Source organism: Symphalangus syndactylus, chromosome 17 (genome assembly GCF_028878055.3).
Source record: "Symphalangus syndactylus isolate Jambi chromosome 17, NHGRI_mSymSyn1-v2.1_pri, whole genome shotgun sequence".
NCBI lineage: Eukaryota > Metazoa > Chordata > Mammalia > Primates > Hylobatidae > Symphalangus > Symphalangus syndactylus.
Window position 1 is genome coordinate 86,283,773 of NC_072439.2, and position 70,891 is coordinate 86,354,663.

General features: G+C 51.8%; 1 protein-coding gene across 1 annotated transcript in view; it reads left to right on the forward strand.

Annotated features, from left to right (window-relative positions):
- EPHB3 (EPH receptor B3) overlaps positions 1-704 on the forward strand; it is a 20,529-nt gene extending 19,825 nt beyond the window's left edge. Inside the window, exon 16 of the mRNA XM_063620465.1 lies at positions 1-704. This exon is cut by the window's left edge and continues 186 nt beyond it. The gene's annotated coding sequence lies outside the window, so the exon portion shown is untranslated.
- The last annotated feature ends 70,187 nt before the right edge of the window (positions 705-70,891 follow it).

Genomic DNA, 70,891 nt, shown 5'->3' on the forward strand with positions numbered 1-70,891 from the left:
TGGATGCCTGGCCTTAGGCTGTGGCCCAGAAGCTGGAAGTTTGGGAAAGGCCCAAGCTGGGACTTCTCCAGGCCTGTGCTCCCTCCCCAGGAAGTGTGCCCCAAACCTCTTCATATTGAAGATGGATTAGGAGAGGGGGTGATGACCCCTCCCCAAGCCCCTCAGGGCCCAGACCTTCCTGCTTTCCAGCAGGGGATCCCCACAACCTCACACTTGTCTGTTCTTCAGTGCTGGAGGTCCTGGCAGGGTCAGGTTGGGGTAAGCCGGGGTTCCACAGGGCCCAGCCCTGGCAGGGGTCTGGCCCCCCAGGTAGGCGGAGAGCAGTCCCTCCCTCGGGAACTGGAGGAGGGGACTCCAGGAATGGGAAAATGTGACACCCCCATCCTGAAGCCAGCTGGCACCTCCAGTTTGCACAGGGATTTGTTCTGGGGGCTGAGGGCCCTGTCCCCACCCCCGCCCTTGGTGCTGTCATAAAAGGGCAGGCAGGGGCAGGCTGAGGAGTTGCCCTTTGCCCCCCAGAGACTGACTCTCAGAGCCAGAGATGGGATGTGTGAGTGTGTGTGTGTGTGCGCGCGCGCGTGTGTGTGTGTGTGTGTGCATGCACTGGCCTGCACAGAGAGCATTGGTGAGCGTGTAAAAGCTTGGCCTTGTGCCCTGCAATGGGGTCAGCTGGGCCGACAGCAGAAATAAAGGCAATAAGATGATTCTCTTGCCCCTTCTTATTCCTCCTCCCAAAGCAAGATTCCCTGATTCAGAGTTCACAGTCCCTGGCTGCCAACCCTTCACAACTCCCTGGAGGCATTGGGAAACCAGATCCGGGCCCATCCAGGCTCAGTTTCCCCTTTGTGCTTGGACCTCACTGCTTTGAACATCTAACACACTTCTTGGAAGTGGGTCAGTGGCAAGGGAGAACAAACTACCCCAGAGCTCCTTCCTTCTAAGGCAGAGGCCTTCCTGGGGTGGGGGCAGGCTCTTGTGCCTGGATGGTGTTTTACTGAGTCGGTTCCCAGCCTTTGTCTTTAAGGGAGCTGAGGGTAGAGGGGGTTGATCAGTTCCCAGGGTCACATGACCAAGGACAAAGGGAAGGAGAGCCACTGGTGTTCAGAGGCCGAGGCCCGGAAGTTCGGCTGCTCCTCACTGAGGCTTCCTATGCCGAGGCGCTGGGCTAAATGCTCCATTTATACACTGATCTTATTTAATCTCACAACAACCCAGCCAGGCAAGGAAGTATTTTTAACTGCTTTTTACAGAAGAGGAAAAGGAGAGGTTAAGTAACTTGCCCAAAGTCGCTGAGCCAGTAAGTCAGGCCCGCGGCTGTGATTCCCACCCAGAGACTGCCTGCATACTTGAAAGATTCAGAGGATAAATAACAAGAACCAGGGAGAGGGTTAGGAAAACAGCTTCTGGAAATGTCAAAGGAGAAAGCGTGGTGGGGGGCCCTCAGAGGCCCCTCGGACGCAGGAACAGGCTGGGGAGGGGGGAAGTGCAGTCATGTTCCCAGTATCGGGAGGGATCCTTGGGCAGCAAACCTTTGTGCTTTCCAAGAGACCTGCATACCCTAAATTAGAGGGTCCCTGGGTAGGCACAGAAGCATGGACAGACACCACGCCATGTAGATGAGCGGTTCACGTGTCGCGGCCCCGCACCTCTCCCTGGACTCGTCCAGGCAGCGCAGAGCTTCCCAGGAGAAATCTAAGCGAGAGGCTGCACCTAGGGGTCGGCGGAGCCGCAGGCCTGGAAGCATGCGACCGTGATTTCAGGCCCTGGGGTGGAGGCCCAGGGAGGCCGCTCGGAGGCGGCCGCCGGCGAAGGTTGCAGGGTCTGCTGCGTGGCGCACTCCCGGCCGCGGAAGCGGCGGCCATCCGAGGAGCCTGGGAGCGGCCCTGGCACAGCTGGCGGCGGCGCGGGCTCCCCAGGCCGCCGCCGTCCCTCACCGCGCGCTCCCGCGCTGGGGCTGCTCGGCAGCGCCCGCTCCTTAGTATTCCCCCCACGGAGCCCAGCCGTGCCGCCGCAGCCGGCCCGGGGGAGGGGCGCCCCTCACGGCTAAGCTCTCTGCGTCCCCCGAGGCGGACGCGGGGAGGGGAGGGGAAGGGACGCAGCCTCTCGGCCGAGGCCTCCTTCCTCCCCTAGTAAGGGTGAAGGGGCTCTGCGGGGGCGGGGGCGGGCGATGCGGGGGCCCGAGGTGGCCCTTGGACTAGGCGCCGGAGCTGTCAACGGGGCGAGGTGTGGCGGGCGGCCGGGGGAGGGGACGCGGTGCCGAGTGGCCTCCTTCACAGCCGCTCAGCATTCCCCGGCTGCAGGCGCAAATCAAGTGGAGGGGGCGCGCCGTGCTCTTGCTCAAGGGTCCACTTCCTACTCTCGAAGCTAGGGAACGGGGAGGGATCCGTGGCCCTTTAGTCCTGCGAAGCCTCCCTCGCCATCCTATGCCATCGTCCTGACCTTTATAGCGGGAGTCTGGGTGGAGGGCGCGGAGATGCTGGGGTGGGGGCTCCACCCGCATAGGTGTGACATCGCCCTCTACTGGGTCCGCAGGGAGGGCAAGATCGTGGTCGTTTAGCGCCAAGGCGGGAGGGGCCCTGGAAGCCAGACGATCAGGGGAACTCTTGGACTGTGCGCCCCAGGCCGAGGATCTCCAGGGACGTCTTGAGCCCAGAGGTCCCGGGGAAGTAAGGTACTCTGTCGGCTGTGCCTTGTGCAGCCACCACGCATACCTCGCTCTTCCTGTATCCAGGTATCCTCGCCTGCATGCGCGCCCTCTCCTGCCACTTGCCCACGGAAACAGCTGACGGGCACACTTCACTGACCCAAGCTACACCACAGCACAGCCCTTACTCCCTCACTCACGCTCATTCGTCCTCAGTCACTTGACCCTCTAGGCCCCACCTTCCAAGCCCACACGCCCTAAGAGTCTCCCAAGACAGGGGAAGGGATGCGAAGAGGGAAGAAAAGCCATCCCCTTCCTGAAAGGCTCCTCCCACCCCCAGCACACTTCCTACCCGAACCGCTTCACCTAGCTAACCTGTGTCTCACTGGGAAGGGCTGGGAGGAGTCCTCAGACCCCCCAGCAGGATTGCAAGGAGGGAGGGCTATGATTAAAGCAGAGAAAGAGACAGAAGAGAGAGGGCGCCTCAGGAGTTGTCTGGCTCTTCTGGGGACAGATAAGGAGTGAGAGGGAATGAGATTTTAGTAGGCCTAGTGTTGGTTACTTTCACACTTCCTGGGGGCAGAAAATTAGATCTCCCAAGTTAGGGCTAAAAGGAAGTCGGTGGGGGTGAGGGGTTGTTGAGGCTTAGGAAGGGGCTGCTCCCCCTTGATTCCCTCTTTCCACTTGCCCCATGGGGGCAGTTATAGCCCCAAAGGAACCACTTCTTGCCCTCTCTATGCCTGAGCTCAGAGAGTAGGAACAGCTAGGGAGCAAAGGTGCTTTAGTCTGTGCTCAGCCCCTGAGCACAGGGAGAGGTGCCCAGGACAGCAGGTGAGGGAGAGGGACCTGGATAGCAGTCCTTAGACATAAGCCTGAGTGGCCAGACCCTGGATTATAACCCAGAAAATGTGCGTAGTGCCATGGGAAGGGCTGCCTATTTATGTATGGGCAGACTGGGGTTCAAAGCCCAGCTCTTTTGTTTCTATACCTCTCTGCCTCAATGCCCTCAGTTATAAAAAGGTATAGTTATCATTTCTATATCATGAGATTGTTAAATCAGTAAATACATGTAAAGTATGTGCCAGGATTGTAGTAAGTGCTCAAAAATGTTAGCTATTTTTTATTTGTATGAAGTTTGAAGAAAATATAGAAGCAAATAGGAAAATGCTGAACAGTGCTTGGCACATAGCAGGGACGGAATAAACCAAGGCACCAGGAGAAATCCACCAACTCCATTCAGGTCTCTCTGGAAGGGAAAAGGGTGAAGAAGCTAAAGGGGCAGAGAAAGAGTTCCCACCCACGGGGCTCCTGGACGTTTTGCTGCAGGCCTAGCCTGGGCCCTGGATCAGTTCCTGGGGTAGGGCTGCTGGGGCCTGGGTGGGTTGAAGGCCACGGAAATGTGGCGCATTGCTGAGAGGGCAAGTGTGGCTCAAGGCTTCTGGCTTTTTCTCAGCACACTGATCCTGGGCCTGCTTGGGGAAATGGAACTCTTTCCCTCCAATAGTCATTCTTCAAGTGTGTACTAGAGAACTCCTGTGTGCCAGGTACTGTGCTGGGCACTGGGGATACTGCGATGAGCAAGAACATAGAAGATCGATGCTTCAAAGAGCTTCAAGTCTAATAGAGAACAGGGATGTGATTCAAATATACATGCAGATAATTGTATCTAATTACAGGTCGAGGTAAATGTAACAGAAACCAAGTTGACTGTTGTGGAACTAAATCACAGTTTTAGGGACCTCAGCTAGTCTTGGGCAGGGCTGGGGGCTCTCTGACCAGTTATTTGATGCCCAGCAGAGGGAGCTGGGACCCCCCCACGACTCTCTAGGTCCTTTTAATCTTTTAGTCTCTGACCCTGAGCGTATCTTCATTCACTTCCCTACTCATTCATTCATTTATTCAATGTACTTTCACTGGGGAGTTCTATAGACCAGGTCCAGTGTAAGGAGCTGGGGATGTGGGGATAAACCAGCTAACAGCCCCCACTCCCTGGAGGTGTGCACAGCTGAGAGGGTCCCAGATATATAAACCAATGAATGCAATGTGGTAAGCACCACAGGGTAAGTTCTATACCTGGGTAAGCATTCCAAGTGCTGTAAGGGAGGGACCTAGGCCAAAATACTGTCAAAAAGGGCTGCCCAAAGTGGTGACTCTTTTTTTTTTTTTTTTCACTCTTTGAAATGGAGTCTCGCTCTGTCACCCAGGCTGGAGTGCAGTGGCGCAATCTCAGCTCACTGCAACCTCTGCCTCCCGGGTTCAAGCGATTCTCCTCCCTCAGCCTCCCAGGTGGCTGGGATTACAGGGGCCTGCCACCGCCCCTGGCTAATTTTTTTGTATTTTTAGTAGAGACAGTTTCGCCATGTTGGCCAAGCTGGTCTCGAACTCCTGACCTCAAGTGATCCACCTGCCTTGGCCTCCCAAAGTGCTGGAATTACAGGTGTGAGCCACTGAACCCAATTCTTGAATTCAATCTTGGTGGCTCTGTTGCAGTTAGCAAGAAGAGAGAAGGGAGTGGTGTATGCAAAGGTCCTAGGGCCTATGAGAGCAGGGCAGGCTAGGGGCCCTCATTCCAACTCAGAGGATGAGGAAGGAACACGGTCATGAACATATGATACTGCCCAAGCCTTCCCTTTTCCGTAAGTCATCCCCAGGAGGGGGCCACCCGCTTCTCACAGCTCAGAGGAGTAGTCTTGGGCTTCTGGCCTCAGCAGTTCTTGGTTCCACAGAGTTCCTCTGGCACCCTCTATGTTGATACTTCCTCAGCCCTTTGTTCTACTTCTTCCCTGCTGCAAGGCACATCTGTCCACAAGGGTTTCTGAATACGTGATGCACTCTATGCCTCCAAGGAAAGGCTCAGAGAGGTTCAATGACTTGCCTAAGATCACAGAGACAGTCCCTGACAGAGACAAAATCCAGATCCCATCTACCCTGTCCCCAGTTCTGTGTTCTTCCCCTACATCAGGATACCTAGGAAGGGGGTCCAGGGGAACCCAGAAGTGCTCCACTTGGATGACACACTCAGGCCCTTCCTGCCCACTTCAGAGTGACCCCTCCTGCCCCTCAGTTGCACATATTTTAAGGGCTGCCTCAGCTTTCTTTTTTTCAGAGAGGGGAGGAGACAGATTGGAGGGAAGCTGGGCACCCAAGCACTGAAGGCACTTGTCAGGAGCACAGCCCAGGTTCTAGCTTGGGGGTGGTGCAGAAGGGACTCTCTCCCTCCACCGTCTCTCCCTGCCCCTCTCTGTTTCTCATTCATTATTCCCATCTCATAAAGCAGGAATGAAAACAGACTCAGGATCTGGCTGGAGGCCTTCGGTGACATCAGCCCAGAGGTGGCTGCCCTGACCCTGACTACTGGGGGCTGAAGAGACCTCCTTCCCTACTTTGTCCTGGCTTGGCAAAGAGAAGGAGAAAGGCAAGAGTCAACTCTCCCTGAATCCCTCTCCCTTCTGGGGCACCGAACTTGGGACAGGTAAGAAAGGTGGCACTTGCCTGAAGGGACCAGAAAGGGTGTGTCTGCAGGAATGTGAGGGGTACTGGAGTTGGCTTTGGCCAGACACCACTACCTCCCACACACCCTGCCACTCTTTCCCCACAGCCACCCCAGCACCGCTCCCGGCCATTGTTCTCCAAACATCCCCTACACTTCCTTTCGAAGCCCCCTCTGTTACAGAGGTCTTCCTTTATGCTCCCTGCTCCTGCCTTCTTCCCAGCCTCACCTCCCATGGCCTTTCCAAGCCCAGGTCAGCTCACACTCCGGCTTCTGAAACTTGGTATCTGGCTGACCAGATCCTTCTTGGCTCCAGCCTCTTGGCTTTCCTACCCAGATGCTGACCTCTCACCTGCCGTGACTTCCTGCATTCCTAGTTGGCCACCTGACAGCACATTGGGCTACCCTTTGAGCCTGGTCATCACGTAGCCATCTCCTCCAAGATTGCAAGTCAGATATTGCAGGCACTCATCCATTCCTCCTCTCTGCCTAGTTTCAAAATCTGGTCCCCAAACCCCTTCTTCTCACCACCTGTGGACCTTCTGAGATGCTCTTCTCTCCTAGCCCAACCTGGATTACTCCCACTCCCAAACATCCCCACCATCTCTCTGAATAATCCTTTTCTTGTTTTGCTAATTTCCAGGAACATTGCCCCACAGCAGCTGGTACAGGCTTTTCTACACTACTCAAGGCCCCAGTTGTACCTTCTTCCATTCTCAGCAGAGTTTCTCACCTTCAAATGTACTAAAATAATGTAGCCTCTCAACAAACACTCACTGAGGCTTCTTTGCCAGGCAATGGAGATAAGTGAGCCCCCTCAAGGGGCCCACAGGCCAATGGAGGAGAAGGAAATGTGACAGGGTGATATAGGAATATTCTTGGTGTCACTGATGGATTTTGAGGATAGTGCCATCATGAGGACAGTGTTTAGGGAAGTGGAGTGAGGCAGGTGTGGGAGGGACTGGAGGATGTAGAGATAGTGGCAGGAAGGCAGAGAAAGATGCCACAGTCTAGGTGAAGGGTAAGAAGGTCCTGGTTGGAGATGGGGTGAGGAGGTGCTGCTGAGGTGACAGGTGTGAATCATCTTGCAAAGGTAAGTAGCAACGTGCTTGGTGACTGATGGGGTGTGGGAGGGGAGAGATAATATATGTCTGAGCATGGGTGATTTCTGGGACTGGCAGTAGGGCATACTTTGGCACCACTTGTGGATCCAGAAAGTACAGGAGAAGGAATGGTAAGTGCGAAGGAGAATAATGAGTTCAGCTTGAGGCTTGCCAGGAGAGATGCCCCATAAGCCATTGAATATCTGATCTGGAGCCACTAGGCACAGCATGGAAGCCCGGGATGAAGTACAGATAGTGGGCAGGATTGCCTGGGAGAGTTGTGGAGAGAAGAGTAGAAGCTGAGGTGGGTATGAGGGAATGCCTCCTGGCTGCTCATGCAGCATTGTTCATGCCTCTCCAAGAGCTTTCACCACACCGCATTGTAAATATGCCTGTTTGTCTACTCCCACACCATCAGCTTCTCAAATGAAATCTTAGAATAAGAACAACTGCAATTACCATTACTGAACGCTTACTGTGTCAGGCACTGTGCTAAGAACCTTATTAGGTTATTCCATTTAACATACATGAATTAATAGATGAATGAAATAATGGATGTGAGGATATAGTACCTGGATGGATGGATGAGTAAAATATGTATATGTTGATGTACATATGGACAAGTAGGTAAGTTGATGGGTGAATGAATGGGCAGATCAGAAGATGAATGGAAGGATGAATAGAGGAGTAGATAGACAAACTATGTATGAATGATGAATAGTTGGCTGAATGGATGATGGGTAGGTGAGTGGACAGAGAAATAGACATATGAATGGATGGAGGGTTGAATGAATGTTAGGATGGATGAAAGAATAGACAAGCAGGTGTGTGGATGAGAGAATGCATGGATGAATGGGTGGATGGATGGATGGGTAGGTAGAGAAATACATGAATAGATAGAAGAATGGATGAGTGGAAAGAATGATAAAAAAGAAAGAAGAAGTGAAAACTAAATCAATTCACAAGCATAAATGAGAAGATAGATAAGTAGATGAATGGGTGAATGAATAGATGAGTAGATAAATAGATGGGTGGATGGAAAGATGAATGAATGGTAGGATGGATGAATGGATAGACAATGGGAATATGGATGAAAAGATGAATGCCCGGGTGCGGTGGCTCACGCTTGTAATCCCAGCACTTTGGGAGGCCGAGGCGGGCGGATCACGAGGTCAAGAGATCGAGACCACAGTGAAACCCCGTCCCTACTAAAAATACAAAAAATTAGCCGGGCGTGGTGGCGGGCGCCTGTAGTCCCAGCTACTTGGAGAGGCTGAGGCAGGAGAATGGCGTGAACCCGGGAGGCGGAGCTTGCAGTGAGCCGAGATTGCGCCACTGCACTCCAGCCTGGGCGACAGAGTGAGACTCCGTCTCAAAAAAAAAAAAAAAAAAAGAAAACATGAATGAATGGATGGATAATTGAAGGACTAGATAGCAGGATCGCTGGATGAATGAATGGTTCGATCAACGAGCAGATGAGTAAATGGATGGATTAATGGATGTGTGGATGGCTTCTCCCTCTCTCCCCTGTTATAATCTCTTTGACAGTCCTAATCCAGAAACCCCAAGACCAAAGCAGATGCCAGGTTTGGAGGATTGTGATTAGAGTGAGAAACTTATCGGCATCACAGAAAGTGTCAGGGGAAGGTGGAGTGTTTTGTGGGGCTGCCAGGACAGCCATATCTATTCCCAGGTAAAAAAGTGGTTTTTAGGAAGTAGCATTCAGGCAGGCAGGAAGCAATGAGGACTTGCTGAGTTAAAAGATAGGACCTACCTCCAAAGGCATCTGGAGAAGTGGTGGCAATCCCCAATTAATAGTCTGATAGGCCCAGCTGCAGGCCTTCAGTTCAGTTCTACTATCTAGGAGCTGTGTGACCTTGGACAATTTCACTTAACCTTTCTGACTTTCCTCGTTTGTAAAATGAACCAGCAACATCTACCTCACATGGTCACTGAGAGAATAAAACAAGACGTTGCAAAGAAAGCACAAATGCTTTCAAGAAATAATAAAATACGTAGATTTTATTTTTGGTAGGGGAAGATAAACTAAGGATGCTTCACTTTGTGTCTGTTTAGGAAGAAGTGTGAGTTTGGTGTGCGGGGATGATGGTATCATGGTCTAGAGTCCCTATGGCCTCTGGGCACAGCCTCATAGGGTTCTCCTCAAGAAGCCCCCTCCTGCTTCCTGCTCCCGCAGGCTCGGGTCTTTGGAGATTTCCCAAGGCCAGAGCTGGAGGAAGTGGGGTGCATCAGGGTGCGGGTGGGGGCAGGAGCTAGCCTTGGAGCCCCTCCCTCCAGCCCGACCCTCCCTCTCTGGGCCAGGTGCCAGCAGGCAGGGCACCCAGCTCTGTATGAAACAAAGAAGAGCTGCTTGTTGTGGAGGATGCATCATGGAGACCCCAGAATGGCCCTCGGAGGAAGTGGGGAGAGGGCTCCTCCCCCAGCCCATCCCCAGGAACAGGACTTCTCCCACGGCTGGACCTCGCTGTGGAGCATGTGGATTAAAGGGAGCCAGGAACTGGGATTTGTACCTTTTTCCTCCCCACGACTTTCTTTTACCTCCCTTGTTTCATTTTCTCTCCATCACATTGACATGTTTTCAGATGGAAGAACAGAGGCTGGGAAGCTTGCCTTGGGTCTTGCAGATATTGACAATATTCAACACCTGGACTTTTGGCTCTGCTGGCGGCATTTCCTCCTCCTAAACTGGCTTGTACCAACTTTGAACATAGGATAGGTGGAGAAAGGCTGTGTCTTACACTAGACTTTTTATGTAATTTCATCTTCACAGCAATCCTGCAAGGATGACTTTATTGCTCCATTTTACTTTTTTTTCTGTTTTGTTTGTTTGTTTGTTTGTTTGTTTGTATTTTTAGTAGACACGGGGTTTCACCATGTTGCCCAGGCTGGTCTTGAACTCCTGAGCTCGAGCGATCAACCCGCTTCGGCCTCCCAAAGTGCTGGGATTGCAAGCGTGAACCATCACGCCTGGCCACTCCATTTTACAGACAAGAAAACTGAGGCTCAGGGAAGTAACTTACCCAAGGTCACATGTCTGGTAAGGGTTAAAGCCTGGTTAGAACCCAGGGTGTCTGACTCTTGACTAGAGTGGTACCTTAGAGAGAGGGCCTTGAGGACAGGGACCCCATGGGGTCTGAGAGAGGAGGTGAGAGGCTCTGGAGGCATGAGGACCCGGGTACTGTTCGGTTTGACTCAGCGGCAGGACTCCTGGCTCGGCATGCAGCTCTGCGCCAGGAGCCCCAGGTCTCTGTGTGCAAAATGAAGATGCTGAAGCCGTGCCAACAGGGCCATACCCAGCCCCGGCCCCCACCAGAGGGCTCAGGAAATGACACACCTGAATGTAGAACAGATTGTTGGACCCGTCTCCAGCATCACCTCCCAGGGGAGGGGTTTGCAGATGGTGGCTCAGCAGCCCCTAGCAGGGAGGAGGCCCAGGCCTCCTGGGTGGAGGAGTGCCCTCCATGGCCCAGACCCTGCCGTGTAGTGTGGTGGGCACATGGGCCTGTGGGTCAGGTCCTGCTGTGTGACCTTAGACAATTTGCTAAATATCTCTGGGCCTCATACTCCTCTTTTGTAAACAAAAGGAGAAAATGTGTTCTGTCTACCTTCTGGGCAAAGGGCCTGGAGAAAGAGACCTCCTACCCCATGAGGATCTAACAGTGGATCACAACCCAGTCTCTGGAAAGAGGTGGGGGAACGGGAGCTCTGCACGATCTGCCCATTGGTAAGGAGTGTTAGGAAGCACGAAACAGCACCTTGGGGGCTGCCTGGAATTTTTTTTCACAGCTCTGCCTGCACGTAAGGAGCAGCTTCCTCTTCGTACCCTTGCTATGGGATCTGAAACAGAGCCTTTTCTGCTCCTGCGGGAATAGAGGATGTGTTAAGGGGCAGGCAGGGATGGCTCCTGGGATAGTGATGGGCTCTGCTGTGGCAGCTAAACTCTCCTGTGGTCAAGGCCAGACACTGGGCTCAGCTCGAGATCATCTGCTCCTGGCACAGGCAGGGTGACTGAGGTACTCGAAGGGGCGGCCAGCAGAGCCTGAGCTCCCACGTTCTCAAGCCTAAGGCAGACAGCGCGAGTGGCCAGCCCGCAGGGGCCTCTCTTTGGGGGCTGTAAGTTGCGTAGAGGCTGAAGTGCCCAGGAAGGAGTGGTGGGGACAGTGGTGTCATTTCAAGTGTGTGCGTGGGTCATCCCTTCTCCTTCCACACCAGCCTTGGCTGAGGCGGCAGCTCAGGCAGAAGGGAGGCTGGGGGGAGGGGAGGGCAGAGCTTTGCAAAGGAGGAGGCAGGAATTCTGGTTGGCAATCATTCAAATGAGGCTATGAAACCAGAACCCTGTCTCAGAACAAATTGGCCAGATTTGGCCTGGGGCCGGGAGTACAGGGGGAGTGGAGGAGGTTGGGCCCTGACTGAGCAGGGGAGGGGTTGGACAGGACTCTGATGTGTGGCCCCAAGAGGAGCCCAGCCTTGGGCTATGATGGGAAAAAGGGGGCAGTCATCCCCGTTCTTCCTGCCACTCTGTGGTCTGCCTGCCATGACCTAGGAGGGAGCTGCCAGGCGCCCCAGCCACCCTCTGGCCTGTCCTGGAGCGAAGGGATCCAGTCCATCGCTGACACCTTCCAGGGCCACCCAGCTGTGACCCTGCCACAGTCCTGTCCCTGCCCTTTTATGGAGCAGAGGAGGCCCTGTGGCTCCCCAGCTCAGCAAGTATTCATTCTCACTTCTCTGTTTCCCTTCTAAGTCCCATGCCAGCAGCTCCAGGGATGAACTGGGCTGGGGGCTAGGGAGGGAGGGGTGAATCTCTGAGGCTTTGGGGTATGCCTTCACAAATGGGTTCTGACTCCTTGTCCTAACTAGGGGGGTGTCTGAGGCCCTCTCGCAGGGTTGCTAGGGGAATGCCTCTCCTCCCCAGTCAGAGCTGAGGATAGGCCTGGGTCACACACTGGGGAGGGTGGACACTAGGGGTTCACTGCGGGGCCAGGCGAGAGCATGCATGCAGGAAAACGAGGCCTTCAGAGACCCATCAAAGGAGCTGCTGTGTGAGACAGGCCACCTTGGAGGGTCAGCCAGGTTCACGCCGCTGAGAGGGATGGAGGCCTGGGCTGATGGAGGAGCGGTGGAGGCAGCGGGGGATGGACTGACTAAGTGGGGAGTGGCCAGGCGCAGGACAGTAGGCTCCTCGGCCAGGACCAGCTTCCTGTCCAGCTGGCAGGCTGCAGGCAGAGCCCCAGGCAGCGCTTTCTAGGGAGAAGCTCTGTCTGTCTGCCTATAGTGGTCTGAGTGTCTGGGCCCCTTCTCAGGGAGGAAAACACGGTTCCTTAGCCACCCAGCCCCCACACCTCCTCTTCTAGACTGAAGGGCCAAAATCAAGCCTCAGAGCCAGACAGAAGCCGAACTCAGACAGAAGCCGTGACCTCCCGCTTCCTGCCCGACCCTTCCCTCTTGCGACCCCAATCCTGGGGTCTGTCTGGCATCCCGTTCCTTAAACACTGCCCTCATCGTGCAGGCTTCTGCCCTTGTTTCCAAGAGAGGCGCTCCCACTTTCTGTCCCCATAGCCTTTCCTTTGACTCAAGTCTCGCCCCATGGAGAGGGAGCCAGAGACTGGTTGGGACCCCCCTTCTTATTCTTCTTTGTGCCCACTAAGCATCCAGAGGGGACCTTACTTCCTACCCACCTCCAGTGTGGGGTCTCAGAGGCCTCTGACCTTCCCCCTCCCAGCCCCAGTGGAGGCTTCCAGAATCCCCTCTGTTCTCCACCACGTGGATTCCCAGGATCTCCTACCTGCGCCTCCAAGTGTGGGCCTCAGTCTTGTTCACTACTCTCAACACCCCCTGCCCCACCTCAGCGAGCCCTCAGGATTCTCTCTGTTGTCTCCACACCCCGGTGTGGACTTCCCAGGGGAGCCCTGGAAGAAAGGCGCTTCTCAAGCCGCGGAGGGGGTGGCCAGCCCTGGCGCCTGCTGGGAGGGGACTCCCTTCTGGCCCTTCCTTAAGGACCAGGCTGGACCTGGACCTCCACTCCCAACCCCTCCTCTCAACGAAGGGGGGACCTGCTGTGGCGGGGGAGTGAGCTGGAGGGGGATGGGAGGGGCAGGAGAGGTGGGGGAACCGGTCTTCTGTTGTTCTTGGCTTGGAACCCCCAGCCCCAGGGAAATCCTGACTCTGGAAAGCTGAGCAGGCAGCAGGCGGAGGAGGAGGAGTGGGAAGAGGAAGAGGAGGAGGGGGGGAGGAGGACCAAGGGCTTAGGGTGAGGGGAGGTAGGGGCTCCTCTCATAAATCAATCCCACCAACGTCTCAGGCCTGACAAAAACCAGAGACCCAGGGTCCCTTGGGGGCCAGTGTGGGGGTGGGGTGCAGACCATCAGATGGACTTCTGGAGAGGAAAGGCTGATTCGAGGGGCAGCGTCCTGCCCAGAGGGTTCTGCCTCCAGCCCCCCAAAACAACAGGTGTGTGTGTGGTGGGGGAAGGGTCTGAGAATTAGGCCTCACAACTATGGGAGCCCAGCCCTCATGGCTGTGACAGATCGATGGGGAAGGGGGGGGCCCCACTTGTCTACAATTCAGAACACTTTTATTGCCACGGATTAAAGCCTGGTTCAACTCCCGGGGAACCCTGTGACTTCAGATAAGTTATTTCACCTCTCCAGGCCTTGGCCTCCATCCCCCAGGGTGCAGGATGCGGGGGCCGTGAGGTTGAAGTGGGTGTTTACAGAGGTCCCACCTCACTTTGGCATCCTCTGACGCTGTGCCACAGCCCCTCTCAACGCTTGGCAGAGGAAAGAATATTGTTCTGGAGCTGGTGCGACAACAGTGAGAAGTTCTAGGCTCCACCATTTAGTAACTGTGGCCATGGGCAGATCATAGAACTTCTCGGATCCGCAGCTTCTGCATCTGTGAAACGGGCATAATATTGGCTCCCTGGCAGGGCTACTATGCCAGTGAGTGAAGTGCCAGTAGGTAAAGTGCCTGGCCTCGCAGATTCTCAGTGGAAGGCCATTGTTTATTTTGTGTCTGCCTCTTGGGTGTTTGCAGCATCCAGAGATCCCCTCTGTCCTTTACTGATGCTAATTAAGTGGATGCAGCTCCCAAATTGGTGACATAGGAAACCCTCGCAAGCCACTCCCTCAGTATTTCCAAGAGTCTTGAGATGCCTGCTCTTCCTGCACCCACTCATCCTTCCTGCTATGGCTGGTGTCTTCCTGCACCGAGTGTTGCCCCACTTGGCCGCTGCCCCAGGGAACACGTGAGGCCTAGGATGTGCTTTGGCTGGCCATCACCAAGGTCTGCGCCATGGAGGAAGGATGCAGCCAGCCCAGGGCCGCCAACAATGAGCACTTGAGCATTAACTGCCACTGCTGTTCCAACCCCCAAGTCTCACCAGCTGCTGTCCTTGCTCCCACAAAGGTCCATCGCCGGCCATTTCCTGCGCCCTCCCCCTCTAGTCTCCCCTCCCAATGTCTCATTCCTGCCCCTCACTCCTTCCCCATCTAGGTTCCTGTGGCTGTTGACCGAGCCACCCGGGTTTGTACTGCCCTCCTGTCCCTGCTTCAGCCCAGGCCTTACGTGGTTTCAGCCAGATCCTCATTCAGGTACACTGAGATATTTCAACCAGCAGAAGGGGCTGACGCTTGTGGTATGTTCTGTTCCTCTGAGGGGAGGCTGAAGGGCAGCAGTGTGTTCATTTCCTGGGTAATAATGTTTTCTCACAACTAGATTTTATAACTTTGACCAACCCTTCCCCTGCCCTGAGCTTCCCCCACCTCTCCTGCCCCTCCCATCCCCGAAGGCTCACCTTCTTCTCCAGGCCTCAGGTTCTCTCTTCATGGAAATCCCTAGGTGGTGTGTGGTGAGGCATTGGGTCCGGCCACTCCATGTCTCTACTCTTTTTTTTTTTTCTTTTTTTTTTTTTTGTGAGACAGAGTCTCGCTCTGTGGCCCAGGCTGGATGCAGTGGCTCAATCTTGGCCCACTGCAACCTCTGCCTCGTGGGTTCGAGCAATTTTCCTGCCTCAGCCTTCTGAGTAGCTGGGCACGTGCCACCGTGCCTGGCTAATTTTTGTATTTTCAGTAGAGACGTGGTTTCACCATGTCGGCCAGGCTATATTCCAACTCTTGACCCCAGGTGATCTGCCTGCCTTGGCCTCCCAAAGTGCTGGGATTACAGATGTGAGCCACTGTACCCGGCCAGGTCCTTACTCTTGAGTTTGAACAAACCCACTGGGCTGGGCCAAACCTGGGGCACAGGCTGGGGAGAATTTGGCTGGGCTGGTCTGATCCCCCTTGAAACCTCTAGCTGGGGTCTCCTTTCCCAGGAAATCTTGTCTACCTCCAGGATTTCCATGCACTGATGCTGCCCTAAGGATTCATGCCCCAAGATGCAAGGGACAGTGGAATCAGAGACCACGCCTGGTGGCTCTTGTGCTGACCAGAACTGCCATCGTTTGCAGGTGTGGCCTTTCAGTGGTGAGAGGTGTGAGAAGCCCGTGGGGGAGAGTGGGCAGTGCACAGTTTCCCAAATAGAATCTTTTCAGATTTGTCTTGCCCACTGCATACCAGTCCCTCAAGCATGGAGTCCATACATTATGCGGGGGTGGCCCTTTGTGCCTCTGGGCCTCAAGCTTTCTAGGTCTCACCTGTTGCCCCAGGGCTTTGAGGAGCCCAGTCAGGCCAGCTGGAAAGGTCCAGAGAGACCATTTCTCTGACAGTGGCATCCCCACTTCTCTCCCAGGGGCAGAAAGCGCCTCTCCAGCCCCCATGACAGATGGCACCCAGACTCTGCTTGGCCACTCCCGGGGAGGGGTACTCATGACCTCCCAAGTCAGCCCCCTCTTGGTGGGGTAGCTGGGATGATTGAAGAGTTCGAAGTGGAGACTCCAACAAGCATTTATTGCTGGTCCCTCTGTGGGAGTGAAGACGGGGTCAGGGAGCATAGCTGTGGATGTCTCCATGAGGGAGGGGGTGGAGCAGGGCTGCCTGTTTGGGGTGAGGCCCAGGATCCTGGGGAAAAGGCTCAGGCCTAGGAAGCCAGGGATGGGATTTGAGTCTCTGCTCTGCCATTAACTTACCGTGTGGCCTTGAGGGAGTCCCTCCTCTCCCTGAGCCTCAGTTTCCACAAGTGTAAACTTTGGGGGCTGGGCTTGGGGACTTCTAAGGGCCCTGCCCCTGGCAACGGATGCTCTTCCGTGAGTCTATGAATAGCTGGCGCAGAGGGATCAGGCCTTGGTCCACAGGGCTGGGCTGGCTTGAGAGTGCTCAGAGAATGAGCCCTGTGTGGGACAGGACAAGGTTCCCTTTCATTTCAAGAGGTCTTGGCAGCAGCCCAGGGCCCGCAGGCTCTCCCTCCTGCCAAGGTCAACCAGACCCTGACCTGGGGGGCACCACTGCCTGGAGCGGTTGAGGTCAGGCGCTGGCGACTTGGTTGAGAAGGAGCCCAGCAAAGACGTTGACTCCCGTCCTCTGGGCTGGGGTCAGGGTCTGAGCAACATCAGCTCTGTGTGCCTTGTGTTCCTGCCAGTGACCCAGAGCTCTTTCCCCCACCCCACTTTGGTGGTCCCTTGGAAAGACTCCCACTGGCCTTGGCATCAGGCAGGTCTGGTATGGAATCCAGACCTGCCACTTACAGGCCAAATGACCTTGGGCAAGTCATTGCCCCTCCTCATCTGGAAGTCAGTGACCATAATTTCTACCTTGCATAGTTGCTGGGAAGATAAGGCCCACGAGCAAGCATCATGCGCACAGCACACACTCCACGGAGAGTGGCTGCGATGATCATGACCAGAGGCCCAGCTAAGCAGGGAAGGTGACAAGGAACTAGCCAGGACTCGACTCTTCCTGCTGCCTCAGCCCTCTGTCTCTTGGTCTGTTTGTCCATCAGGGCACTGGGGGGTTCTAATTCTCAGGCTCTAAAATCTGCACAATTTAAAGTAGTCAAAACAAACTCCACTCACTCTATTTATGCTGAGAGGGAACAAGCTCCTGGCCGGGCGTAATGGGTTCCAGGTGTGCTCTGTGCCCTGCAGCGGCTGAACCGGCAGCAGTGGTGGTGGCTGTGACTGTGCCTGGCTGGCTGAGAAGACCCAGCTAGGCCAGTCCTCTCTAGCCCGGCCCTCCAGCCTATGAAAACTGTAGAGCTGGAGCAGGTCCTACCCAGTATGGTGGGACAGATGTTAGCCTTGTGCTCAGAGGGCCTTGGGTTCAAAATCAGGAGGCGTTGTCCGCATGCCCAGCAGCACACATGGGGGGCTCCCAGACTCTCCTGCCTTTATCACAACAGGTTCTGGGGCTGCCCAGACATTTTTCACAGATCTGTAAAACTCGCTTTCACAAGAGGTTGGCTGTGGAAGTGACCTCCCAGAGAGGCTCGGGGAACCAGGTGGGAGCCCAGAGGGCATGAGTGAGGTTTCTTTTATTATCATTATATGTTAATTATCCTGTTATATAATCAGAGTGACAGCTGTCATTTATTAATGGCCAGCCATGGGCCAGGTACTGTATTTGGTGCTTTCCATCCAGGATTCATCAAATGCTTACAGCCACACATGGAGATGACAGGCTAATGTCATCTCAAAGAACACAAAGGAACAGGAGGCTCAGGGATACCAGGAGCCTTGCCTGAGGTCACACAGTCAGGAACTGGCTGGAGTGGGACTTAGGCCCAAGGCTGTCTGATTCCCATGCTAAGCTCTGCTCACCATACTGGGCAGGCCTGTCTCAAGGGCCAGAGAGAGTGCATGTGTGTCAGCGTGAGGGTGGATGGGAGGATCTGGTTGGAAGCAGAGCAGGGAGTAATTTCTCCTTGAGTGACAATGCCAAATACCCATGAGGTGAGCGCACGACACCTTCCCCCATTCTAGCTGCACCCCATCCCAGCACCCTGTCCTCCTGGTCCCATGCCTGAGCCCTGTTCTGCTACCTGGGTGAACAGCCTCTCCCTCAGCCTCCTTACCACCTCTGGACCACGCCAGCCCAAACCCTGCCCCAGGAAATGGAGGGGACTGTTGGCCTTGAGGCCACCATCAGATCACCCCACTTTCGCCCATATCAGCTGGGCCCTCCAGGACAGACTGGGCAGTCCACCGTTGGCGGAAGGCTGGAGATCCACCGTGGAATCACAGATGGCGTGTGGGCACGATTGCAAGTGGGGTGCCTTGGCCCCACTCTTTGGGTAATTATTAGTAATAGTAATGTTTAGCCTCTGTAGTCTCAATAATCATCCCATACACACGGTGTCCTTACTGATGTAACTTCTCAAAGCACTGGGTACTTTCCTTCACACCACTTACCAATTTGTTATTAGACACTTACACACATATTTTCTTGGTTAATTCTGCCGTCTCCCAGGGCTGCAAGCTCGAAAAGGACAGTTGGCTTTCAGCTGTATCCCCAGTGTCCAGCACAGCGTTGACATGTAGTATAGGTCCCTGATAAATTGTGTTGAATGCACTTATGGATAAATGAGTGTAAGGGAGTCAGCAGGAAGCTAAGAAGAGGTAGACAGGACTACGGGAGAAGGCTGGGAAGTGGGAGGAGTATGAGGATGAAGCTTCAGGAGACTGTGGATGGAGCTGGGCTGGGAGGGCATATCCAATAGGGACAGGGAGGAGGAACACTGCATTCTTGGTGGCCCCTGGGAAGCCAGGTATGGTTCTGGGATGAAGGAGCTAAGCTGTAAGGCCCCTTCACCTGCCTGGAGCTGAACTGTGGCCCCCTGCAGGTTGGGAATCAGGAAGCCTGTGGATGAAGCCCTCTCTCATATCTCCAGACTTTTGCAACCCAGGAGAGCCACCACCCCAGGAGACTTTTGCAACCCAGAAGAGCACTTTCTCCCCCCCACTGATACTCTCAAGAGGGGATTCCGGAAGGACCTCAGTATTTAGGCCATTTCAGCGAGGCCATGGAGAAGGGACCTGATTACTTAGGGTGCAGAATATGATGCTCCTCAGCCTGCATCCCCTTTCCCTCCTGTCTCTAGAGCTGTTCAGTGCATGACCCTCTCTCAACCAATCTCTACTCCTTAGCCCAGTGTTCTTGGGATGGTGGAAAGGGAAGGTGTTTTGGAGTCACAAAGATCTGGGTTCAAAACCAGCTCTACCACTTTCTACCTGAGAGACCCTGGGCACACTTAGCTTCTCCAAGCCTGTTTCCACATCTCTAGAATGGAGAGGATAGTGCCCACCTTGCAGTGTGGCAGCTATCCCAGTGCCTGGCACCACACAGGCACTCACTGATCACCTGGCCTCTCATTCCTGCTCTCACCAACTGGCTCTATAACTTTGGGCTGGACTCATTACCTCTCCCTGTCTCAGCTTCCTCATCTCAAAGACAGGGTTGGATCCCACAGTCTTGAAGGCCCCTTCTAGCTCTGACTTGCTCGGTTCTATTCTGAGCAGGGAGCCCCACCTCTGGGGAGGGGGAATACGAACATTCTTTCAGCACAGATTCAACCCAGGCACATGCTTGCCCAGCCCCATCCCTCATATTTAGCCTGTAGCTGTTGCCACATGGGCCGCGCCCTTGGCACTGCGCTGCTCCCCCCCACCCCGCCTCACTCGCCACAGCCACAGGTGGGTGGCTCGTTCTTGTGGGACTGAAGGAGGCTGGGAGGACAGACGAAGAGGGTGGGAGAGAAGAGGGAAGAGTGGAGGGGCTGCAGGGGTAGCCAGGTGGGAAGGGCGGGGCTTTGAGCCGGTAGAGTTCTAGCTTTGCCACTTTCTAGCGGTGTATGTCCTTGGGCAAGCGGCTTTAACCTCTTAGAAACCTGTTTCCTCGTTTATGAGCTAATAATAATAACAATTTTTTAAAAACCCATTAGATCGCAGTGAGAATTAAATGAAAGAATATCTGTCAAGTGCCTGGCACGGTAGCGTTCTGTTCTGGGGTGGGGGGAGGCAGGCACGTACACCCTTCCCTCGCCCCCGGTAGGGGGAAGTTCCACGAAGGCCCGTGGGGGCGCCTTGGCCACCTTCCCGCAGGAGGACCCTAGCCAGAGAGGCCCACACTCCTCGCCGCAGCCGGAGCCACCTCCCGAGGGCTGTCGGTCTGGGGTCCTTGGCCCAGAAGCCCCAGCCCGCAGAGCAAGGGGAAGGCTGCGGCCCGAGCCAGCCCCCGACCCACCCGCGCCACCTCGGCCTCGTACAAGCGCCTTTGATCTGCAAACTTCAGGGGGATTAAGAGCCTGAGAGACCGGCTCCCCGGGGTACCCCGCTCCCCAGCGCCCTCCCTCCAGGCTGACCTCCCAGTCTGCGGCCCGGGCTGGAGGCCGACTCCGCCGCCGGTGGTCCCCGCCGCTCCTAGCGGCCGCGCCTCCGGGCAGGCCACTTGGATTACAGGGGCAGCAGCCGCGGCTGGCGGCTTCGGGGAGCCCCGGGGCTGGGGCCCGCGGGCGGGGCGGGAGGGGAGGCTGGGGGCGGCGGGCCCCTCCTAGCCATTTTGGCCGGGGAATCTGTGTAAAGTGTTTAAAAAGAAAAACTCTCCGGAGGAGGACGTAACCTTTTCTTAACATCTGGGGCTCAATTAGCTAATGACAGCAAAGCCTTCTCCGGTGTCGCTGACCCCTGGGCGGCAGCCCAGCTCCCCCACCCCCGGTATTTATACAGCTGCGGCCCCTCGCTGGGACGGGGGGCAGGGGGCTTGACTGGGTTATCTCGGCGGAGATCCGTCGCCCACCCCAAAAAGGAGAAAGAAAAGGCTTAGCACACGGTCCCACCCACCGCCCCTCGGTCCTCCTCGTCGCCCCTCACTCTTTCCCTCTCTCCAGCTCTTGGCGCTGCCTCTGCCTTCCTGCCCCTGGGCTTCTCTCCTCTCCCTCTCCCCCATTTTCTACTCCTCCTCCTTTCTCCTCTCCTCCTCTGTTTTTTACCTCTCCCTCTCCCCTTTCTCCCGTTTCTTCTTCATCTCTGCTTTGTCTCTCGTTCCTGCCCAGCTTTCTCACTCCTCCCTCTCTCTCCCCTGCTCTCCTCCCTTTGTTGCCCACCAACCCCTTGCCTGCCTGTCTCTCTTTTCGCCCCTCTTTCTCTGTCTTTTCTCTCTCCCTAGCGGCCTCCCCTCTCTTTCTGACTCTCTGAATAGCTCCCTTGTTCCCTCTCTGTGTTCCTGTCTCTTCCTCTCATTCTAGTGCTTCCTCCCCACCTTTGTCTCTCCCTGTCTCAATCTCTGAATGCCTGTCTGTCTTCCCAGAGGTGTGTCCTACCCTGGCTGCCAGGCAGATACCCCCAGGGGAGCAGACCTATTGCTGGGCCACCTCCGGACCAAGCATCCTTTCCCGCTGAGTTGGGCAGGCCTGTGGCTGGGCACTTGAGGGCTGACTCCGGAAGGATCCTGGGTGTTGGAGGTGTGGGAGAGCTGTGTTTAAGGCTTTCCATGGCTAGAGCCAGAGGGGATCCCCAGGGGCTTCCCTAGACACCCTTCACTCCAGCTGGTGGAATCTCGCCTTCCCTGGAGGCTCCTTCCCTGCCACTCCACCCTCCCCCAACTCCCCCCGCCTGGTACTTTGAAACCCAGCACAAGTGCAGAGACACACTTTCCTCTTTATCCTTCCTGAGCGCAGTTAAAACAGTCTGGAGTCCCTTAAAAAAAATTCACCAATACTAAGAAAAAAAGTGATAAGCTCGGAAACTATAAATAGCACAAAATAGTCATGTCCAAGGGCAGCGCAGAGCAGCAAAGAACACACAGTTTGGAATGAAAGGAGCTGGATTCAACTACTAACTCCATGGTTTAAACAGTTCTGCCATCTCCAGGGAGTCATTTGAGCCTCAGTTCCATCATCTATAAAATGGGCATAATAATAGTTATTAAACAATATGGAAACATTGTGTTCTTTCATTAAGGCATTTACTTTTTGTTTTCCTGGGGAAAGTCTTGGACTATGATTTTTCCAGGATACAGCTGTGTTCCAAAATTCTACCTCCTTCTCCACCAAATACACTTGAAGCTCTCGCACCATTGCTGACTCCTCTTATCTAAGGGTGATGGCTTTTCTCAGAAAAACGTAAACATAGGCAACATTTGCAAACAATGGGTTGAGGGGGAAGGGGGTCCTAGAGCTCCTGAAACCTTTGGTTGATGCTTGGTGGGACCCTGGGCTCACCGCGGCGGATGCTTTGTGAATCCTCACAACAACCAAAAGTAAAGGGTCCTGACGTCCTGTTTTACACTTGGGGAAACGGGGAAGCAATTGTCCAAGGACCACAAAGCGGACTAGGAACCCAGGGTCTCGCCTGTAGAGCTTTGGGGAAGTGGGGGTTTCTCCCAGCGGGTAAGGGGTAGAAGCGAGGTAGGTGGCTTGGAAACGTTCAGTAGTCGGACCTGGGCCGCGGAGGGCACAGCGGCCACTCTTTCTGAGAGGCAGAGGTAGGTGGGCTCCACCCTCCCACTCCGAGCCGGCCTGACCCTCAGTGCAGGCGGAAGGGGGGCCGCGGGGAGCGGAGGACAGTGCCGAGGCCTCGCTACGGCTGCTGCGCCCCCGCCCCGCGTCTCCTCCCAGCCCTGGTTCCCAGTGCTCCGGGCTTGCTGACGGTACCGGATGGAGAGCCCCGAGAAGGCTTCATGTGCAGGAAGGCATTCTCATCAGATCTGGTCTCCCGCAGCCCAGCGCTGCTGCCGGGGGTCGGACAGGGCCGATCCCAGCACCCCTCCCCCTTCCCCTGGCTGGGCGAGAAACCGAGATGGTGGCTGCAGAAACTGGAGCCCCCGCACCGGGGCGACCGCTAGGGGCCGAGGCCTTTGAGAGCGCTGCCGCCCCTTGCCAAGGTCAATCAAACCCTCCCACGCTCCGGAGGCGCGCGCTGCATGCTCGGGGCAGCGGGGATTGGGGCCGGAGGGGCGCGTCCCCGGCGGGGCCGGGCGAGGGTGGGTGGGGGCTCTGGCCTGGGGGGCGCCTCCAGCCTTGTCTCGGGGAAGGTCCTTGGAGACTCCCGGGCCCTGGGCGGAGAGTGTGGGGAGGCTGGGGCTAAAAGCAGAGACCCAGGCCGAGGGCTCTGACCCACCCAAGAGGAAATAGCTACTAATTAGGGACGGGACGTTTTTATGCTAATATGCACCTGGCTGGGCTTTTCTGGGGGCTGAGAAAGTGTGGAGTGGAAGGGAAGAAGTTCCGGAGAGCGGGAAACTTCCGGAAGCACTTGATTCCAGGATAAAAGACTACCCTTGCTCTCCTGCTCACCCGCTGTGTGGCCTTGGGGAAGTTACTTAGGGACGTGTAGGAGCTTCAGTTTCCTCCTCTGAAAAAGAGAGAACACGGTCAAGTTTCTTCCCAAGCTCAGTCACTCTGTCAGCAAAAAGATGGAAAGCCAACCCTCCGGTGGCTCTTGGAGGATAGAGAGGGGACAGAATTGCGGGAGGTGTGCGTCGCGGGACAGAGTCCTAGGAGAGCCGGGTGCACGCTGCCAAGGGCCTGCCACTGTCTTCACTGTTGCCCAGAGGTGGGGGGTGGGCAGTAGAAGGAGGTCGAACAGAGGTCCTCCAATTGTTGGAGGGAGCGTCAGGAGGTGCTTCTCTGTAAAAGAAAATGGGAGGTGGATGGGGAGTAGTGTAGAGGAGTGGGTATTCTATGGTGGGACCGACTTGAGCTTAATCATAGAGTTGGGGTGGAGGGGAGGGATGGATTGAAGATGCCAAGGAGAGAAAAGGGAGTCAAGTCCTGAAGAAGGCCTAGTGGGTGGGAGCCAGGCAGGGCACAGGTTGGAAGAAGTAGAAGGAGACAGGTTGGAAGTGGGGGAGGAGGAAGGGGAGAGGAGGAAGTGGTGGAAGAGAAGAAGAAAGAAGGGTGAAATTCAGTATATTTTGAAGGGAGGAAACACCTTCCATTGGCCTTACTCAACTCAGCTCAGTATTGGAGGAGGCCTCAGTGTTGTTCACAGACTAAAGAACCAAGAGCAGATTTGGGCTGGGCGCAGTAGCTCATGCCTGTAATCCCAGCACTTTGGGAGGCCAAGGCGGGCGGATCACCTGAGGTCAGGAGTTAGAGACCAGCCTGGCCAACGTGGAGAAACCCCATCTCTATTAAAAATACAAAAATTAGCCAGGCATGGTGGCGCACACCTATAGTGCCAGCTACTTGGGAGGCTGAGGCAGGAGGATTGCTTGAACCCAGGAGGCGGAGGTTGCAGTAAGCCGAGATCATGCCACTGCACTCCAGCCTGGGCGACACAGTGAGACTCCATCTCAAAAAAAAAAAAAAAAAAAAGAGTGGATCTGGAAGAATCCACCATGGAGACCCAAGCAGGAGTAGGGTAGGTTGGACAGAAAGGGCTGATGAGCAGGGCTGCCACTGAGGGTCAGTTACAGGAATTTGAAAGCAAAGTAATAGAAACCTTTGAGCTCATGGGAAAGGGAAAGCGTTTACTGAGATTGACTTGGGATTCATGGTCTCATTGAATTCTCACCACCCAGTGTGGTCTGTGCTATTTCCATTTTACAGACAGAGAAACTGAGGGTCGGAGCAGTAAAGAACCTTGCCCAAGATCATTCAGCTAGTGAGAATGAGATGAAAGAATGGTTTGAACCCAGGTCTATCTGCTCCCAAAATGAGGCTGCTTCCTTTGGGGTCCGTTGGGCAAGAGTCCTGACCCTGGGGCCTTAGCAGTCCTTCCCTCCCCGGGTGTGGCCATCCTGGGAGCACGGATCCATTTGGCTGGAAGGAAGGGGCTGGGCATTTTTAACTGAGTACAGGCTGCCCTGAGCCAGCTTGAACTTAGCAGGAAGCCCCCAACCCAGCTGAGAGGAGAGGGGGAAAGGGTAGGCTGTGTCCCTGCCAAATGAGATCAAACCATATATTTTATTCTGCAACATGCTATTTTTCTCTTAATATTTCCATGCTTATATATATAGGCCTATTTTTTTAAGTTGTGTAGTACTCCTTTGCATAAATATTTCATTTCTTCTTTATCTATTCCTCTACCACTGAACATTTATGTTGTCTCCAGTCTTGGAATTACAGGTAATCCTCACTGAACATCCTTGCAAGAATATCTTTGTAATGACACAAGTACTTCTAGAGGATAGATTCTTTAAAATGACATCAATGTGTTAATGGTGTGCTTGTCTTAAATTCTTATAGATAGTACTAGACTTCTCTGCAAAGATGTTCTATCAATTTACACTGCCTTCATTAAACTATGACACCCTTGCCACTGGGTATTCTCTCTCTCTCTCTCTCTCTCTTTCTCTCTCTCTGTCTCTTTCTCTCTCTCTCTTTCTCTCACTCTCTCCATATAGACAAGTTTGGGGTGGGGGGCAATCTACTGAGTGAAAAAGAGTTTTTCACTTTTGTTTTCATTTGTATTACCCTGAGTCTCTACAGCTCTGCCAAAGGTCCACTAGCTGAAGAAAGCATTGTGAAGAAGCAAAGAAGAGCTCAAGACGAGTAGCAGCGATTTAGGGCAGCTCTGAGGAAGAACTTACTCCCTAGATAATGGAGACACCCGAATTCCTTTCTCTGTGCGCATTCTTATGCTCCAAGGAGGATTGCATGACCCCAGGAGCTTGGGGTGACGGCTGGCTACCTAGGGTCTCATGGCAGTCAGCCAGACACTGAGTGATGCCTGCTCCCCACGGGCTGCAGGGACAAGCTAACAGGCTAGATGGGACAGAAGATGGCAGTTTTCGGGGAGGGCAGAGGAATGGGTTTAGCTTCCTGAAAGAACCAGGGAAGATGAGGGTCACCACAGTGGGGCAGGCTGGCCCTGGGTGCTAAATGAAAACAAGAAGGTCAGTAGTTTGAGGAGGTGGCAGATGGGAGGGAATGGGATGCCAAACTAAGCTTAGCAAAGGTGGGACTGGGCAGTGGTGGCCACACTTCCCCCATCCCTTAGACATATCCACCCCAGCCTGTTGATGATAATAGCATGACTGATATTTTTGAGCCTTTACTGTATTAGACACTGCTTTTTTTTTTTTTTTTTTTTTTGAGACAGAGTCTCGCTCTGTCACCCAGGCTGGAGTGCAGTGGCGCAGTCTCCACTCACTGCAACCTCTGCCTCCTGGGTTCAAGCAATTCTCTTGCCTCAGCCTCCCGAGTAGCTGGGACTACAGGCGCACGCCACCACCGCCAGCTAATTTTTTGTATTTTAGTAGAGACGGGGGTTCAGCATGTTGCCCAGGCTGGTGGCGAACTCCTGAGCTCAGGCAATTTGCCTGCCTTGGCCTCTCAAAATGCTGGGATTACAGGAGTGAGCCATTGCACCCAGCCTAGATACTGCTTTAAGTGCTTCAATGTTTTGAGTGATTTTATCCTTTTAACAATTCTGTGAGATAACTATAATTATGATCCCCATTTCATAGATGAGGACATGGAGGCATAGGCTTAAGTTGCCTACCCAAGGTCACACAGCTAGAAAGTGGCCAAGCTGTGATTCAGACCCAGGCCAGGGTCTTGTGAATCCACACTTCCAACCACCTCACATGTGGCTTTTCACAGCCTTCCTTAGCCAGTAGAATTACCACTGCCATTAATTAAGAGTGGACCAAGAACATTTAATTCTTTGTTTCTAATGCTTACAAGCCTTGAAATAGAAGGTGCTACCCTAAATTTATAGATGAGAAAGGTGAGGTTCAGACAGGCTGAGCACCTTGGCTAAGATCACCCACATAAAAAGAAGTTGAGCCAGACTTTGCACTCAGATCTGTATGAATCAAAAGCCCCTGCCCCTTGCATATCACTACAGGATCTTTTGCAACATGAGAAGAGAAATCACACAATCACAGAACAGTCATCCCCCCAAAAATACCTCTTTCCTGTAGAGATGAGTGTATGTCAGTGCAGCCTGTAGGGAGCATCTGTGAACCGTGTGGTGGGGGAAAGGGGGGACAAGGGGGAACAGTGGGCTGTATGCAGTGCTGTGGAGAGACCATCTCCCCTCTATCAGCAGGGCTGATTGGGAAGCAGAGTGGCAGTTTGGGAGGGGAGTCTGCGGAAGCCATCCCTTTTGTTACTGGAACCTAGAACCTCTCTCCACTCCCATCCACTCCGTATCCACCTCCAGCTTAAGAAAAGCATGAGTTGGTATCCTGGACAGAGCTGCTTTTGAAGAGCCCCAAGTCACCCTGCTGGCCGACCCAAGAAGGACTGCCATGTCACCTTATATGGGCTATCTGTTAAATTAAGCATTGTCTCTCTCCTCCTTCCTTCCTTCCTTCCTTCCTCTCTCTCTCTCTTTTTTATTTTTTTTTGAGATGGAGTCTCACTTTGTCACCCAGGCTGGAGTGCAGTGGCACAATCTTGGCTCATTGCAACCTCTTTCTCCCGGGTTAAAGAGATCCTCCTGCCTCAGCCTCCTGAGTAGCTGGGACTACAGGCACACGCCACCACGCCTGGCTAATTTTTTTGTATTTTTAGTAGAGACGGGGTTTCACTATGTTGGCCAGGATGATCTCAATCTCCTGCCCTCGTGATCCACGTGCCTCGGCCTCCCAAAGTGCTGGGATTATAGGCGTGAGCCACTGCACCTGGCTGTCTTTTTCTTTTTTTTAATTTTTGAGACAGGGTCTCACTCTGTCACCCAGGGTGGAATGCAGTGATGCTATCATAGCTCATTGTAACCTTGAACTCCTGGGCTTAAGCAATCCTCCTACCTCAGCCTCTGGAGTAGCTGGGACTACAGGCATTCACTACCATACCTGGCTAATTTGTAAATTTTTTGTAGAAGGGTCTCGCCATGTTGCCCATACTGGAAGCATTGCTCTTTCTAACGGTATATGTAAGAGTGCAAATTGCCCTTGGACCTAGCAACGTGGTGAAAAGGATGTATCAGTCATTCACACCTTCCTGTGAATTAGTTTCTCAGCCAGGACACTGTTTCTCAAACGAGGGTATCTACTTTCAGAGTTCTAAGTGCTCTGAAGAGTTTTAAATTTTAGATGTAAATTTCAATGATGTTAAAATATTTTAGCAGTTATAAAGACAGAACTCTTTGCAGTTCAACATTTTCATAGACTAGAACTTCAGTTCCTTACGTTGGCGTTGCTCCAGTATGGGTCTGTGAACTTCTGGGAATTCACAGATGGGATCTGCGAGAATTGCTTTTCCTTTCAAGAGGTTTGCTCATTACACGGGTTTGGGAGACACTACGCAAGAACTAGATGGGTGTGAGCCTTTTCAGCCCTGGTGCCATGGTTGCCAAGGTGCTGGGGACCCAGAGATCTGGGTTCTAGCCTTGGCCACTTGACCACTGGTGCCTCAAGTTTCTGCACGTGAAAATTCACTCACTCTTTTCCACTTTGCAGCATCCTCTCTGTCAGGCCTGTGCTGGCTGCTGCTAGGGGTAGGAGATGAACAAGGCCAAGCTGGTGAAGGTGCCAAACGTGGCACCCTCCTGTCTGACAATTCAAGGCAGAGGGGAGATAAAGGCTACGGGGGTCCAGCAGAGGAAGAGGTCACTTCTGCCTGCTGGGTGTAGTGGGGCTTTGCAGCAGAACTGGCTTTGAGCTGGGCCTTGAGCTGGGGCCACAGCAGGCAAGGAGTCCAGCCCTCCAGGCAGAGAGAGTGGGTGAAGTGGGCTGGCTGCGATGGGCTTGTGGGGAGAGTCAGGGTGTGACGTACATTTAGGGAACTGGACCTGTAGCCAAAGGACCTGAGAGATCATCTCAGCCAACTCTTTAGGATACAGGGAATGTCAGGAGGCTGAATTGGCTCAAGGGCCTCCTCAAGATCACACAGCCAGCTAGGGGCCCTGCTGAGAACAAGGAGGTAGGCAAGATGTTTTTCCATCTGCAGCTGAGCTCCCAGCCTCAGGAATGTTTCGGGGGGTCCAGCCCATGTTGGCAACCCCCTCTTCCACCACACACTCCATGAAGCCTAACACAGGCTTTGCAACCCACCGTCTCTCCTGCCCCCAAGGCTACTGAGGCCCACAGGCCCACAGACCTAGGTGGCGTTTTCATCTGATTTTCACGCAAGGCAACAGCCACATCCTGACCGAAGCCAAGTTGGAGGGAGGTCTTTAGCTCACCCTTCTCAGCCCCCTAGTTCTTGGGGGTTGGGGCGGGGCTCCGATAGCCTTCAGTTAACAGGGGTGGAAGCTTCCAGGCTTAGGCAGACAGCCTGCCTCCCCCAAGCCCCAGGAGCCTTCTCTTCTTGGCTGTGGGGGACTCTCAGGTTGGGCCCACCCCTTTGCGTCTAGAGAAAAGTCTCCCCTCACACAGGCCTCTCAGGGCCCATATCTAGTCATCGTGTGTGGGCAGAGAGGGGCTCACTGCCCCAGGACTAACTGGATAGTGACCACCAGAACGAGGCTGGGCCCAAAATCTTGTACCCGCTTCTCTCAGCTAAGACATGGAAAGAACAGGCTAGTGTGAGCGGCCATCACAGATGCCAGGCAGGAGGGCTGTGAAGCCCAGATTTACCGTCGCTAGTCTGTGTTTGCTTGCTGCTGCCATGACCACCACCATTGTCACATTTCCGTTTCTACCACCATCACTGTTTCCACCTCTACCATCGCTATCTTCATCTCAACCACCCTCTCCGTCTCCACTGTTATCACCTCCATACCCACCACCATCAGCATCTCTATCACCATCATCTCCACCTCAACCATCACCTCCAGCTCCACCGTCATCACTATGCACCGCCACTGCCACCTCCACCATAACCACTGCTTCCATCTTTACTACCATCACCAACCACCCCCGCCAGTATCACTACCGGCATCTTCACCCAACAACTGCCATCTCTGCCATTACCACCACCTCCACCAGTATCACTACCTTCATGACAATTATCACCACCATTTTTACCACCACTGCCCCTCTTACCTCCGCTGACACGTCTAACCACCGCCAGCATAGTACCCCACCCACCCCAACCTCTGTCCATTCGAATCCATCCACGCTACCTATAACATAAAGAACTGCCATTTGGGCTAACCCTTCAACCTCTTTTCATTTGCCCAACCCCAGAAAGGCCAACTATAGACCCCATTTCTCCAGTTTCTCTTTTGAGACTTCTCCTGGAAGATGAAATGAAATGCCTTGCTCTTGAAGTTGAGGAAGATTATGTGTCTCTTGCTGTTCTTGATTTACCAGGCCCATCGTTCTGTCCTAGAAGGAAATTGGATTACTCTGACAGAATGTGTTCTTTGGAAAGCAGTGCTGGTTATTACCTAATTCCTTATGACCTAGTGTTTGCAGATTGATTTTTTGACGACGTGTCCCAGTAGTTTTCTATTATAGCAGTTTGGTGGATGGGCCCAGCACTTACAGAGGCATCTGCTTTCCCCCAGGTTTGGAAAGAGGCAGGGACCGGCTGCCTGGGTCTCTTGTCTCCAGGCCCCTCACCAGTTCTCCATAAATCCCCTCAGAGTGAGAGCTAGTGATTGGATTCCAATGTGGGCCAATTTCTTAAGTACCTAAGTATGTAAGTCATCAGGGCCTGTGGATGGGAATACACAAGTTCTTTCCTTATTCCCCTGGCTTCCTGCCTGCTCATGATTTCACGTGGTGCCTCTTTCAGTTTTCAGATCACAGCTGACCTTTTTAGGCTAAGAAAAAATTAAAAGGCTCTCCTTTTTCAGTGTCATTGCTTATAAGCTTTCTCTCCCCAGCGAAGAATGTGCCAGCAATCCCCTTATCCCCTTTCTTTGGCCCATTATAGTTAGCAAATGTTTTTCTCATTCTTTTGCCGCCTCGTGCTAGTTGTATCCCATTTCTTTTCTGAACAAGTTTTCTGATTTTATCTCCACAGCCTTTTTTTTTTTTTTTGTATTTCTTTGTGTGTACCCCCTCCTTCGGAACCTGGCCTGATTTCCACTTTCTTTGGCTTGTCTGTTATCATTTTAGTTCTCCGGGAAGCTTTCTGCATAACCAACATGGAATCGCTGGGTTCTTTTTAGCTGCTTTATGCATCGGGATAGTTCCATTCTCTTCTCCTAATTTTGTTGCCTTATGTGGAAATGTCCAATTTTCCTTAGAGAGTGCCCAGGGTTCTTAAACTTTGCCTTTGTGCTTTTCATCTTGGGTCTCAAAGCCTGGTGCAGAACACTTTCAGGAGGGGCCAATATCTGGATCTTGTTTGAGTTCCTGCTTTTCTTCCTTTCTCTCAGATGGTGTTAGCTTTTCTCAGTGCTTCCTTCCGTTCCCCAGTCTTTTTTTTTTTTTTTTTTTGAGACAGAGTCTTGTTCTGTCACCCAGGCTGGAGTGCAGTGGCGCAGTCTCGGCTCACTGCAAGCTCCGCCTCCCAGGTTCGTGCCATTTTCCTGCCTCAGCCTCCCGAGTAGCTGGGACTACAGGCGCCCGCCACCATGCCCGGCCAATTTTTTTTGTATTTTTAGTAGAGACGGGGTTTCACAGTGTTAGCCAGGATGGTCTCGGTCTCCTGACCTCGTGATCCACCCGCCTCGGCCTCCCAAAGTGCTGGAATTACAGGTGTGAGCCACTGCGCCCGGCCCCCCAGTGTCTTTAGTTTGTGAATAGCAAACCAAGTCAGGACCTGCTCCCCAAGGCCTCACAAACCGGGCAACCAGAATGGGGAGGGGACCAGCAGCTGCATTTGGCCTCTGATGCCCGGAGTGTGGATGGGGTCACTTACCAGGAGTGTTTGGTTGCCATAAGGGGCTCCTTCCACTCACAGACCCATTTGCTCATTCTCAGACTCCCTCATTCCCTCCAGAACCTCTGTGTTAGTCTGGGGCCCTGCCCGCTGTGGGCTCACGGGGCACATGAGCCTTCTGAATGTTAGGTCAATAATGGCCTGGTGCAGTGCACCAGCGAGTAATATACACAGAAATCAAGTTAATGACATAGAAGGTGGTGAGTGCAAGGCATGGAGACAGTGGTGTGGGAGCGATGCACTCTGCCAGTCTACTACAGGAGGCTGCTCCACGAAAGCCATATTCCAGCAGGGTCTTTACATTTAGGAATGTGTTTGCCAGGAAGGGGGATGTAGAGGAGTATTCCAGGCAGAACAGGATGTGCAAATGCAGAGAGGGCCGTCTGGGACTGGCCATGTCGGGCAAACGGAGTCTCCAAACCCCATGAAAGCCTGTTGTCTTTCCAACCCTCCACTGGTCTGGATGGATCATGTCAAGACGGCTCTGGGAAGGGCCCTTTCAGTGCCTCCCCAGGGGCGCCCAGTGCTCCCAGAGCCACCTGCTGTCAGCTCCAAACTTACCTGTTGAGTGAAGGCTTTCTCCATCCAGCCTGGCCAGCGCTGACTGGAGGCTCTGGACCTAGTCCCTTCCCTTCCCCCATGGCTACGACAGTAGGGACGCTCTGAATCTTCCCTGGACTCCGCCCTGTTCTCTTCCCCCCAGCGTCCAGCTAAGCACCCTCTACATCATAGATTCAATTTCTTACGTCTAGGAAAACTAGAAAATACAGAGTAGTAAAAATGTTAAAATAGCTTCAAAAAGCATGCATATGCCGGGCATGGTGGCTCACGCCTGTAATTCCAGCACTTTGGGAGGCCAAGGTGGGCAGATCACCTGAGGTTGGGAGTTGGAGACCAGCTTGACCAACATGGAGAAACCCCATCTCTACTAAAAATACAAAATTAGCCAGGCGTGGTGTCGCATGCTTGTAATCCCAGCTACTCGGGAGGCTGAGGCAGGAGAATTGCTTGAACCCGGGAGGCGGCGGTTGCAGTGAGCTGAGATCGCGCCACTGCACTCCAGCCTGGGCAACAAGAGTGAAACTCCATCTCAAAAAAAAAAAAAAAAAAGGCATAATCCCATCATTCAGAGTTAACCTTGTCAACATTTCGATGTATATCCTCCCAGATGTGTTATTTCCTTTTACAAAATAGGCAGTTGGCACGGGCATCTTTTAGAAGTATGTATATATCTAGCCCATGATTCCAAACAGCTTTGTAGTACTCCACTGTGCAGCTGAACCATCACCTATTTAAACCTGGAAGCTTGATGAAGGGCACTGACTGAATGAACAAAAATGAGGAAGGGCCTTTGTAGATTCCTCTTCTGCGTCTTCCATGTTCCTTTGCAGCCAGTGTTTGGAATGTATAGAAAGTGCGCCGGTCAAGACGTGAGTTTGAATGCAGGCTCTTTCGTCCGTGTGTGTGGGTCTCAGATCCATCCACACATGCTGAGCCTCATCCTGTTTGGCATTTTTGAGGGTTGAACACAACTGACCACTCCCCATTATTTACCTCCTTTCTTCCTGCGGCCTCAGACGACGTCTTCCAGCCCAGCACTTCTCTCATATTGCACTTTTCCTTCTTAGTTTCTGGAACTGGAAACTTTTCTCCTGACCAGCACTCATGTCAGTACCCTCCAGGCCTCTGTTCCCGGCTTCCTCTCTGCTTCTTCCCACCTTGTCATATTCAGTTTGTTTCCTTTGGATGGCCCATCTAGTTCCACAGATTTGAGGGCCAAACTCTCCCTGGCCCATCTGTCCTGAAATCTGCATCTACATAGTCAAGGGCCTAAAGAACATCTCTATCAGAAACTCAATGATGTGGCCGGGCGCGGTGGCTCACGCCTGTAATCCCAGGAGGCAGGAGGATCACCTGAGGTCAGCAGTTCAAGACCAGCCTGGCCAACACGGTGAAACCCCATTTCTACTAAAAATACAAAAATTAGCTGGGTGTGGTAGCGGACACCTGTAATCCCAGCTACTCAGGAGGCTGAGGCAGGAGAATCGCTTGAACCTAGGAGGCAGAAGTTGCAGTGAGCCGAGATTGTACCACTGCACTCCAGCCTGGGTGACAGAGCAAGACTCCATCTCGAAAAAACAAAAAGAGACTCAATGTTACCACATCTGAGCTCACTTTTTCTTCCCCCAAACTACTTCCTCTTGGGGTCTCTGTCTCAGTGACTGCCTGTCACCTAAGCCAGCAGCCAGGAGCTGTTTTGAGTCTTCTTTTGCCCTCCCGCCCCCACCTCCATATCCAGCCCTTTAAGCAGCCTTATTCCTGATGGTACCAGCACCTTCCTCCAGCCCTGCCCCACTCTGCTCCAACATCTGCTATAGCCAGGACAGGGTGTCCTCCTTCTGGGTGACGCCTGCAGCCTTCTCAATTGTTCCCCACCTTTAGATTCTCCTACCGTCCATCTACCAGGATACCTTTTTAAAAATTGAGGCATTACTTGAATACAATAAGATGTGCATATTTTAAGTGTACAGTTTGATGATTTTTTGTTTTTTGTTTTTCAGATGGTGTCTCACTCTGTCGCCCAGGCTGGAGTGCAGTGGCACAATCTTAGATCACTGCAACCTCCCCATCCTGGGTTCAAGTGATTCTCCTGCCTCAGCCTCCTGAGTAGCTGGGATTGCAGACACCCGCCACCACCCCCAGCTAATTTTTGTATTTTTAGTAGAGATGAGGTTTCACCATGTTGGCCAGGCTGGTCTTGAACTCCTGACCTCAGGTGATCTGCCCTCCTCAGCCTCCCAAAGTGCTGGGATTACAGGCGTGAGCCACCGCGCTCGGCCTGATGAATTTTAATAAATATATTGCATCCGTGTAGCCACCACTCCAATAAAGATAGAGAAAATTTCCGTTATCCGTGAATGTTCCTTAGAATCCTTTTCAATCAATCCCCTTTCCCATGGGCAATCTCTCCTCTGATCTCTTCCCTAGATTAGTTTTGCCTCTTCTATAGAAATTCTTACAAATGGAATCATATCTTTTGCATTTTTTTGGTCAGCAAAATGCTTCTGAGATTCCTTCACGTTGTCACCACAATCACTTAAAAGTGAGTATTTATTTAAATTAGTCTCCTATTAAAACTTTTCATTGGCTCCCCGTTATCCAAATTCCAGGCCCCTGAATGATCTGGACTCATCTCACACACTGCCTACCCTTGAACTTTCACCTTTAGGAATACTGAACCATTTGTTCACCTGCACAAACATAGCTTTTCATGGGTTGAGTCCTGCGGCTGGAATCCCTCAACTCCTACACAGTTTGCCTGGTGCACTCCTACTCATCTGGCAGCATTCTGCTCACATGTAGATTGTGTGAGGCTTTCTCTGACCTGTTCCCACCCCCAGGACAAAGAGTCTGTCAGCTGCACTATAATGGACTGTGTCCACTATTCTCGACACCCCGAACCCCTGCCCCGCATCAACTGAATGGATTCCTTTCTCGGTATGACTGCTGTGTCTTGCATGTCATTTATCATCGTGCCCACTGCACTGTATTTGTTTATGGACTTGTGTAACCCCTTAGCTATGCTCAGAGGGATAGAAAGATTCATTTTGTTTCCAGAAATTCTTCCCGTGGAAGACAGTCTTGCTGCCTACCCAAGATCCTACCCAAGAAGTACTCCACTGTGCAACTGAACCATCAATCTTGTGTAACAAGAAGCAAGACAGGCCGGGCATGGTGGCTCACACGTGTAATCCCAGTACTTTGGGAGGCCAAGGTGGGTGGATCACCTGAAGTCAGGAGTTCGCAACCACCCTGGCCAACATGGCAAAACCCCATCTCCTCTACTAAAAATACAAAAATTAGCCGGGCGTGGTGGCAGGCTCCTGTAATCCCAGCTATTCAGGAGGCTGAGGCAGGAGAATCTTTTGAACCTCGGAGGCAGAGGTTGCAGTGAGCTGAGATCATGCCATTGCACTACAGCCTGGGCAACAGAGTGAGACTCCGCCTCAAAAAAGAAAAAGAAGAAGAAGAAGAGGGAGAGGGAGAAAGAGAAGGAGAAGGAGGAGGAGGAGGAGGATAAGGAGAAGGAGGAGAAGCAGAAGCAGAAGCAGAAGCAGAAGAAGAAGCAGCAGAAGAAGCAGCAGAAGAAGCAGAAGAAGAAGCAGAAGAAGCAGAAGCAGAAGAAGCAGAAGCAGAAGCAGAAGCAGAAGAAGCAGAAGCAGCAGAAGCAGAAGAAGAAGCAGCAGCAGCAGCAGCAGCAGCAGCAGAAGAAGAAGAAGAAGAAGAAGAAGAAGAAGAAGAAGAAGAAGAAGAAGAAGAAGAAGAAGAAGAAGAAGAAGCAGAAGCAGAAGCAGCAGAAGCAGAAAGAAGGAAGAAGAAGAAGAAGAAGAAGAAGAAGAAGAAGAAGAAGAAGAAGAAGAAGAAGAAGAAGAAGAAGAAGAAGCAGCAGAAGCAGAAGCAGAAGCAGAAAGAAGGAAGAAGAAGAAGAAGAAGAAGAAGAAGAAGAAGAAGAAGAAGAAGAAGAAGAAGAAGAAGAAGAAGCAGAAGAAGAAGAAGAAAGAAGAAGAAGAAGAAGAAGAAGAAGAAGAAGCAGAAGCAGAAGCAGCAGAAGCAGAAAGAAGGAAGAAGAAGAAGAAGAAGAAGAAGAAGAAGAAGAAGAAGAAGAAGAAGAAGAAGAAGAAGAGGAAGAAGAGTCTTGCTGCCTAGTCTTGCTGCTGGGTCTTCTTGCTCTCTGCTCTGAAGCAAAGAAATCAGCAGTCTTCTTTGCTAACAGACCCTGATCTTGTTCGGGCAACCATGTGCCTAGAGATAGCTTTGCCAGTGATCAGTTGAGTTGTGGTATAATTCTGGCCAAGGAGATGTTAAGAGGACATCTTCTGGGAAAGCTTTTTCTTCCTGAAAAGAAGAAACCAGAAGCAAATGCTCCATTTTATGCCTTCCTCTTTCCTCTTATTTGGGACACTATTGTGTGATGGTATGATGTTTGGAGTTGTAGCAGCCACCTGGTGACCATGAGGCAGAGACGAAGAGGAGTGCAGAAACATTGATCCCGAACCCTGGCATCAGTGAGGGTCTAAACACCCCTCCTTCCAGCTTCCCGTTATGTGAGGTAATTAAATGACTTTACTGCTTAAGACACAATTAGTTGGATTTTCTGACATTTGCAGCTGAAGGACTCTTAACTGATATATTTTGTGAGTAAACTTTTTATTTTGGGATAATTGTAGAAACTGTACATCTTCATGAGATTATAAAGCACTTGATGTCCAGATGATGGTGCAGGCCCATCTGGAGCTGTCCTCTCGAGTGGCCGTAGCATGTCCACTTAGAGTGCACCTCAGGGAGCTTCTGCCTTCTCTCCTTGTTCCTCAGTCTTCGGACCTCTCGACCCTCCCTTAGGAAAAAGGAAAGGGTTTCCTCCTCTGGGCCTCTGAGTCAGGCTGTCAGTCAGTCCACTCCATCCAGCTTTACCCCACTGGAGCTAGGGGCAGAAGGCTTCAGGTCCCAGATTATCTTCTTAACAACCCATGAAAAAGGCATTGTTGCTCCATTTTGTAGAAAAACTCGGTCATGTTAGTAAAAAATCTGATCAAGATCACACAGTCAGTAACAGAGGAGCCCCACAACCTGGTCTTCCCAAACTCACCGTCTTTATACCTCAATACCTGACCTCCCTTGGGCTTAAATCATGTTAGTGTCAAGCAGGTGGTGTGCACATTGCTTTGGATGGCGGCCATGAAAATGCCCCACTCAGATCTCCTACTGCTGGGAGTGTCATCAACCAAGGCTGCAGCTCCTAAGGCCATGCTTCCCATGGGCTTCCTCCCACCCAAGGCTGAGCACAGCAGGGGCGCTAAGACAGGACCAATCTTGGGAGATGCAGGGCTGCTCTGAGGACATCGTTAGCTCAAGGACTCCCAGTTGGTTTGACCAGAACTTTCCTAGAGCTGTGCTGAGTCTGAGACTTTGCTCATCCAACCCTCCTTCCTTCTGCCTCTTCCTGGCAAGGGTCAGACCCACAGCCTGGTCTGACAGTTCCTGCCTCTGCTGGCTCACTTCCCTTTTCCCTTCGCAGATATTTTCCCCAGTAAATCTCGTGCATATCTAATCGTGTCTTGGGATCTGGCTTCTTACAGGACCTGAACTAACGTGCTTTGATTTTTAACCCTCCAAATTCAACCTGGCAACCTGTCTGTAAAGCACCTGGCACATACTAGGTTCTCTTCTCTTTTCCTCTCAGAGTGTAGGTGTTAACAGTGGCCATGCTGTGAGGCTGTTTCTGTCTCCAGTGGGAGCAAGGAGGACTGCCCTGTGACCAGGAGAATATGCACATACCAGGAAACCTATGCCTCCTGAGGTTCAGAGAGGCTGAGGGACTCACCCGAGGCCACACAACTCATGCCTGAGTGCCCACACAGATACACACACATGCATGGGATGGGGAGACAAAGTCAGGGTGGAGAGACAGGGTCAGGATGTAGTGTGGGGCAGACAAAGGGCATGAGGAAAGCAGCCCCTTCCTGCCCCTCCCTGCTGACTTCCCAGGCTGCTCTGTATGTTTTGGTGTCATGGCAACTGGCTGTGGGGGCTGTAAGTGGAAAGTGAAGCTTAACCTTAAGACACTGTGGGGAGCTAAATGAGCCTAAAAGATATCAGGTCCATGATTTTCCAGCCTCCCAGCCTTGCTCCAATCTGGAGATACTGCCAGCCCAGGCCAGCCCTCGGTCATCAGGAAATGCCTTTCTCTACTTACTCTTACTGCCTATCCAGCCCATTGGGCTCACCTGCAATCATTCTACTAACTCTGACTCTGGAATCCTCTCTTCTCTTCTTGTTTGTCTAAATCCTCTCTCTCTCTCAGGGCCGAGTTCCAGTCCCACATTCTCTGGAAGCCTTCCCCGGTTTCCCTAGCCCATGCAGCTCTTTTCCTCCTCTGATCGCAGCTAGCAGTCCCTGCGCTATCTGGAGCACTCACGTTATGGCATTTCAGCTTCATCTCCACGCAGTTCAACAAGCTCCTCATATAGGCTGGACATCGTGGTGAGTGCTGTACGTTCCTGTGGGTATCTTGGGGGCTAAATCTACTCTAGGCTTGTTAGACTTCAGACAGGGAGCAGCTGACCATCCAGCATTTATGGACCATTTATGACCAGGAGAGGCTCCCATCAGCTCCCAAACTAGGCAAGACAGAGGATGCAGGTGGCAACTTGTTAGAGCCTTGGACTCGGAGTCCAGATAGGCCACTGTCTGAGTCTTGTTTTTCTAAGCTATAAAATGAGGATGACAGTACCTACCTCACAGGCTTGTTCTGAGGACAAATGATATGATGAGATAATATATGTAAAGTAACAAACACAGTAATTGATGTGCTAGTTGTTTGCTTTTTCCATGCCAGTGGCCCCTGCCTCCACCCCATAGCCCCTGAGTCTACCTAAATACAAACACTGTGTTCCCTTTGGGGCTGTTCAAAGCACTCCCTGTCTTGGATTGTAGAATTAAATAGGAAGAGGCTTGCCCTCTAGAAGCTCACCATCGGGTGCTTCTCACGCTTGCTCTCACTGAATCCTCCGCCAACTCTGGGACAGGAAATAGTATTCTTGTGTCATAGAAGACCGAGCTGGGGCTCAGGGAGGTCGAGTCAGACTCAGGCCTGAGACAGATGATAAGCCCTAAGCAAACAGGCAGCCATTGGGTGAGAAGACTTTATACTGTGCAGGTGTCAGCTCTGCCCAAAGAATTCTTTAAATTCAAAAAGTAATGCCAGGCAAAATCACAACAGGGTTTTTGGGGCAGGGCGGGGGAGAGATTTAACAAGCCCATTCTAAAACGCATCTGGAAGAGTAACTATGTTGCAATAAACAAAAAATATTTGAAAAAGAAGTACAATGAGGGGAGACTTCCCCTATCAGATATCAAAACACTACCAAGCTGTACTCATTAAAATCGTGTGCTGGCCTGAGACAAGACAGATGCATCAATGTCACTGAACAGAGAGCTGAAAAAGGGGTTCTGCATTAAGAGGAATTCAGTGTATAATAAAGTAGCATTTAAAAGCAGCAGAACAAACTTTCAGTTATAAGATGAATAAATTCTGGGGATCTAATGTATAGCATGGTGACCACAGTTAATAACACTGTATGGTATACTGGAAATTGGCTAGGAAATTTTTTTTTTTTTTTTTGAGATGGAGTTTTTCTCTGTCAGCCTGGCTTGAGTGCAGTGGTGCAATCTTGGCTCACTGTAGCCTCTGCCTTCCGAGTTCAAGCAATTCTCCTGCCTTAGCCTCCTGAGTAGCTAGGACTATAGGTGCGTGCCACCACGCTTGGCTAATTTTTGTATTTTTAGTTGAGATGCGGTTTCACCATGTTGGCCAGGCTGGTCTCGAACTCCTGACCTCACGTGATCCGCCCGCCTCAGCCTCCCAAAGTTCTAGGATTACAGGCGTGAGCCACCGTGCCTGGCTCAGAAAATAGATCTTAAGTGTTCTCACCACACACACACACACACAAGCACACACACACCACAAAGGTAACTATGTGATGAACGTGTTAATTAGCTTGATTGTGGTAATCATTTCACAATATAATGTATATCAAATCATCACATTGTGGACCTTGAATATATACAATTTTTATTTGTCAATTAGACCTCAATAAAGCTAGAAAAAAGCAATCGGGAAAAGAGGGATTCTTCAGCAAATGTTGTAGAGACAATTGGCTATCCTCGTGGAAAAAAACCATAAAGTTAGATTCCTGCTTCACACCATTCACTGAAATAAATTCCAGATGGATTAGAGAGCTCAATGTAAAAAAAACAAAGCTATAAAACTATTAAAAGAAAATATAGGAGAATTTGTTTATAACCTTGGGGTAGGAAAGGCTTTCTTTAGCAAGACATAAAACACAGAAACAATAAAGGAAAAGATTGCTAAATTTGATTATGTCCAAATTCAAAACTGCTGTATAACAAAAGACGCTGTAAACACTGTTAAAAGACAAGTGACAGACTGGAAGAAGGTATCTAGAACATATGCAACAGAAAAAGATTAATATTCAGGATCTGTAATGAATTCCTACAATAACAAGGCAAAAGATAAACAACCCCAAAGAAAAAATGGGTGCTGGGAACAGACAGTTCACCTAAGAGGAACAGCAAATAGTCAATAAACATATGAAAACGTGCCCAGCCTCACTAGTAATCAAAGAAATGGAAGTAAAAATAATGCCAAGTTAATGGTTTTCACCTGTCAGATTTGCAAAATTTAAAAGAGATTTGCGCCGGGTGCGGTGGCTCACGCCTGTAATCCCAGCGCTTTGGGAGGCAGAGGCAGGCAGATCACGAGGTCAGGAGGTCGAGACCATCTTGGCTAAAATGGTGAAACTCCGTCTCTACTAAAAATACAAAAAAATTAGCCGGGCATGGTGGTGGGCACCTGTAGTCCCAGCTACTCGGGAGGCTGAGGCAGGAGAATGGTGTCAACCCGGGAGGCGGAGCTTGCAGTGAGCCGAGATCCTGCCACTGCACTCCAGCCTGGGGGACACAGCAAGACTCCGTTTCAAAAAATAAATAAATAAATAAATAAATAAATAATAAAAGAGATTGGCAATGGCCACTGTTGGGAAGAATCTAAGGGCAATGAATACCTTTGTCACCATTGGTAAGAATGGAAATTGTCCTGGCATTTGCAGAGTGTGATCTGGCGGTACCTACTAAAGTGGAAAACACCCAAACTCTTCACAAGAGCAATTCCAAGTCTCTGCCGGGAGAAACGCTCCAAGTGTACAAGGGGCCACATTCATTTCAGGTCCTGGCGGTGGTGATGGAAATGTGAACAATCAGAAATGACTGCAATGTTCCTCGGTAGAGAAAGGGCTAAATACATCTTTGTTGTTGTTGTTGTTGTTGTCTTTTGAGACAAAATCTCACTCTGTGGCCCAGGCTGGTGTGCAATGGCGCCATCTCGGCTCACTGCAGTCTCCCCCTCCTGGGTTCAAGCGATTCTCCTGCCTCAGCCTCCCGAGTAGCTGGGACTGTGGGCACGTGCCACCACACCTGGCTAATTTTTGTATTTTTGGTAGAGACGGGGTTTCACCATGTTGGCCAGGCTGGTCTCGAACTCCTGACCTCAGGTGATCTGCCCGCCTTGGCCTCCCAGAGCGCTGGTGTAAGCCACCGCACCCAGCCCTAAATACATCTTTGAATGTGTACACTAGTAATGATTTTCTGGGGACCAAGCAAATGAGAGAGACCTTTACATCCTGAAATGAAAAGGTCTCATTACAAGAGAAAAACAGGTCACAAAACAATATGGCTCTGTTCGTATAAACACGGGTACACACTTCACAACTGTGCATGAGAAAAGATACTCTGGAAGGTACCTACCAAACTGACAATCGCCTGGGAGGCGATTGGGATTGTGTGGGAGCCAAGGGGGGCTTTATCTGAACTATTTAACTTTTTTACAGCGAGTATGTATATGTGTCGTACTTATGTATTAATAATAATGCATTTAAAATAACTTGAAAGACCAGCTGTCATTCAATGCCTGGCAGCTTTATGCCTCTACTTCTCAAGCCCTACCGGTGCCCTGGACCTGTTACTTAGATCCTGTGCCTGGTTCCTGATTGTCCACATCCCTGACCCTTCGCCACCTCCACCATACTAGGCTCTTAGTCTGGGTTTTTCGCCTGTGCTATATGGCCTTCTTGATTCCTGGTGCCTATCATGGGTCAGGAATAAGGGAGAATTGGACATGGTTATAGCCCCAGGAGAGTACATGGTCCAGCAAAAGAAGAACTTCAGAGGCCGGGCGCTGTGGCTCACTCCTGTAATCCCAGCACTTTGGGAGGCCAAGGCAAGTGGATCACCTTAGGTCAGTAGTTCGAGACCAACCTGGCCAACATAGTGAAGCCCCGTCTCTACCAAAAATACAAAAATTAGCTGGGCGTGGTGGCGTGCGCCTGTAGTCGCAGCTACTTGGAAGGCTGAGGCATGAGAATCGCTTGAACATGGGAGGCAGAGGTTGCAGTGAGCCAAGATTACACCACTGCACTCCAGCCTGAGCAACAGAGCAAGACTCCATCTCATAAATAAATAAATAAGTAAATAAATAAACAAACAAACTTCAGAAAAGATGTGGTTGGAAAATGCAAGGAAAGCTTCCAAGAGGAGGTGACGTTTGAGCTGGGACTTGAAAGCAGGATAATTTTAATCCTAAACCCCATCTCAATTATGTTAAAAACTACATAACACCATCACAGAAATTTTGAATGATGGAGAGAAAAAAATTGACCCATAATTTCACTGCCCTAACCCAAAAACTTTTGTAAATTCCCTTCAATTCTTTGTCCACAAGACACTTATCATTTAAGTATGCAATCCAAATAATACATTTGATTTTATACACACACACACACACACACACACACACACTTTTTTTTTTTTTTAAAGAGATAGGGTTTTGCTATGTTGCCCAGGCTGGATTCAAGCTTCTGGGCTCTAGTGATCCTCCTGCCTCAGGCTCCTCAGCTGGGATTATGGGTGTGCTCTGCTGTGTCTAGCTGGTTGTTGTTGTTTAGTATAACATCATATCACAGCCCCTTTTTACATTACTAAGTGATATTTATCATCATCAACTGTTAATGACTATGCAATTTGCCATCCAGTGAGTGTGCTTCTGATTTAATTACCTATTCCCCTATTGTTGGCTGTTTAGGTTGTTTCTTATTACTAATGCTGCAATGAACATCCTTGAGCATGTAGGGTTTTTTTCCCCCTCTTTTAGGTTATTTCCTTGGAACAAATAAATTCTCAGAAGTGGAAATACTGGGTCAAAATTTATGAACACTTTTATGGCCCTTGAAACATGTTGCCAAATTGCTTCTAAAAGTAGTTTCAGAATACACTGAGGGCTTTGTTAGGCAAATATGAGAGGTATAGAAATTGAATGGGGGTCCCAATTCCAGGAAACAGCATGTATAAAGGTGCATTGACCAGGACAGACTTCTGCAATTTATCCTTTGAATACCATGACATGGCCAAGATGTAGAATTTTATGGCAGATTCTGCTGGTTGGCAAACTAAGAAGCCGTTCACAGTCTCCTTTCATGTTATTCTCCCACCATAGAAGGTAAAAGCCAGATAATCTCTTGCCCAGCTTCTTTTGCAGCTAAAAGTGACCATGTGACTCCATTTTGGGCTCGTGGAAGAATTCTTTCCTTCCTTTCAGGTTTTTAACCAGTTTATTAAATCTTTCAACTAGGAAGTTGAAGGTTTTTAATATCCCAATTAAAGGGGAAAATGTCATTGATGCCATCTCTCTTTCCTCCTCCTGCCCTGAATGCAGATGTGATGCCTGGAGCTGTGGCAGCCACATGAAGCCTATAAGGTTGGACAAGCATTAGCACAAAAAGCCAACACAGGAGGGTGAGAGAAAAGAGACAGAAAGAACCTGGTTTCTTGATATCACCATTTGAGTGGCTGAATCAATACCACCAACCTCTAACTTTTTATTATGTGGGAGAAGTATTTGATTATTTGATAATCATTATTTGATAATCAGGGTGGGTAATTATCCTCCCTATTTGATTAAACCCTTGTTAGTCAGATTTTCTGTTACTTGCAGTCAAATGCTTCCTAACAGATGCAAGGCTCCCCCACCCTGCCCTGTCTCTCTCAGATAGCACCTGGGATTCAGATTCCTGTCCTGAGAGAGTTTAAGTTTTGTCTCGGCACTGGTGACTTGGATTTCTGCAGCTCAAGACATTTACCACCTGCCCACCTGTAGTGTGGGTGGAATCCTCTTTCTGATGCTGGATGCTCCCAACAGCCCTCAGAGTCTGAAAGCTGCTTCTATACTCCCTGAGCCTTGTTTGTTTTTTCAAGAGCAGCCACTAGGCCAGGACCTTGTGTTCAAGATATGCTGTTGCTGGCTCCCTTTGAGGTCTCAAGAGAATTTTGAGCCAAGAGTCCTGGATTCATTTCTGGCTCTTTCTCTTACCAGTAGTTGTATGTTGCATCGTCTTTTTTTATTTTTCTTTCCTTTTTTTTTTTTAGATGGAGTCTCGCTCTGTTACCCAGGCTGGAGTGTAGTGGTGCAATCTCTGCTCACTGCAACCTCTGCCTCCCGGGTTCAAGCACTTCTCCTGCCTCAGCCTCCCAAGTAGCTGGGATTACAGGCGTGTGCCACCACACCCAGCTAATTTTTGTATTTTTAGTAGAGACAGGGTTTCACCATATTGGCCAGGCTGGTCTCAAACTCCTGACCTCAGGTGATCCATCTACCTCGGCCTCCCAAAGTGCTGGGATTATAGGTGTGAGCCACCGCACCCGGCCCAGTGGTATGGTCTTAGTCTCTTAATCTCTCTGAGTATAGGTCTCCTCCTGTAAATAGGGATGCCAGGGTTGCTGGAAGATTTAGAACTGCCAATCTGGTAACATGGTAAGGGCCTAATAAACGTCTTCCATTTGAACACCCAGAGAGGTGTGGCAAAGAGCCCATCATAGGCTGGGCGCGGTGGCTCATGCCTGTAATCCCAGCACTTTGGGAGGCCGAGGCGGGCAGATCACAAGGTCCAGGAGTTCGAGACCAGCCTGGTCACTATGGTGAAACCCCATCTCTACTAAAAATACAAAAAAAATAGCTGGGCGTGGTGGCACATGCCTCTAATCCCAGCTACTCGGGAGGCTGAGGCAGGAGAATTGCTTGAACCCGGAGGACGGAGGTTGCAGTGAGCCGAGATTGCAGCACTGCACTCCAGCATGGGCGACAGAGTGAGACTCCGTCTCAAAAATAAATAAATAAATAAATAAATAAATAAATAAATAAATAAATAGAACCCATCATGTAACAGAACTGGGGATAGACTCTAGTGTGTGGAGCCTCTGTCGAGGTGCCTTCCAGTAGCATGTGGCCTCCTCTGTGGACACCTGATGCTGGGAGTGACGCAGGTTCTGCCCCGCTCAGAATAGAAATTGCAGCCGGGGGTTGTCCCTGGGCAGGCAACTCTAGGGTACGCCGGGGCTGGGTTTAGCACATTCTGAACAGGCTCCCCGGGGAAAGAAGGAACTTCTTCTTCCAGGTTCTGGGGCCTGCAGGGCCTGCTGAGACCTTGGTGCTGCTCCTAAGCCCCTGGAGGTAGAGCCAGACCTCCCCTGCATCCCTCCAAGTAGCCAGAGTCAAGATCAGCCTGCTCACTTCCCTCCCACAAAGTCTGCAGTGTGGGGGTAGGGGGTGGGGGTGGGAACCAGCCCTGGTCTCTCCTGCACATTCCCAGCTGACAACTTGAGAACCACATTACCCAAGCCAAAATTAGGACATGGCTCTGTCAAAGGATTCTTTCCGTGGCTGAATATATTTATTTGAAAGTTCTTATCAAGGAATAAAAATGAAATCTGCCAGAGGTTTAATGAATCACCTTAATTTGAAGGAACACAAATATGGGCAAACAGGGTCATCTCAGACAGGCTGAATGATGTCAGGAGAGACCTCCTTCTCCACAGCTGAGAGGTAGAAGTCTTTGGCCCAGGGGCAGAAGGAGAGAGGTGGAAGAGGGTGGGCCCTGGGCAGAAGTTACTTGCCTTGAACAAATTCTCCAAAACTAGCAGCTTTTCAACAATTTTTGAAGGTATTGTAGAGGCCTGTTGATTAGTGAAACCAGAACGAAAAGATGTAAATGGATACAGTGTGAAAGTAAGTAAGTCCAGGGGCCGGGCGTGGTAGCTCAGGCCTGTAATCCCAGCACTTTGGGAGGCCAAGGCGAGTGGATCACCCGAGGTCAGGAGTTCGAGACCAGCTGGACAACATGGTGAAACCCAGTCTCTACTAAAAATACAAAAATTAGCTGGGCATGGTGGCGCATGCCTGTAATCCCAGCTGCTCGGGAGGCTGAGGCAGGAGAATCGCTGGAACCTAGGAGGTGGAGGTTGCAGTGAGCTGAGATTGCCCCATTGCACTCCAGCCTGGGCAATAAGAGCGAAACTGAGTTGAAAGAAAGAGGGAAAGAAAGAAAGAAAGAAAAGAAGGAAGGAAGGAAGGAAGGAAGGAAGGAAGGAAGGAAGGAAGGAAGGAAGGAAGGAAAGTCAGTCCAGGGGCTACAGAGAGCTGGTGGTGAGAGGGTCACACTGTTGTTTTAGTCACTCACCCCTGCCCCCAGTTTACCGGCAGAGCAGGTCCTGCACCCACCCTGACCCCAGATTTACCTGTGTAATTATCCAGCTCTGCACTGCGGGGAGGCCAGGTTCCTACCCTGCACAGACAATTTCCATTTCCCTTGCATAGCCACCTGCAGCCTAAGGCAGGGAAGGAAGGGAGAGAGCAGTGTGAGGCCCGGGAAGAGCCCTCTTCTCAGCAGCACAGCAAGCTTATTCCGAGGGTGTTTCCACCAGCCCAGAATAAGGTTGGAACCCCCGTAAGTCTGCTCATCATTGCACTGCTTTAGGGGACATGTATCCCCAGTCCCCTCACTCACCTGTGTTTGGATGCCTTCTGGTTCTGACTTGGCCCCTGCAGGCCTCCGGTGAAGAGCCCATCCCAGGACAGCTTGTCACCTGAGACGAGGGGAAGACAGGGGGCCCTGGTTGCACATCCTTGCTCTGCATCTTCCTCTGTGATCTCAGTCAAGGTATGCAGTCTCACTGAGCATCAGTGTCCTCTTCCGTAACAGGGACCTAGTAATTTCTACCCTTTAGGCCGGATCATACATGCAAAGCCCCGATTTCTTTGTCTGGCACACAGTAGGCCATTGATAAGTAGTGACTATTAGTATGTAAAAACCATTAAGGCACATCAAAGTATAAGGGCTAACAACAATAATAATAATTATGGCAATTATCCCGCCCTCCTCCTTACACCCAGGCAGAAGGAAGCCAGGAGGGAGGACGCTGCCGTCCTTCCAGCCTGATGACTGACTTCTCGTAGAGAGATTCTTGTTGTTCTTGGGCAGATGGGCTCTGACTAATTTCCACAGCCACTTTCCTCTTGCATAGCGCCATTCACACCTAGGAGACGGCTTGACCTTCTTCTCAGCTGGGTAGGGTGCCACTTCTGCCCCTCATAATAGTCAGGCCCCGGAGGCCATCACCTGGGGCTGCTGGGGGTGACCCGTCCCAGCTGCCCTAGTTCCAACAGCCCCGTGAGGTCTCAGCTGCCCTAGTCCCAGCAGCCCCCTGAGTGATCCCTTCTTGTCCCTCCCCTGCCCTGCTCAGCTAAAGAAGGACTGAGCTGCTGTGACCCCGAGAAAGATGCTGGTTGGCATCGCACTTCAGCCCTGACAGCAAGGCTGAGCACGCTCAAAGGGAAGGCGGAGAAGGCCCCTGCCTCCTGCTCATGGCCTACTGTCTCCACAGGCCCAGGCTGCACGGGCAGGACTGCGGCTACATGTCTGCAGCCTGGCTTAGCCTCTCAGCCGACCCCCTCTCTCCTCCCGCACCTTCTCCAGTCTGTTGGGGGTAGGGAGTGAGGAGAGGATCTTAATTTCTCCTGCTTCTAATCAGCACCACTGGGAGCACCAGCCCGCAGCGGCAGGAGGAGGTGAAAGGCCACGGGCCTAATCTACAAGCCACCCAGTCACCAGCGCCCAGCTTCCCTCCTCACAAGCCATGGAGCAAACAAATTATTTTTGTTGTTCCTGGGAAATCTGCAAGTACTTACCCGTGTGATTAGCATCTGTGCCTCATGCCGGCAGTTCAGGTGAAGAGGCCACGGCTACCCAGTGCCAGGCCGCCTGTAATCAAAACCAAAGCGGCGGCCAGGGTGCTCCCTGGCAACAACGATGTCAAACTCAATCTGGCCCTCACCTGGGACAGCTTCTCTGGGAGCCCTATGCACGTTGAGGCCTCGGTAGCTCTGAAATAAATGCAGGAAGCGGCTGGGAGGCTGGGGTAGCCCAGCCTTCCCACCAGTAGCTCTGGCACTCCAAAGCCGGGGCAGATGGAGGGCCTGAGGCCTGACACACTGATACAAAAGCCTTGGGCCCAGGGATCTGCATTTTAAGCTGCATCCCAAGTGGCTCTGATGCGCATCCAATGCCTTGGGAAACACAGGATGCTGTCCAGGCTCCCCTGAGTCAGTCTAGTAGTCATAGCGACGAGCACTGTTTCCAAATACCTACGAGGTGCAGGCGCTTTATCTGCTCATACATTCTGGCACCGTCCCTTTGAGAAAGGTGTGAATATACCTTCATATAGATGAGGAAACTCAAGCTCAAGAGAATAAACCACTTGCCCAAAGACACAATGGCAGGGCGGAGAGTCAAACTGAGGTGTGCCTGCCCGCAAACCCTGTTCTGGACCCTTCTGCAGAGTTAGGTCCTGCTTGGAGCTGCTGTTTCATGCGATGCGGAGGTGAAGTGGAGTCCCCCGACATTGCTCGTGGACTGGCAGCTCCCTCGGTGAGAGAGCACAGGGAAGGAACAACACAACAGAAACCTCCGATGTGTCTTGTTCCCGCCTAAGGGGCAAGCTGTTCTCAGCCTCCTGCTCAAAGCAGGGAATAACATGCATCTGCCTTTATTTCATGGGCGCAGAATATGGCATCCCTACCAGGAGCAGGAAGAACAGGCCAGAAACTGGCAAACAGCGCACAAGGTGCTAGGACTGGGACGGAGCACAGGAGCTCAGCATGGAGCCCACGGGGGAGGCACTCCTCGTGACAGCAGGCGGCTGGCATGTGCAGACAGAATGGCCGCTGGAGGCTCTCCTTAATACGCTGGGCAGAGGTTGTACTTAAGTGAACCCCCAGTGAGCCCCCTTGGAGACTAAGGGCCAAAGCTGAACTCAGGAGCAGCCAGCACGGAGCCAGAGTGGGGAAGCCGCGGCGAGAAGCAGTGGAGTTTAGACGGACAGTGTAAGAAGTTGACTCTAGCCTGGATAGCGCAGAGACTGGGTTTTCATCAGTTCCTCAGTGAAGAGGAAATTGGAAATTAATATCAAAATCCCACTGAGTAGCGTCCATAGTTTCCATATGTAATCATGCTTGGCTTAGCCAGGTAGTAAAATGTTTATGATTTTCTTTCCAAGGTGGAGTTTAGTCATTCTCAACGAACCATTTAGTTGGCTTCATAAGGTCCTGAATTAAAGAACCCCTCTAGGCGATGTTATAGATGGGCAGATACCTGGGCGAGGTGGACCCTCACTGGCTGTTGAAGTCAAGGCGAGGGGCCCAGATTGGGCAAATCCGGGGAAGAAGCCATCCTCCCAGACAGCTGCTTGGACGAGGCCAGGGCGCCACACGCTACGTGAAGCGCTGGCTCGAGGAGAAATGGTCTGTCGTAGGTCTAGGTCTGTTTTAAGGATCTCCCCTGGCATTTGTGATTCACGTACACAAATTCAAATGGTATGCCCCTCCCCCAACATGCTGTCAGTAAACCGAGGCATGGCTGCATGACTGCAGGCTGAAGCAGGCGGCTGGGTGCGTTCACTGCAAGCTCGGAACACTGGCACTGGCTCTTCCTGCTCCATCCTGGAAAGGGGCAGAATGAGGCAGCCTCCTGCCCGTGGCCTTGATCTTTAGCTTGCTCTACACTGGAAACCTGGAGGTGGATTTAGAGACCCAGCTGCACAGTCCCTCACCAGCTGCTGGGAGCCACAGGCAAGTGAGGGCGGCTGGGCAGGCTGAGGGCCTGGGGATCCCATCGTGTGCCTACACACACATGCACACACACTCTTAAGCATGCATACACACACACATTCTTTTTTTTTTTTTTTTTGGGACGGAGTTTTGCTCTTGTTGCCCAGGCTGGAGTGTGATGGCGCGAACTCAGCTCACTACAACCTCTGCCTCCCGGGTTCAAGTGATTCTCCTGCCTCAGCCTCCCGAGTAGCTGGGATTACAGGCATGTGCCACCATGCCCAGCTAATTTTGTATTTTTAGTAGAGATGGGGTTTCTCCATGTTGGCCAGGCCGGTGTCAAACTTCTGACCTCAAGTGATCCACCGGCCTTGGTCTCCCTAAGTGCTGGGATTACAGGCATGAACCACCGCTCCCAGCCCCCACACACACTCTTAAGCACACATACACACAGACACACACGGCCATACACACACATACACATACATGTACACATTCATGTATACACATTCATATATACACATGCGTGTTCACACACAGATGTGCCTATTCATCTATACATACTCACACACAGACACACATTCATTTACAAATGCTCATAAGCACACACACTCAGAAATAAACTGTATACACATATACAAAGAGAGGCATACCCTAACACACTCTCACACAGACACACAGTTAACACGAATACAAGACACACCCTTATATGCAGCACACTCTTGTTCACTGAGTCCACACCCTCAGACACACCCACGTGCACACACCTTCCCTCCCCAGTTGCCTTCCAGACAGAAGAAGGCAGCGTTCCCGCACTCTCTGCCACCACCTGACTGCCCTGCACAGAGACCTCCCAGCCCCAGCAGAGCAAGATCTGCTGCCAGGCCGCCCCTGCTGCCCCCACTTTGGCCACTCATAAATGCCCTGAGGATGCCCACACGCTCAGACCCAGGCTTGCCCACCTGCTCCTGCCTGCGGCCTTTTCTTCCACATATCAACAGCCTGTCTCACAAGGGCCTTCCCACAGCCTCTGACACACACACACTGAAACGCATGGAGCATGCTCTCCCTCCTTCGCCATCTCACTGTCACATGAGTGGGTCACTCTGTCTCCAGCCTCTCCCAGTCACATCCATGCCATTTGCCTGGCAGCTTGTCCCCTACAACTGCATCCCCGGCTTTGGTCTTTGTCTCATGCACAGATACACCCGGCCTTGTATCTGTCTGTCTGTCTCCCGCACGCAGGAACGACTTGAGCCGTGGCAAGTGGGAGAGGGCGTCAGGCCTGATGGAAGCTGTTATTCTTAGCCCTGTCACTGAACACTTGCACCCCTCCCCAGCTCAGCCCCTGCCCTGCCTGTCACCCTCCCCTCTGGCAGAGCCGAACCTGAGGCCAGTCTAATCCCCCATCTGTGGAGAGGGAGGGGAGGCAGCAGGGGAATGCTGCCCAGCATTGAAAAGGAGCAGAAAATGGGATTTATTTTTGCTGCCCCCCACCCCCGCCCCGGACCCTGCCCCCAGCTGCTCAGAGAGCAGTTGTATGAGGAACAAGTGGGGGTGGAAGGAGGGAATTTGCATTTGAAAATGCTTGTTGGTTGGCCTGAAACACTGGGTGCCATTGCCGATCAGGTTCTCTGTGTGCGTGTGTGTGTGTGTGTGTGTGTTTGTGTGTGTGTGTGTGTGTGTGTAGGGTGTGGGAAGCTGGGGCTGTGGGTGAGAAGACACTGGGGAAGTGGACTCAGGGCTTTCCGGAGTGACTTTGTACCCCTTTCTTGCTTTGGAGCTGGAACCAGCCATAATAGATCAGACCCAAGCTCAGCTTCTTTTTTTTTTTTTTTTTTTGAGACAGAGTCTCGCTCTGTCGCCCAGGCTGGAGTGCAGTGGCGCCATCTCGGCTCACTGCAAGCTCCGCCTCCCGGATTCAAGCAATTCTCCGGTCTCAGCCTCCTGAGTAGCTGGGATTACAGGTGCCCACCACCACCCCTGGCTAATTTTTGTATTTTTAGTAGAGACGGGGTTTCACCATGTTGGCCAGACTGGTCTCGAACTCCTGACCTCAGGCGATCCACCTGCCTCGGCCTCCCAAAGTGCTGGGATTACAGGTGTGAGCTACCTCGCCTGGCCCCAAGCTCAGCCTCTGTTTGGCCTCAGGAACAACCAACTCCTAGACCTCTCTCTGCCACCCGGGCCACCTATAGGCCTCCATACCTTATGTCCAGCTGCCACGAGTGGAAAGGAGGGAGTTCCACCCCAGGAAGTCCCGTGGACATCTCAACCCCAAGGTGCTTTGGTCTTTTTCTCCAAACCTCTCCACCTCCCTGGTGTCCGGAAGTTGGAAGCTTCAGACAACCTTTCTCGTCTGCCTCAGAAGGTGCCCTGAAGGTGTCCTCTTGTACCCACTCCCATGAACCCAGCCCCGGCAGGCCTCTCTTTGGCTCTTGCCAGGACCATTGCAGGAGCTGCTGGCTGCTCTTCCCACCCTCAGTCTCCCTTCCTGCCCATCCCTTCTCCAGACAGCTGCCAGTGACTTATTAAAAAGCCAAAATAAATAAAAGCATACAGTGTCACTCTCCTTCTCAAAACGCTTCCCTGGCAGCTGCAGATAGAGTCTAGAGCCCTGGGGTGCCGCACCAGGGTCCCCGTTCTGTCCCATATCCCTCCCACCACTCTCTCTGAGCCCTTCCCTTCCTCTCTGCTGGCTCTTTAGCCTGAAATAGCTTTTCCCTCTCCTTCACCTTGAGTGGATTTGGAATCCAATTTAGATACCATCGTCACTTCTGAAAACTTCTGCCTCCCCCCAGGTACCTCCGTGAGAATCGTTTTTAATCTTTTTACTCTCAAGGGTGTGCACAAACTTTAATTCCAGCCCTGAAACCACTACCCTTCAGCTCGGGGTCCCTTAATGATTCCATCCTCGACACCTGTGCCAGGCAGGGTCCTGTCATGTGAATGTCCTCTCTGGCCATCTCCATTTGACGCAGTCCTGTCCAGCTTGAATCTAACCTCTCTGATGTTGACTCGTGTCTCCCTTCCTTTGGGATTTTCAGTCTGTGGCCACACTGGGCCCTGACTCTTTTGCCCTGTGCTGTCCACACTGTTTTCTACGTGCCGGTGTGGGGCCACCCCAGCTGGCCTGGGACCTCCTGAGGGTGTCAGGGTGGAGTTCCTGCAGCCGTGCCCCGTGGAGCTCTGGGTAGTACTGGGCTCACAGCCAGGTAGTGGTACTGGGCTCACAGTCAGCGACTTTGGGGGCTGGGGGTGCAGGGCATTGAGTTTAAGTCGGGAAGAGGGAGGAGGGGACGGGAAGAAAGGAGCCCTTAGCAGGTGCTGAGTGAAGGCAGATTGTAGGCCCCTGGGACTCTGCTCTCAGGGCAGGACTGGGGGGCCACAAGGCCTGCTCTCGCCTGGCAGCTGTGGGGAAAGCCTGCTCCTAGAGGTGATGCCAGAGGTGCTGGCCACCGGGGCAAGTGGCCTGGCGGCTGGGCAGGCTTTGACTCTGACACCAGCCTGCTGAGTGCCCAGAAGAGAGAGGCTCAGAGGGAGAGCCAGAGCATGAGAGACATAGCAGGGACACTGAGTGAGAGGGACAGAGACAGGGACACAGCAACAGGGACAGAGAAGAGGAGGGGGGACACAGAGACACATACACTGAAAGAGAGACAGATTCAGAGACAGACTGAGAGACAGAGTGACTTAGAGACACGCACAAAGAAACAGACTGATGGAGAGAAAGACAGGGTCCGAGAGAGACACACGGACCAGAAGACAAAAAGGAAGGCAGACAAAGAGGACAGAAAGGAGTGAGGCAGCGTGAGGAGAGAGAGGTAGGGACAGAAACACAGACAGACAGACAGACATGAGGGCACAGAGCAGCCCGAGAGAAGCCCATAAACACACGCACACACATGCGTGGAGGAGGCACAAAGCCACCTAAAGGTGGAGGGAGGGTGTCGGGGAGGAGAAGGCGCAGGCCTGACGCTCAGGGCCTGGGATTGGGTGGCGGGAGGCTGGGCTTGTCGGCTCCTCTCCTTGACTGTGAGCCAGGGGTGGTAGGCAGGCTGATGGGGCAGGCCTGAAGTAGGGCTGCGTGGAAGGGCTCTGCGGGGTCAGAGGAAAGCCTGGGTCCAGCCGTGAACCCTCCAGGATCCAGCGCTGCCCCAACAGGAGCCCCAGGAGAGGGAGCTGAGAGAACAGCATGTGGCAAGAGGCCCAAGCTAAGCTTTGCAGCGAAATGGCCCAGTGGCTACTGGGTTCAGAACAGCTTCTTGGGAGCTGAGTATAGTGGCACATGCCTGCAGTCCCAGCTACTCAGGAGGCTGATCGCTTGAGCCCAGGAGTTCAAGACTAGCTTGGACGACATAGTGAGACCCTGTTCTTGAAAACAAACAAACAAACAAACAAACAGCTTCCTGGACATGGAACCTCTCACCTCAGCAGGCAGAGGAGCTGTGGAGGGAGCATGGGGCTGAGACTCTCAGAGTCCCTCCATGGGAACAGCGCACCTGCATCTGTGCCTAAGCCTCAGAGAGACTCCCCAGGCCCTTGGCAGTCCATTCCATTGTTCCACCGTCCAATACAGAGAGCGCACTGGAAGTCCTCCCTGCTATCTCATTCTGATACCTCTTATTACAAGTGCAGCCCATTCAACTCTTTAGGAGGTTAAAAAAAAAAAAGTAACAAAAACCCCTCCACCAAAATCTGAAATGCCACACAGTGCTCAGACAAAGACCCCTTTCTGCACAGCTCCACTCCCTCCTACACCTCTCTCCCCCTCCCCACTCCGCTTCCTTACTGCAGGCTAAATTGGCAGTGGGGAGGTTTTGAGTCAACAAATGCAGTGGGTTGGGGAAGGGAGCCCTGAAGGGGATTCCTGTCTGGGAAACATTTGCTGACAGCAGTTACTATGACAAGGAAGGCCTGCAACAGAACCCAGCAGCCCCTGCCTCCTGCCTGCTGCCCCTCCCCATTCTATCTCTCCTTGCCCATCCCCCTCCCAACCAGTTCATTCACTGACTCATCCATTCCATCATTTATTCAACTCAACAATCTTTAGACACTTACCATGCCTCCAGCACCCGCTTGGCATTTCATGTTTATTCTTCCACTCTGTCCTCACCACAACTCTCAAAGTTATCTGTTGTTTTCCCTTTTGACAAAGTAGAAAGCTGAAACCCAGTATACTGAAGTGACTTGCCCAGTGTGGTGCAGATGATAGGAGGCAGACCTGGGATTTGCACCCAGGACTGTCTGGCTCTCCAGATCAGTGTGGGGGTTTCTGAACTGCGTCAGGAAAGCAGGTGCCAGGTAATGAGTACTGTACAGGCTGAGACTTCACCGTCTTTGGCTCTGCATCACTAAAACTGTGCCCAGCACCTACGCACAGTAGGCACTCAGTACACACTTGTGCCATAAATTCAGCACACATGAACTCAGTATACACATGTGCTTTTTGATGGGAGGGCAAGAGTCCGCAAAGGTGGGACTCCTGGGAAGAGAGGGCCTTCCTGTTTGGAAGCAGCTGTACCTCGGTTCTGCAATCCAGGCACTCAAGGGCATTGATAAAGTGCCTACTGTGTGCTGGGCACTGTGTTAGGACCTCTGAATACAAAGATTTAAAACACAGATTTGTACGTTGCCCTAAAGGAGGTCTTTGTTTAGTGGAGAAGGCAGACATATAAACAGATGGAGTTAGCAGTGCTACAGAAATAAGTACCAAGTGCCGTGGGGTTCCAGGTGGAGGAAGGACCTAAATCCGAAAAGCAAAACAAGAAAGCCTTTATAAGACAACTTAAAAAAAAATCTCCGTGACCTCAGGGTAGGGAAAGATTTCTTAAACAACACACAGAAATAACACTAACCATAAAGAAAAGGATTGACAACTTCGGGTGCATTAAAATGAAGAAGCTGTGTTCTTCAAAAGACAACGAGAGTAAAAGGGAAGCCACAGAGCAGGAAAAGGTTTTGCAACACATGCAACTGACAAAGGTCTTAGCTCCAGAATGTGTAAAGAACTCCCACAAACGAGTATGAAGATTGGCAACTCAATGGAAAAACTGGATCACATACACAAATATGCAAAAATCCAAATGGCTATAAATATATGAGGTGTGAGATCTTATCAGGAATCAAAGAAATGCAAATTAAAATCTCAAGGAGATTCTACTACATACCCTCCAGATTAGCAAAAATGTAAAAGTCTGAGAAAATGAAGGGCTGGTGACGATCTGGACCAGGAGTTCTCAAATATCTCTTCAGAAGCAGCCGGTCAGCATCTAAGCAGTCAATTCAGACATGTGTACTCCAGAGATGAATCGTGTACAAGAATGTTCATGGCAGGCGTTATTCATGAAGGCCCCAAACTGGAACCAGTGAATATCCAACAGCTGTAGATTGGATAAACTGAGTACAGAGAAACAGAATGAAGAGCACAGCTAATTCTGCCTGAGGGGCTGGGGTGTCTGGGAAGGTGGTCTTGGAGGAAGAATAGTTTCCCAGTCAAAGAAGCAGGAGAGAGGGTATCCCATCCAGAGTGCTCAGCAGATGCATGATCATGGGGTTAAGAGCAGTTCTAGCTTGTCCAGGAGGCAGCTGGATTAGGGGCTGGCAGGGGAAGAGGCAGGGAAGGTGAGCAGAGAGAGGCTGGATGTGTTGGAATGTGAAGGCCTCTGTGGGCCATTGAAGGAAATTTGGCTTAAATACAAAAGTGAGAGATAGTCAGAAGCAAGGAGCAGTTAGAGGCTATTGCAAAAGATGGTGCAGCAGGAAAAAAAACATAGCAGTGTGACGGAAGAGAGAGGGTGCATTTGGGAACCATGTCTGAGACAGAGTACACAGGATGTGTGGGGTGTTGGGAGGGGTCAGGATGGAGCTGAGGCAATTCCCAGGTCTCTGGCTGGCCAGCTGGGTGGATGGTGATGCTCTAACTCAACATCCAGAGACCCCGGAGGTGGAGGTTTGAGGCAAGAGCTAAGAGGACTAGTTGGGGACATGCTGCTTTGGTGGGGCTGAAGGGATACACAGGCGAACATCCAAGTTCACCAGGATGTAGAGCGTGGACATGAGCCACAGATATCAGAATTACCAGAGCAAGAAGCCATGAGTTTAGATGAGAATATCAGGGGTGCAGGAGCAGGGCAAGACCAGAATTGGAGCCCTAGGAACCATGACATAGAGGCAGTGGGCAGAGGAGAAGCAGGAGAGAGAGAAGGAAGGGATGTTGGAAAATAAGAGAAAGTCCAGAAGAGAGGGTGCTGCTGCAGCAGCTAAGGGAGGAGCGAGTTGCACCAGGGCTGGGTGGTCTGCGAGTGAAAACCAGGTCTTGGGAAGAGATGGGGTTGGGTCTGTGGTTAGCAAGGAAGAGGAGGAGAGGGCAGTTGAGGGAGTTCTGAGAATCTCTATTTTCTCTGTCAATTACACATGAGGGAGGGGACAGGCCGGAAGCCTGAAAGGGTGGTAAGTTTCAGAACAGGAGCTGATCACCAGCAGTCCAGGAGCTGAAGGGCCAGGCTGAAGTCAGGGACCATAAATCTGGAGTGGCACTAGTTTGCACGGTTGAGTGGTTTTCCTATGCCTTCTAGTAGCCTGGGAATCGCAATGGACAAAGCAGATGACTAGAGTCCTCCAGGGCTGGGAAAAGCAGGGCGAGGGGGTGTGGGAATCGAGGGTGTTGGGAAAATGAATGATGTGGCCAATCACAGGCAGGTCAAGAGGGGAGAAAGTAGAGCCAGGAAGGAGCAGATGCGCTGGCAGAAGGCCTTGTCCAAAGCCAGCGCTCCAGCACCGGAGCTCAAACGAGTGGGGCAGAACGGGAGAATTGGAGAATCTCTGCGAACGGAGACCAGGTTTTATGGAAAGGAAGGAAAAAGTTGTGGCCCAAGATGGGGGTGCTGGAGTTTAGGATTTCACAGGAGACATTTCAGGTGATATGTGGGTGGCAGAAGTGGAGAGAAGGTCATTGGAAGGGGAGATGGGAGAGCCGAGGGTGAAGGTGTTGGGAAGTCCATGTGGACCTTCAGCTTCCCCAGGCAGACAGCAGGAGGTGGGAGAGAGAAGAAGACCCTGAGCCAGGCGCCCAAGTCCTCAAAAGACATTGAGTGACCTCTGGGTGGATGGGTGATCCCAGCCAGGTTGGGTGAGGGGTGTGTGGCTGGATGGTGGGAACCTGGAGGTCTAGTTTTGAGTGGGAGAGGAAGAGTCATGGACTGGCTGGCAGAGGGAGGTGGAAGAATGCTGACTCTCCGGCCTGGCCAGGTGCCACCTCCAGCAAGCTCGTCTGATCACTCTCTTCTTGACCTTCATTGTTCTTTGAGCCTGAAAGACTCCATTTAACCCTTGAGTATCCACAGCCCCAATATTTGCTTCTTTCCTCTAGAGATCACTGGGCAGAATTCCCATGGGTGGATTGTGGCTTCTGTGTATTGTGGCCCCAGTATATTCTGAGAAATGGGCCATAGACACAGGACAAACCTTGGCTGCAGCTTGGGTTAGTGAAAGTGTGGGCTGCTCTGGGCCAAGCCACACCATCTACTTTGGGCCCAGCAGGCTGGGCTCCTCCACCCCTACCCCATCTCCCTGGGACATGTGGAGCTTTTCTACCCTTCATTTTGCACATGGAAAATTAAGCCAATAAAAGCCTCAAGAATATTAAGGCATGAGCTGAGGCCTGATGGCATCTGGAACCCTGTCTGCAATACCTGATTCCCTTCACCTGCTATCAAAATCTTGCTCAGCCTTCAAGGCCCAATCAAGGGAGCCTCACCTTGTTTCTGATCCTCCCTTCTCCATGTCAATTACTTTGCTGGCTAGATTCTTGGTCCTTCCATTTGGCATTTGTTTTCACCCATCTTAAAGTTGGTTGCTAAGAGTCTGTGTTTTCTATAAGACTTCTTTTCTTTTTTTTTCTGAGACTGAGTCTTGCTCTGTCACCCAGGCTGGAGTGCAGTGGCATGATCTCAGCTCACTGCAACCTCCGCCACCTGGATTCAAGCGATTCTCCTGCCTCAGCCTCTCGAGTAGCTGGGACTACAGGCGTGGGCCACCACATTCAGCTAATTTTTGTATTTTTAGTAGAGACAGGGCTTCACCATATTAGCCAAGATCGTCTCAATCTCTTGACCTCGTGATCTGCCTGCCTCGGCCTCCCAAAGTGCTGGGATTACAGGTGTGAGCCACCGTGCCCAGCCAAGATTTCATTTTTTTAATGAAGGGGAGTTGGGGGTTGGAGATACTAACCATCATCCTCTATGTGATGGTATCTACAAGACTTCATTCTTGAAGCCAGTGCCTCTGAAGGGGCCATAGGTACAAATAAGACATGGTCCTTTGGAGAGGAGCTCACATTCTGAACGCAGTGTTGGTGGATTCGAATTGATTCTTGGATCTCCAGGGCTAGGATTTGCAAATTGAAGACCAGTGGATCCAGGGGCAGGTTGGGGGGAGTGGGAATACCCAGCCTCTTGGAGAACCTTTCAAAATTACAGAGGCCACACCCAGGGATTCTGATATGATAGATGAGGGGTGCAAGGAAGGGTCAGGACCTCTGAATTTGTAGAAACTTCTGGTGGTTCTGAATCTTCTGGTCAAGAACCATGATTTGGGGAAACACAGTGAAGTGTTCTGCTGCCTCGGCGATTCTGTTGCCTCAGCCTCCCGAGTAGCTGGGACTACAGGTGCAGGCCACCACGCCCAGCTAACTTTTGTATTTTTAGTAGAGATGGGCTTTCACCATGTTGGCCAGGATGGTCTCGATCTCTTGACCTCGTGATCCGCCCGCCTTGGCTGTGGGGCTAACAAAGTAGTAAAAGAAAAGCTGAACTCACTGCCATATGCTGGGTATGCAAATGACAGTCACTTATGAGCCCTCCTCATAACCCAAAACCAATCACTGCAAAGCACAATAACAACTGGGCATGGCATTAAAAGGTGCAGGTCAGTTTTTGTAGGTGACGTTAGATTTTACTGTAAGCATCTCAGGACTGGCTGTCGTTCAAGGCATGAGTGCTAATCACAGTAATAAGAAACCTCAGTGTGCTTTGAGGCTCTCTCCCTATCTCTTTCTCTTTCTCAATCTGTCTTTAAATCTTCCAGTTTCTAGAGCTAGATATCCAGAAAGAAGAAACCTAATGCATGCTGAGCACCTATTATGTCCGGAACTTGGAGTATTTATCTCATTTGATCTCTACAACTTCCCCATGATGAAGAGCTGTGTGCAGAAAAAAAATGGTTCAGAGCAGTGGCCTCCACTGACTCCACTTCAGGTCTTGACCCTGCAGCTCACTACTGCAGATTTGGGACAGTCTAACCTTCACAGCATCAAGGTGCTTATCTGTGAGATGGAGCTAAGATGATGTACCCTATCACGCACAGGGTAGATGTGTGATACACTGCAGCTCTTTATTGTCATCATCCCGTTTTGTAGATGAACACACTGAAGCCCAGTTGTAAGTAGCTGTAGGTATTTACACTTAGGTGGTCTGGACGCTCCATGCTGTTTCCCCCAGCGCTCCACCTCCAGGCAGCCTGGCCTTGGCTGGGGAGCATGTGCCACGGGACCCTGGCAGAGGCTGTAACTATTTCCAGGGATGTAGATCTCCTATGGGGTTGGGGGATGGGGGTATGGGGGAGCACCTGTGGCCATTAGGAACTACATTTATGAGCCTGTTACACCAACTGGCCGCCTCCCCCAGGTCTGCAGCACATTGAAGCTCTTCCTGTTTGCTCCCAAGCAGATGGTGCCGGAATCTCTCTACACCAACTCCCATTCATAAATCACAGCCATTCCCTGGGTGCTGGAGCAACCATTCTAATTACAGTGGGGGAAGTGTGCAAGTGTGTGCGTGTGTGCGTACGCGCAGGTGTGTGCGTGAGTGAAGGGACGTAGACAGACGCTGCTGGCCGGGAGACACCACCTCTTCTGCATCGTGGGTACTGCCACCTCCCTCAGCAGCCCTCCCAGGCCCCATGCTTCACAGAGGGATGCCTGGGGGTCCTAGGCCTGGAGAGGGAGGCCTGGTGGGAGTGTTTCCTGCTCCTGTGACACCGCCACCCCCCTCAAGTGGCCTTAGGATGAGGCAGCCATTCTTGACCCCACACTTTCAGGCCCCAGGCTTTCTGTATAATGGTAGGGGGAGGGGAGGCCACTATTAACAGAGCCCCTGGTGTGTCTCAAGCCCTCTAATGGGGACTTGAGGGGTTGTAACGGGAGGCGGGTGGGAGATAGGATTGGGAACCTGGTCACAATCTGGTCAACTCTTATCTGCTGGAGGTGAGAGAGAGTGGAGGGGCGGAGAAGAGAATGACAGGCTTGAAGAAAGCCAGGCTGGGGACCCTCGCTGAGCACCTCCACTCCCCAGCTCCAGAGCTCTCTGGGCCCCTTATCTAAGGCCCCTGGGCTGTGTGTGTGAGCATTATTTCCATGCATATTCGTCTACCTCAGTGTGCAAGTGAATACGGATTTGTTTGTGAATCTGGGGATGTTGTGCTTGTGAGTACAAGCAGTTTGTAAGCTGTGAATCACTGTGTGCGCTGTTCACACGTGTGTGCGAGCCTGTGGGCTCCTGTGTGTGGGGGAGTAGGGGTTTGGTTGTGTGAGTTTGGGTGTATATAGAGTGTCTTTGGGGTGTGTGTGTTGGAGCCTGGGAGAGCAGGCATGAGATGCATCTGCTGTTCGCTAGATCTGCATGCAGTGTCTGAACGAGGTGACACTGCATGACTAAGGATTCTTGTGTGTGAGGCCTGTTCCTGCCACCCCTGGGTTCTGAATGCCCCACTATAGAGGTGCATCAAGGAGTCGGCTTCTTTCCTTAGTCCTTGGGGCTTCGCTTACAAATGAGGAACGGGAAAGTGGGGCAAGGGGTGGCAAGGCTACCTTCCCACCTGGAGCAAGCTGGAAGGAGGCCTTCAGTCCCCCAGCACCCCCACCTGAGGACAGTGGCTGCCCTGTGGGCTCATGACTGACCCTCAGTCTGTTTTTTTACCCAAGCTCCTCTCCCTCCAAGTCTGCAGCTCCTCGTTGTTTTTTGTTTTTGTTTTTGTTTTTTTTTTTGAGATGGAGCCTTGCTTTCTCACCCAGGCTGGAGTGGAGTGCAATGGGATGATCTCGGTTCACTGCAACCTCCACCTCCCGGGTTCAAACAATTCTCCTGCCTCAGCCTCCCGAGTAGCTGGGATTACAGGTGAGCACCAGCACCACCATGGCTGGCTAATTTTTGTATTATTAGTAGAGATGGGGTTTCACCATGTTGGCCAGGCTGGTCTTGAACTTGTGACCTCAGGTGATTCACCCACCCTGACCTTCCAAAGTGCTGGGATTACAGGTGTGAGCCACCATGCCAAGCCTGCAGCCCCTCTTTTTGTCAATCTCCTGTAAGTGTGATTCTTCCCAGTCCCCTCCTTCTCCAGAATCTGCCCTTCAGGGAGTCCTCCTTCTTCCCCTGCTCCAGAGGATCCAAGACATCTTACCTGCTTGAGTCCTCCCTCCCCATTAGGTGGCAAACTGAGAGGTGGAGAGTTTGGCCACCATGACAGATGCTGCTGAGAGGGGACACTTTTACTTCCCTTGCCCCTCCCTCCCCACGGCTCTCCATAACCCTCAGAACTTCCCTAAGCAGCTCTAAGCTATCCCCAGGGGAAAGAGCAGGGACTTGAGAATAAGAGCTCCCCATTTGCCACTTGCTGGCTGTTTCTCCAGCTACAAGTCTTTGTACTTGTCTGAGACTCAGTTTCATCAACTGTAAAATGGGGGTTAAAATACCTGTCCTGCCTACCTCACAGGATTATTGCAGAAATCAAGGGAAATGATGCATAGGAAAGTAGTTGGATCTGGTAAAAGTCTATCAACACGAGCCAGGTATTGTTATTAAATATTTCTGGGGGCCAGGTGCAGTGGCTCATGCCTGTAGTCCCAGCACTTTGGGAGGCCGAGGTAGGCGGATCACCTGAGGTCAGGAACTCGAGACCACCCTGGCCGACACGGTGAAACCCCGTCTCTACTAAGTATACAAAAAATAGCTGGGTGTGGTGGTGTGTGCCTGTAATCCCACCTACTCAGGAGGCTGAGGCAGGAGAATCACTTGAACTTGGGAGGTGGAGGTTGCAGTGAGTCAAGATCGTGCCACTGCACTCCAGCCTGGGGGATAGAGCGAGACTGTGTCTCAAAAATAAAAATAAATTTCTGGGTTTTCTTTTAACTGACCAACACTATATCCATTTTAAAGATAGACTGAGCACCCTGGAGAAACTTGACCCTGTGTTGCTTCCGTCTCAGCCCCCAACTACCCATCTCTCCCTCCTGTCCATTAGCAAAGGAGAGCTCAGAGTTTCCACCAGGCCTTCCACCTGCCCCAACCTGCCTGCTTTGAACATTTTTAAGCATTCTTCAGGCACCCGCTGCAAGGGCACCTCTTCTGGGGAAATACCCCTGATCCCCAACACAGCTGGAGTCTCCTGCTCCAGGCTTCTGGGCTCACACCTCCTGGCAGCTCTTATCAGGCTGCTTGGTAATTGTTTGTTTTTCCAACACTGTTTCACAATTACTGTGCAATTTACAAACTTGACAATTCAGTGTGATCCAGCTACTGCAGAGGTGCCACCCAGGTGCTGATTCCTGCAGGGCGAGCCCTTCCAAGGAAGAAAGCACCACCCCCAGCCCTTACCTGTGCCGACCCCCCACCCCAGGGCTTACAGCAGAACCTGGCTGGAGGAGGCCCTTGGTAAATGTTTATCGACTGAAGGAACACGGGAATGAGGGATGGAGTGGAGGCTCTGGGAACAAGACAGAGGGGAAGAGATGCTTCTTGTTAACATCTCTTCATAAAAGCCAGTGAGTTCCTACACCCAGCTGGTGTCTGAATTGGGGCCAATCATAAAACCAGGAGGCCCCTGTGGCTGAGGGCAGCTGGCTGGCCAGTGGGCTTTATAAGGCGGTTTTATGGACTCAGCTGAGATGTGGTGATGAGAAGCCAAACTTTAAACATCCTCTTAAAGTTCGTTTTCACTCCCCCAGGGCTTCTAGCTGAACAAGATTGAGGAGAAGGCCTTTTGAGGCACCCGTGGAGGGATGATGAGATAGCATCATCCACATGGACCAAACTGAAGGAGGCGGGACTTGCAGCAGGAGGCGTGCAAGTTAGGCATGAGGAAGGACTTCCTTCTAGGCTTGGGGTGCAGCAGGCGGTGATGTGGGGAGGGGAAGAGATGGACACTTCTTCCCCCTATTATTCGGCCACCTAAGGGGGTCATGTTCACTTCCTGCAGCCTCCCCTGGTCTATGTTTTTTTTTTGAGATGGAGTCTTGCTCTGTCACCCAGGCTGGAGTGCAATGGTGTGATCTCGGCTCACTGCAACCTCTGCCTCCCGGGTTCAAGCAATTCTGCCTCAGCCTCCGAAGTAGCTGGGACTACAGGCGAAAGCCACCATGCCCGGCTAATTTTTGTATTTTTAGTACAGATGGGGTTTCACCATATTGGTCAGGCTGGTCTTGAATTCCTGACCTTGTGATCCGCCCACCTCGACCTCCCAAAGTGCTGGGATTACAGGCGTGAGCCACTGCTGCCGGCCTGGTCTATGTATTGAGAGGACCACCACCTCTGCTCCCCATCTCAACCTGCTCTCTCCTGACTTCTTTCCTGTTCTTGGCCAAGTAGAATCTCTAGAAGGAAGGAGAAGGGAAGAAGGAGCTGAAGGCAGTACCATGATCTACTCAGGAGCTGGAAGCCTAAAGCTGACCCAGGGCCAGCCAGGCCTGTGAGTCCAGGGTCCCATGGTTTAAGATGTGAAGATTTTTCTCCAGCTTCCCTACTTGTGCTGTATGTGGAAAGGAGAAAAGCAACCAGCCTAAGGAAATGAAGAAAGTGCCAAGAAGAGAGTTGGAGCTGAAAAAGGCCCAAGAGACAAGAAGAGAGAAAAATCAAAGAAAGAAAAAGTGGAAAAGAAATGCGAGAGGGAATTAACATACACGGGTGCAGACATTAACATCCATGGGGTCTCTGAGGTGGAGCTCAGCAATCCTCGCCACCCTTCCAGGGAGTGTTACTATTTTAAGGATGGGGTGTTGGGTGCGGCGGCTCATGCCTGTAATCCCAGCACTTTGGGAGGCAGAGGCAGGTGGATCACTTGAGGCCAGGAGTTCAAGACCAGCCTGGCCAACATGGTGGAGCCCCATCTCCATTAAAAATACCAAATTAGCTGGGCGTGGTGGCATGTGCCTGTAGTCCCAGCTAGTTGGGAGGCTGAGACGGGAGAATGGCTTGAAGCCAGGAGGTGGAGGTTGCAGCAAGCCGAGATTGTGACATGGCACTCCAGCCTGGGCGACAGAGCAAGACTGTCTCAAACAAACAAACAAACAAAAATAATGGGAATCCTCGCTCAGAAGGCTCACGTGGCTTGCCTGAGGGTCACCCATCTGGTGAAAGGGGCAGCTGAGCATTAGACCCAGCACTATCAGATTCCAGCCCAGAGCAGGTTCTAGGCCTTGGAGAACACAGAGTTTTCATGCACCCAGGCACAGAAGTCTGGCTTGGCTCTATCCGCTGCGAGCTCTAATAGCCTGGGATGCTCCCAACCCTTGGGATCTTACAGCTGGCCCGTAGCCTCCAGATCCCCCTGGGCTGGCCTGTGCCTGCTCTCTGAGGCTGGGCTTGTGGCTGGCCTGCCTGCTGGGAGGATTGATGGCTCTGCTCTGGGGAATTGAGAAGTTGGAACCCAATTAAAAGTTTTTCAACTCAGGCCAGAGACCTTGGCTACAGAGAGGGTGCCCTTTGCCTTGGAAGCCTCTAGTTCAAGCAGGATTCAGCCCCTGGGTTCACAGATCCTGTCTGCTGAGAGTGGGCAAAGCCACTCTGTACTCTCCTTGTGGCCTGCTCCCCACAGGGCCCTTGGCTGGAGAGGCCAAGGATGGGAACCTCGTCTGTCTATACATAACTGTATGTGCTGGGGGCTGCCCCTCCTCCTCCCTGGACTTGGCCTCAGAGGTCAGCATGACCAAGCCCCAACCCCCTACCTTTTTTTTTTTTTGATACAGAGTTTCGCCCTTGTTGCCCAGGTTACAGTACAATGGCACGATCTTGGCTCACTGCAACCTCCGCCTCCCAGGTTCAAGCTATTCTCCTGCCTCAGCCTCCCAAGTAGCAGTTGAGACTACAGGTGTGCACCACCACACCCAGCTAATTTCAAATTTTTAGTGGAGACGGGGTTTCACCATGTTGGTCAGGCTGGTCTTGAACTCTTGACCTCAAGTGATCTGCCCGCCTCGGCCTCCCAAAGTGCTGAGATTAGAGGTGTGAGCCGCCACACCCAGTCAAAGCATCATCAATGGCCTCCCCTCAGGGAATTGAACCTGGTCTCCCGCGTGACAGGTGGGAATACTCACCTCTATACTAACAAAAACCGCCTGGCCGGGCGCAGTGGCTCACGCTTGTAATCCCAGCACTTTGGGAGGCCGAGGCGGGCGGATCACGAGGTCAGGAGATCGAGACCACGGCGAAACCCCGTCTCTACTAAAAAATACAAAAAATTAGCCGGGCGTGGTGGCGGCCGCCTGTAGTCCCAGCTACTCGGAGAGGCTGAGTCAGGAGAATGGCGTGAACCCGGGAGGCGGAGCTTGCAGTGAGCCCAGATTGCGCCACTGCACTCCAGCCTGGGCGACAGAGCGAGACTCCGTCTCAAAAAAAAAAAAAAAAAAAGAACCGCCTATCCAGGCCCTTCTTGATTTGGGGCAGGGGAAGGGCAACGAGGACAGGGAATGAATATTGAGCACCTAGCGTGTGCCAGGGCTCTCTAGGCATTAGCACATTTAATCCTCGAGCAACCCCGCAGGGCGGGTTATGATCTTCCCTCTATAAGTGACAGGCACGAAGCTCAGAGAGGTTAAAGACCTCACAGAGGCCCACACAGCCCCTCAGCGCTGGAGCAGCTAGGCAAACTCAGGTCTGCTGAACTGCCAGCCTGTTCTCTCGCTCTGGGAAATGGGACTTGCCCACCCCTCCAGAACTTCCAAGCCCGGGGCGTTCCCAGGCACACTCCATGTGTGCACGTGGTCTCTAGGGGCCCAGGCCTCCCAATGCTAACAAACACCCTTCAGACGTTTCCGGATACTTCCCACCCCAGCTCCAGGGACCTTGGGAAAACTGGGTTGCCTTTGAAGGGGCCCCCCAGACCCATCAGCATCTCTACTATTTCACACTTTCCCTTCAGGATCATCAGATGAGGAACAGCTGGGCCTGCAGATTTATTAGCATTTTGCAAGTGATTCCATCCGCTCTTCTAGTCCCAACTAAGCCCTGCCCCCGCTCCTGTTAGAAGCCTCTGGAAAGCAAAGGAGTTCTTTTGTCAGTGTCCCAAGCCCACTTAGCCAGTGTGATTTTTGCCTCTCCCACTCCTCACAGCAATTGGGAGCCAGTTATTTATCTCCCCAGAATGCAGGGACCAAAAGAAAAAGAAGAAAGAAATGAAAGGAAGAAAAGAAGGCAAGGCAAGGCACAGTGGCTCATGCCTGTAATTCCAGCACTTTGGAGGGCCAAGGCAGGTACGGATCACCTGAGGTCACGAGTTCAAGACCAGCCTGGCCAACATGGCGAAACCTCATCTCTACTAATAATACAAAAATTAGCCGAACGTGGTGGCGGGTGCCTGTAATCCTAGCTACTTGGGAGGCTGAAGCAGGAGAATCGCTTGAGCCTGAGAGGTGGAGGTTGTAGTGAGCCGAGATTATGCCATTGTACTACTCCGGCCTAGGCAACAGAGCAAGACTCCACCTCAAAAAAAAAAAAAAAAAAAAAAAAAGAAAAAAGAAAAAGGTTAGTGTTATCTTCCATTTCAGTAAACAAACTCTAGGAAACCTCTGGCTGGAGGGACAGAAGACCCAGATTGTCTTCCTGGTTCCACCAGTTGTGGGGCTAGAGGCGAGTCATGACATCTCTCGAGGCCTCAGTTTCCATCTGTGAAATGGGGGATGGTATCTACCCTGAGTGCCTCACATCGGGGATGTGAGTATCAAAGCCAGCACTTTGTACTTTCGAAAGGTCTGTCCCTGTCCCCTTTCCTCACAGTCCTGCACACAGAAACGTTAGGTGAGTGTGCTAACGTGAGATGGGTCATCTAGATGGGTCATCTAGATCTAACCTAGATGACCCACCCTCATACACACTGCAAATAGGGAGTTTCCCCACTAACAAGCCTTCAGAAACATTGAGTTTTTTCCTCTTTGTTTTTCAGGGGTCACCCACTCACCTACACCTGTGTGACGTGCATGTGTGGGAGCTTGTGACGGTCACACAGTCATGACAAGAGAGCCATAGGGAGGAGGCACAAGGAGTGGTGGGTGCTGGGGCACAATATGAACATTCAGCACCAAACAAGGGACAAAAGGTTCCTGGCCACCCTTGCAGTCAGAGTTCCACTGTGTGACCCATTGTCACAGGTGCCACCTGCAAGGGCCAGGTAAAGCCCTCATGGGGTTGGGCAGAGGCACAGACTGATGGTGATAATTTAATAATAAATCACTATTAATTATTTTAATTATTAAACAAAGTATATTAATATTTGGTAAACTATTAAACTACTAATGATGATACTTATGAATTAATGGCTTGGGATGATTGTGTGACGGTCACTGCAATAATGCTATACTGGAGAAATGTTTTGTGTGCCAATAGACTAATTAGAAAACATTTGAGGTATATAATTGTGATTGCAGGACTGATGTGTAGTGGAAAACAAAAAATAAGCATGCAGGTGTTAAAATGCCAACTGTTAGCCTTGACCTCCATGCTTGGCCGAAGGGCTCTCTGTCACGATGTGGCTTTGTGCAGCAATGACCCAGCCTCCAGAGCCCTCACAGCTGAGGGCCATAGACAGCGTGGACCTGCAGGAGGGAGCCTTGAGAGGGACGCTGAGAGAGGCTGGATGCAGCACCTCTGGGGAGCAAGGCCAGAGGGACAAACCAGCAGAGGGTGACGCGATGAGGGACAGGGGGTGAGAAACACGCAGAGAGTTGGCAGCAGAAAAGCCCTCATGAGCCGCTGCCAATTGCAAAGCCAGGCATTGCAGTATAACCAGCAGGTATCGAAGAGATAGAAATAGGGTCTGTAGGTCCCTGGCAACATGGGGAGATGAAGAAAACAAACTGACAACATGGAGAGGCGACTGAGTCCAGGTCAGAACGCAGGCTCACCTACCCCTGCCTGGAGGAGCAGGGATGGGCCACGAGAACCGGACAGACAACCATGCTGCACACCTGTAATTAGGCAAAATGCTTACTTTAGCCTTCTGATAAAGTTGTAGTTGATTTTTTCTGTGACTTGGCTATTTACCAGGAATTTAGTAATTTCTTTGTTGTAAAGATGCCCCTGAAGAACCTCAAGCAGGATGGATCTGCCTAAACTTCCAAGTGTCCAGACAGAACCATTCATGGTGGAGTGCAGAAAGGGACATCCTGTCCAGTTGATCCTGACCACCTTGCTGCATTCAGAATTCCCCATAGTGATGAGCAGCCCACTTTTTAAAGACCAGGAATAAGCCCCGCTGTCTCCCGTATTGGGCAGAGAAGCAGGGCCACCTTACAGAATTGGATCAGCTGCTCCAGCCAAGAAAGAGCTCACCACATCTGTCCCTGAGCCAAGAGATCAGTCTGGAGCAGTGGCCTCCACACTCCCACACTGGAGGAGGCTTCCTGACGGAGGCTGGCGGCCTTCGGGAGTTGTTTGAATCTGCTTTGAATTCTGCAAAGATCCAGTTTGTCCAGGCCCTTAACCACAATGGCCGTCACCTTGAATGTAAGGGAAGCTGCAGTTAGACTGGATTGGAAATAAAAGAGCATTTTCAAATACTCAGGCATTTCCTTATGGGGAAGGGGTTGCGGGGAGGGGTTCACACTCTTCTTGGCTTGAATACCCAGAAACCTAATGGAAAGCCTAACACCGTCTTTTTGCAAAATCGTGCTGACCACATAGTGTTGGGAAGAAGTTTAATACATTAAAGAGCTAGCTAGTCTGTGTTATAAAATAGGAACATTCCAGCAACCCCAAACTCTCACAGTGCCCATGTTCCAGCTCCCACAAAGCCTGAGCGTGGCACCCTCCTAGTAGGCAGCCTGCTGTGGGGATGGGCACACAGTAGGTCTCACAAGCAGCTGTACCTTTGTCTCTCCCTCCTGCTGTGGGCCAAAAACACTTAAGATTATTATAACAGGTCGAGTCTCGCTTGTAGATTTGCTTAACTTCACACCATGTTGGATATGAATTCCTCACTCAAAATAACGGTCACCCATTTTCCCCTGCCTTGAAACAACAGGCACTTCATTCACCCCAGCTGGCAGCACCCAGCAGACTGGCTAACTGGCTCTCATGAGCTGAAACGTGCTGCGGCTTGTTCCTGCTCCATCTCTCCTCCTTCTCAGCTTTTCTACAAGCCACATGCAAAAATCTGGCCCATTACTCCATTATCATATTTCGTATGAAATTAGGTATTGCAGGTCTCATGTCATTCAATTAGCTTGGCACAGGCTGAGGGCATGACTCAGAGGCACTCCC